The sequence below is a fragment of the Netta rufina genome (genome assembly GCF_964035555.1).
Source record: "Netta rufina genome assembly, chromosome: 4".
Taxonomy (NCBI): domain Eukaryota; kingdom Metazoa; phylum Chordata; class Aves; order Anseriformes; family Anatidae; genus Netta; species Netta rufina.
The window spans coordinates 48803525-48875613 of record NC_140127.1 but is presented as its reverse complement, the minus strand read 5'-3'; the positions used below and the strand labels follow the sequence as shown (position 1 = coordinate 48875613).

The 72089-nt window shown below is 41.8% G+C and overlaps 1 protein-coding gene across 1 annotated transcript; it reads right to left on the bottom strand.

Moving 5' to 3' along the window:
* Positions 1–41457: 41457 nt before the first annotated feature.
* Positions 41458–69368, bottom strand: KDR (kinase insert domain receptor). The gene is made up of 30 exons (XM_084285875.1): positions 69241–69368; positions 68345–68435; positions 67702–67898; positions 66477–66601; positions 65972–66140; positions 64953–65092; positions 64593–64761; positions 62990–63101; positions 62718–62881; positions 61728–61884; positions 60423–60543; positions 59764–59872; positions 58694–59038; positions 57611–57757; positions 57319–57450; positions 55959–56065; positions 55435–55570; positions 55070–55174; positions 53725–53838; positions 52433–52521; positions 50968–51124; positions 49411–49511; positions 47950–48072; positions 47719–47830; positions 47222–47321; positions 47002–47107; positions 45737–45888; positions 43957–44053; positions 43755–43843; positions 41458–42965 (listed from the first exon to the last, which is right to left on the bottom strand). The coding sequence occupies exons 1-30, from the start codon at positions 69290–69292 to the stop codon at positions 42746–42748; spliced, it is 4038 nt and encodes a 1345-aa protein (XP_084142001.1). The 5' UTR covers positions 69293–69368; the 3' UTR covers positions 41458–42745.
* Positions 69369–72089: the final 2721 nt, after the last annotated feature.

Genomic DNA, 72089 nt, shown 5'->3' with positions numbered 1-72089 from the left:
GGTTCCTCCACAGCATTGTGTGGGCTCATAGGAGGAACACAACGGCCTACTATTCTCAGGTATCTGTAATGATAATGTAAAAGGACTTCCAGGGCATTGTAGAATACAATAGAGTATCTTCAAGGACTTTTTTCCAGTACTTACAACGGAATGAAAAATGTTTAATTCACAAGAAAGAAGCTTGCTAAGCAAGATATGGCATCTGCACAGAAAGAGCATACAATCTACCAACAGGGTCAACATCACATTATGCTGAGGACTCCCACCAAAATACATTGTTATAATTCTAGCATTTCTGGTCTCTTGGATGTATAAATCTGCAGTGTGAATAATGCCATTTAAACATAGTAGGCAAAGTGTGGTTTCAAAGCATGAAGGCAATAAGTTTTCTTGAGGGAGACCTTCTCTTTCTTTGAGAGGGTGAGCATTTCCTCTCTTCCTCCAGCCTCTCTCAGAATTTATTTGGAGGAGGCAGACTCCCACACTAGAAAATAACAACCCCAAACTGACTGAAATGTAATAATATCTTTACAACTGAAAACAGATATGAAAGATACATTTCTTGAATGGCACCATAAAACTCATGGCTATAACTGTCATTTAGAAAATAAAATCAAGTCTTCATTATCAGTGTCCTTTTTATCAGTCCTGATATTTTGTAATGCTTCCATATCACCTTTCCAAGTCCTTTTTTTCCCATAGGCTTCAGATCTGGAACCAAATCTTAATCCATGAAAAAGAAAAATATATATATTTTTTTCCCCAGGAACTGTAGCTTCAATAAAAAATTAGAAAATGTAATCTGTGTATTAGAAGATTCACAGTAGGTTTTTTAATTATTATTTATTTATTTATTTTTAATAATACTTATGGTGGTGGATGTCTGCACTGTAGAACACTGGAGCAAATTGATTTTTAATAACTAGCTACTGATTACCTCCAATGCCTTACATACCTGTGTGATAGAAACATTAAAACAGCAATATCCTGCTACATTTCGACCTTACACTCTGCTGAAGAAGAGCTTGCAGTCATAGCTTTTCAAAAAAATACTGCACAAAATTAAGCCTCTGGGCTGTTTGTTGCACACAGCCCCCCCAAAGTAGCTGATACAATAGTTCCTAGTCAGCTTGAGAGAGGGAGCCAAGACAAAAATGCAGTACTTTAATAAATATCTCAAAGCAGGTTTTAATTAGTACACAACTTGTAAATAGCACATTAAATATTTTTGAGTATCATTTCTATTTCAAGAAAACTTCAGGTACTAAGTATTGCTGTTTTCTTTGTGTTAACTTCTCTTCCTCCTCCTTCTCCTTCTCCCTTTTGCTGAGATCACAGATATTAAATACAAGATCTTAAATCAATATTTACATTCCTGTTCTTTAGCACAGAAATAGAGACTTTTCCAGATGCTGAGCTTCTTGGCTTCCTGAGTCTCAGACAATACCCTCTTGTGAGGATCCTCCTCGTGCATCTCAGTTTGTGCATCCATACTTCTCATAGGAGCTACACAGCAGGATCCTCCAGAGCATGTGTTGTCTGAGACTCGAGACGGTTAAATGCACTGCATTGTACAGGTGGTTGCTCTGAGATTTTTCTAGGAAATGTAACTCATTTGGGTCTTTTTGAATTCTTGAAAAGAGGAAAGAAAATGGGGATATGCTGTCTTGGCACTACCTGTGAAGAACCGTGCTCACGTTCATGTGTTCCACAAGACACAACACTATGCCTGCAAGTGTGAGGCAGACACAGAAAATAAATTTGGTTCTCTTGCTCAGGAGAGTCACCAAACACCACAAAACCCCATCAGCAAACAAGCAGGGGAACAGCAACCACAGCTAGGGGAGCTCTCAACCTCTTTGCTGCTCGTGAATCAGAAATCTGTTACAGAGCCATGCAGAACTGCTAAGCCCTGTACTGCATGTATTTCTACAGACTTTTTTTTGATCGGCTGATGCTATTAGTTATAAGAGCAGAAGGCAGGTTAACAGGATGTTAGAAAGGCTCTGCTTTACTTGGTTCTGCGCCAATAATCGTGACCGTGAATAAGCTGTATGCTCCAGGAAAGCTTCAGACCATCTTCAATTCCTTCTCGTCCTCTTCAGAGCTTGCCTTACATTTGACTATATTTATAAATCCCTGTTTTAAAAATAGCTGGTTTCCTTCCTGACTGGGACATATTAACCACATTTATTGGCTGTCCTGCATGTTTTACATTTGTTTTCCCCAGTCACGTTCACAGCTAGTAAATGTGTACATATAGGGTGGCAGGCAGGTGATCACTTACAGGGAGAAAACAAGCATGTCTGTCTGGGAACGTCTCTGTTCATATGCCAATGCATTCATTTATATGTGAATAATAGTTATTCATATAAATAAAAGATTTTTCCTATATATCTATGCACACAAACAGTTTCATGAAGGCAGGTGAAAAGGATACAAGCATGGCTGACTGAATCATGAATCCTTGGATGAAGAGTTTTCCATCAATCACCCAATCATCCACTCAACACTTTGAAAAGCATTTATCAATGTGCATGGTACCACTACACAATATACCCTCCTATCACATACTCTAACATGAGCACCCTTCAACCACTGCTCTTTGGCCACAATTCAGCAGCATTCCTGCAGCACATGAAGAGCAGAGTAGCTGTTGGTACAGTCCTACAGCAGGTGTCAGCACCAACTGATTTCTCCCCAGAATTGCTTGTTCATGGTTATTTCCTGGTCACAGTGAGATGCAATCTGTGTACAACTCCATCAAACTGCTCAGGATCATTGAAATGTTCAAGCCTTGGTGCCTCCATGCAAAGCTGGGATAAATATGGTAGCACCATCACCATCCACAGGCCTAAAGGCAACACCTACAGAGAGCCTCTGGGTGTCCCCAGTTGGGATGGCTCTGAGGTTTATCTTTGTTGGAAGACTTATTCAGCCCAAGCATGTATAAAAACATTATTTTGGTTCCCCATATGCTGCTCTTGGTCAGAAATGGTAATTAAAACCAGTGATTGATTCTCCAGTCCTATGGCTGCTGCACACACTTTTACCCCCAAAATAAAGTGTGCATAGCATGCTCCTAATATTACCCAGTTGTTATTTGCTTTATTACTTCAGGGAGAGGAAGATAGTTGAGAAGAAGGATGAGCAGAATGATAGCATCTACGTTTGCAGTGAGATGTCTCTTCAAACTTGATTAAATTGAAGAGCAACACAAGCTTGGTGTCCCAACCCAGACAGTCTGTAGCCCAAGGAAGGTCAGATCAGGCACAAGCTATGCCTAAAATTTGAGAGGAGGGGAAACAGGCTTAGTAGTTCCTTAAGCTTGTTTATATACCATTGATGTCTTAAAAAACTTACTTATCATTGTAGAGTAAGCTTTCCACTAACTGTAGATCAGGGAACAGGCATGGCCGTACCCTCGGTGGAGCAGCGTTGACTTCCACCTTTCCAACCTCGGATTTCTCATAGAAAATCTGACTCATATCAGGAAATATAAGGATCCACAATTAATATTTTTTCCTTTTATTATTATTTTTTTTTTTGGCATTTCAGGAGCAAAAGTGAATTGCTATGGATTCAGTATGATTTGAATTAAAAAGCAAGATGAAGCCTCACAGGATTGATAGCTAATCTCTGTGAAAAAGAGCTATGAAATTAAATGATAGTTTCAGGGCTAGTTCTGTTCGCTTACTTAACCTGAATGCCTTGTTAATACCTATTAAAATGAAATCCAGTGAACAACAGGCTCTCATGTTTATGGGCTGTCAAGTTAATTTCCATATAGCTATGCTGTCTTCCTTGTCATTGTTGGCCAAGGGTTAATTCACTGCAGGAAAAAGGGCAACAAAATACATCACTTTAATCCCTTTCTTTTGTAGAGATGAAGCAGTAGAAAAGGAAAAGTAACAACTGGGAAAATGTAAGATCCGGAATTTTTTATATAAACTTGTCAGCCATTCTTGACGTCCGCAGTAATAAACACTCTACAATAAACACTGAGGGCTTTTCTTAAATCTCTATAACGTAACAACTTTGAGAGAGGAAAAAAAAATTAAAAATTGTTCAAAGGCTTTTTCTGAATGCATTTGCATTTCCAGGCTTTGTTGTATTATCTACATAAAATGAAGCAGTTGCTCTTTTGTTGCTTAACCCTTCATGGTATGCTCATCAGCACTGAAATAGAGTCCCATGGCTGAGACTCTCAGAAGCTGTTGGGAAATTGTGATATCCTGACTGCTAAAATCCTGTGCTTTTGAAAGTTTGGTGCCAAAATCATCCCAGACTCCTCAAGCCAGTGTTTCATCCTCCATTTATTTCTTTCACCTCTGTAGTCTTTTACTCCAGAACTCCTGAACTTGTGCTCAAATGAGGCTCTCAACAAACCAGTATTTCCAAGACTCCTGCCATTTCTTATTCCCTCAGTAATCACAGCATTGAATATCCCAGCAGTCCTCCCCTTACTGAATCTTGTCATTCTTCCTATATTCTTAGCCCCTGAGAGGTTCCTGTTTTCCAAGTGTAAGTTTTATTGAATGAAAGGCAAAAGACCCCTGCACCAACATTTGCTTTTTCTATTATTAACTGAGCAAGGCTGCTAATGCTTGGGCAGATTTTTCACCAAATAAACCAAATGAATGAATGAAATGTTCAGAGGCCAGATGTTTTCAGAATAAGATGGGGCGTTCAGTTCACACAATTGTTCTGCCTTTTTTGTTTTCCTGCACGGTTCTTTCCTGTGGAGTGTAGGATATATTAACTTGCAGCCACAGAGTACTTGAAACACATCTACTGGATCAGCCTAGCACATCAGTGAAAGATGGCTAACAGTCTTCCTTTTCCTGTGCAGCTGTTGTTTGCAGAAAGGGATAATTTTTAAGTTGATTTATTTACCTTAGACATTTTTTTTCTTTTAATCAGTGAACATCAGCATGCTAATTGTTACTAGTAGCTTTGAAACAATGAATATGCCTCATTGATACAATTATGATTTTAATAGAAAAACATCCTTGTCTTGCAGGTGGAAAGCTCAGAACTTTTGTCCTCAGGAATGTTGATATCATAGAGTTCCCAGGTTGGAAAAAAAAAAAAAAAAAAGTAGCAAGGGCCCATGTATACAGTTAGAAAAAAATCAGCAAGTCCTCAACTTGGTCTTTTAACATAAGGGATAAAATTTATATATGGTTATCACATTTTTAGTAAATCCCTACCTGCTCTAAATTGTTGCTCAAGCACTCTTAAGACTGCCCCTCATGCTAAAATGAAGTGGTCTTCCCCAGCAAGCTCCCCTCCTTGCAGCAGGTGGACTCAGGAATCCCCCAAACTATTCAGCGAGGTCACAGGAACCCACCTGTCTTGAGAACCAGCTGCTTCAGAAGCACCACCGTCATTTCACACCTGCTAAAACTTTTTCTCATTTTCCCAGATTTGGGAGACTTCACCTTGTCTCTGTATGTGGAACACCTGGGTGAAGTGTGGCTCCATCCACAGCACAAACCACAGGTCCAGGGGCGCTTTGGCAGTGGGTCAGGAACAGGCTCACAGCCCGACCATACTCACCCTATTCTTCCATTTCCTGGTGCTTCCTGCAGAGCTCCTCTTTCTCATTCACTTTTTTTATTTTTTTTCTTTTCTTTCTCTTGTCTTACTGGCAGAGGCTGCCTCTCTGTGGCAAGAGCTTGTATGCAAGGAGGTTCTGTAAAATCCCCCTGCCAGAAGCTCGTGAAGTGTGTGCAAGGGAATTAGTGCACTCTGGGGATGTTTTTCATTAACTTGCCAAACCCTGGAAACCACCTTAGAAATTTCCCTCCCAAGCACTGTGCTTTGAGGAACCAAGGGCTTGCACATCACATCCTCATTAACTGAGCAGAGCATTGTGTTTGCCACAGAGATGCAGAGAGAAGTACACATGGACTTTGTAATTATTAAGAGGAATTGAGACATTGAAAGCAAGCAGAATAGAAATGGAAATGCAAAGCCCAGGCCCAGGCACCTACACCCCCTTTTTGTGTTTGGGAAAAGTGAGGTGCTTTAGAGGTGTAATCCCAAAACCGCTGTACACAGGCTGGAGATCAAAGTTTCTGTAACAAGCTTCCACCCTGCTGATTAAAGTCCCTCCAAGCTTTGCTTCAAGCATTTCAATCTTTCTTTGGCTGTAGCCCTGATCCTCTCTGGGACTATAAAACCGATACATTTTTTTTGGCAGTATCACAACACTAAAAACAGTGATGCTCTGGGGAAGGATAGGAGCCTCCTTTCTACATCCACTGTAGCACATTTCACCAGCTGAAGATTTCAGAGCAACTAGATCAGGAAAAGGTCAACATTTTACTCGTGCAATACAAACCATCCCTGCCAAACAAAGCTTTTTTTTTGGCTTTTAACATTCATCTGCCTTATGGGGATGAGTCTGGCTGTACACAGAAATGAATCAAATTTCCACTGATGTGTCTCACGTGGGAAACTGTCAGGGTATCAAGATGGAAGCTCTCCTCAGGAAATGTGCCCATTTTGCCATCTCACTTTGCCAGCGCCCTACCACTTCTTGCCTGCAGGCCCCGTTGGTTCCTGAGGAGAGCAGGCTCTTGTGAGCTGCAGCTCCAGGGCAGCTAAGGCTCTCAATCTCTAGCACACTATCCGTAATTATCAACTACAGAGGCTGATAATTATCGGGGATGGGAAAGAAGGCCCAGTCAAACAAAATGTATTTCTGGTCTGTTTTTTAAAGCTCTTGGTTGATTATAAATGCTATGGTACAGCTAACAAAACATTTAGGTTATCCCAAAGAGACTTTTTTTTTTTTTAATTTCAAAAGAAAAGAAAATGGGAGAAGTGGTTGTTAATTCTCTGCTGAGAATGAATGGTGGCTGCTCTGAGGCTGTGAAAGGCAGGACTGTCTGCAGCACACCGGGCATGAGCACTTGGCAAGAGTCACCAGGGCTCTTTATCTGTTTTCCCCACTCGGAAGAAGGAAAGCTTCTTTTTTTCCCTTTCCTGTTTCTTTGCTTGGAGAAATCTGTTACTTCCCCTGAGATTTACATCCTGGACTATGTAAATCTTTGAACTGTTCTCTGTAGCATTTCACTATGGGAGCCTCCTTGCTGAGAAACAAAGCTTTGAGAGCACGGGACAGCATTATTTATTCATCTGACATTAGTAACCTATCAGGAAGCATTCATCAAAGAACTGCTCAAGTCTTTCAGTCCTACAATCACAGTGTTACTCACAATATGGGGTAATTTTCCTTAATTAAATCTCTTGATATTGTTTAACACAATGGCCTAAATATGCTAATGTCTGTCTGATTCCACTTGCTCTTTAAAACAAAATTCTGTCTGAACTGAATACTGCTTGAAGTATATTTCCTAATGCATGTTCTACACATAAACAATTGATAGAAGTAAATATCTGCATTCTGTGCAGGCCAGTAGTGGTTATACTGTCATTCCACAATCATGGACAGTCATCACTAATGTTTAAATTATTCACTGCTAGGATGTAAAAAGGAGGAGAAATATTATATGTAAAAATATGTAAAAAGGAGAGGAAGAATATTTTCAGCTTCAGAATATGCACAATAACACATACAAACACACATAGGTAACCTGTGACATAAATAAATGTAGGCATGCATATAATTTGTCATTTTTGGTTACCTTAGTTCATCTATAAATAATATTTTTTTCTTTAAAGATGAGTGAAAGAGGCAAACATCTAAGAAAAGAACTGAGGTCTTTTTACCACAATGAAACTTTGTCCTCTGCCCATGACTATGGAGTGTCTATACTTCAGGTCTTGTACAGGCCCCACGATCATCAGGGACAGAAAGGAAAGAAAGGGGACCCCTGAGAAGGGGCAGCAGGGATTCCTGCTTATATGTGAAAGCTCTGTGAAAGGAGGGTACAAGCAAAGGAAGGATGAGCTTCAATTAGTAAGCAGTTAAGTACAGTCCTGAGAAAAGAAAAGCCAAATTGCTCTTTATAGTTAACAAGGATTCTTCTCTGCAATTGGATGCAGCTGCTGCTGAGATGCATGCAGAGCAGCCCTGGTGTGTTTTGGAAAGCACCCAATGCTGGGCAACCTCCCCAGGCCTAGGGGAAATGGGTGAGTACCGACTGCTTCATCTCACACTCAGACCCAAGCACTGGCTGCCTTCCTTCTCCCATTCCTGTTCTTCTCATCCCAAAATGACCAACGAGCCTTGTCCAGCCAGTAGAGGCCTAAGGAGCTGGGGAACATGGCTCTAGATGGGCCTCACCAGGCTGGCCCTACCATGCAGGGCTTTGCTTTGAGGAGATGCTGATGACTTGTCCATCACCCTGCACTAGCCCTGAAGTGAAGGCATGCCATCACTTCATGAGTGCTGCCAGAGAGACACATTTTCTTGGTGGTTTATAAATAATTGAATTTTGCTCTTCAGGCAAGGCCTTTAGTTTCCTTTCTTTTTAAGCCTTCTGGGAGCTTTGTTGTTGTTCGCAGGCTCTCCGGTTTGTATTCCTGTCAGTAAGTAGTGGAGAACTAATCTCTTCCAGAAAAGCTTTGGCACCATATTAGTTGCCACTAATGGCATTTTCCTCATTCTTGTTGTAGCAGTTGCACCTGGTGGCCTTGAGGAGGGGCGACATCTCTGAACCATGTTCATCTTGCCTGGTGCTAGATGCCCACCCCAGTGGCAGCTGCCCACCTCTGACCTTGGTGCCCATGTGCCCATCCTGCCAGAGGAGATCTAGTCAGCTGAGATCTCACAATCCATCTGGCCAAACCTAATAAACTATTTCAGGCAAGAGTAATTGCTCTCTCTGTTTCATTGACTGTGTTGACTGAAGGGTGCTTAGACACTAAGCTAGAACATAGAAGGGCCTCAGAGGCATCTAAGGTTATGTTTAAGCTATCTTTCCCTTGTGACTCTGTTGCATGTAACCATCACCTAATTGCTGACCCAAACATTTTAAAATCAGAGCTTTCAGTCTACTGTATTTATTGAAGTTTGCTTAAAAAGACAGAGAATTCTGTGTTTGCTCAAAAATGCTGAAGTGCAGTGTAAAACTCACAAGCTTGCTGTGCAGGAGAAGCAGAGGCAGTCCCATGCCAGTTCCCCAGTTTCAGCAGCTCTGCAGTGCTGCTCAGTCTGACTGGACTCAGAATAACAATATTGTTATTCTGAAGTCTCCAAAAGACATCACTGTATGTGGGAAATATGTGGGGGACTCCTAAAGCTTGTGTTTATCTCCTTGATGCAGAATAGCAGCCCATAAGCTTCAGAAGAATGGCAGTGAAACTCACTGACGATAATTCCTTATTAATTCAGACAGAATCAAGGCTTTGATTGCACATGCTTATTCAGAAACAATCACTTTATTTCAGTGTATTGGGAGAAGGGAGCACACACTGCCTGTGGCTGCATTACTGCATTAATTCTCATGTATTAGCTGTTGACATTGTTTGAAAGACAAAAGGCATTGCTTTCAATGAGCTGAGCTTTTTACTAAAAATGAGCAGTGATCTGCTACTGTATCCTTTCTCCTGCTATCTACTCTATACCCTGCAGAGGGCAAGGGTGAAAGATTACAGCCTGTATAGTCCAGTCATTGTTTCCTTTTCATGGGAAACAAGACTTGTCAATCAGCCAAATAGCATTTGATCATCTCATATGACCTAACCAGGCTTCCTTGTGTTGCGTGGCCATGACCCAAACCTCAGGTGCAGACAAAAGAGAACAAACCCATACCTCAGGGACACATGCAGAAGACTGAACTGTGGTCCTGGCTACACCATCTCAAGTCTCTGCAGGAATACATGATGCTGGGCATTGTAATTGTGCCTTGGTGAAAAAAGGGAAAGGGAGCTGGCTCTCTGGGCACTGTGAGAAAGGGCAATCATTAAGCCTGCAGCTGGTGGGTCTGTAAGGATTCTACATGAGCAAACAGATTTTGCTTGCAAACTGAATTTAGAGCCTGGTAACAGTGGCAATTTGTAACCGAATAACGTGAACGGTGGTTATATTACCACAGCCATCCTAATGGCTTGTTCCAGTCACTGCCCATGTTTTGATTGATATCTTCACTAATCATTTCTGAATAAAAGAAATTTCACTCATCACTTCATCTAACCACTAGCGCTGGGGAGAAAAATGTTTGCACACACATTTTTCCAGCACATAAATTGATCAATTATTCCAACCAGTAATAGCAATAAGGCTCCTTACTGATGCCCATCTCTATTTTATATTTAAAATCAAAACAAAATAAAAACACAGTAGAATACCAGACTATGACACTGGTGTAGATTTTTTTGTGATGAATTAATTCCTGGTCTAAGCACAGGGCTTTTCCCTTCCAAGAGCTGTCACCTGACAGAGAGGAAACTGTGCTTGAAGACATGAAAGTAAACTACAAACAGGAGAAAATGCAGTGTAGGCTTTCTGAAAGACAGATAGTGCCACACTAACCCGGTATCTTCCTTTGACAAGACAGCTGAGATTCCCAGCAGATTTGTTCTGTTTTGATTTCTGTGAAGCATCTGACATGGTGCCATGCAAGAAATATCAATTAAGGTAGGAGCTGTACCAGAACTGCAACTTGCGGAGGCTGCAACTTGTGGAGTTTGCTAAGGGACAGAAAAAACAGAGACTGATGAGAGAGGAGAAGCATGACACCACAGGGCAGTCACCAGAAAGATTCATCAAGGGTTAGTTTTAATTAGTGGCTGCATGCTCTTGCAGTGTGGGAAGACCACTGCAATAAGTCCCAGCAACTCAGGGACAACTGAGAGATCAGGACTGAGCAGCAGTAAGATGGGAGGTCTCTCATTCTGGGTGAGCATTTCATTTCTCTGTGGCAGAGAAGCCAGGCAGTTCTTCCACAGCTGGAGAGAGGAGAGCTGCAGGGCAGCTGTGAGATGCTGTGGTTACCTGCCCTACCCAAGCACCCAGTGAGCATAGCTCATCCTGTCAGATCACTGTGGAGATTTCATGTGCTGACCCAAATACTCTGGGCACCATGAGAGCTCCCTGCTTCACCAGCACTGGGGGACACCAGCAAGCCAGGAGCTGACAATGGTGTTGGCTGCAGAGGTCTCCCTGTCAATAACTTGCCCAGATAATGCTGTCCTGTGCCTAGGAAGATGAAGCAGAAGCTGCTGACATCCTTTTCTGAAGACTGGGATTGCCCGGGTGACACGTCCAGTGCGACACAGTCTCAACATAGACCTGGAGAATTCACCTCCAAGGAAGGGCCAAGTGGGTTTCCATGTGTGTATGCTATATACAACATACAGCAATATAAATTTTACATTGATTACTTACATTTCCCATCAGGTATGTCACAGCAGAAAGGATAGAAAAGAATGAGGGATAAAACAATTTTTTGCTATGTTATTGTAAAAATCCATATACTTTTTGTCAAGGAATTGCGAACAACCCTTCATTAGAGTTTTACAGGTTAATAGCCCTGCAGTTTAACCTTGTTTTGTGGTCATAAACTTTGCTTTCTAGTCTTTCTTCAGCAGCAGGCTAAACTTAGGTGTGGGAAAAAGCACAGGAGGATACGATAATACCTTCTCCACCTCACTCTAGACAGATGCAACAGGAATCCACAAAACAAACAAAGCAAAACAAACAAACAAACAAACACACAAAACCTGTAAGACAGAGATATAAAGTATTGGAAAATGTAGTTTGACATTTGTAGAGCAATTCTCATTCTTGTGCCTACTTGCACTGAAGACTGCTCTCCCAGGGACAGCTTTGATGACATTTGTTTTCCAACAAGAAAAAAAAAATAAAAAAATAGAACTGAAGAAGTGAGCTCCTCTGAGTCCGATCTTGTGTGAGTTAAGTCCATCATTGATCATTTAGTCCATCACACAGAACTCAGCATCACTGAAATGTAAGTTACTCAACTTTTCGTGAACACTCAGCTCCAAAAACCTCCATGAAGGTAACTCCTGGCTACCTTTCACTACGATGAGCACTCCTTTTGCCTCTGACTTGCTGTTTCTTAAGTGAGCCACTGAGCCAGAAATCTGCCCATTTAGGTATCCCCAAACCCAATGCTCCTAAAGAGCTTTGCCTGCGGCATCAGGCGCCTCTCGATGCACCGAGGGAGGCCTCCAGTGGACAAATGTGCAAAACACCACGGCTCTGCCCATTTATATGCTCATCTGTCTGACCATGTTTCTATTGCCACTCAGATGTCCTAAAAGCTATTGTGAGCCAAATCTTTTATAAACACCTTTAATTTTAAGACAGAGCAAGTGAGTGACTCTTTCCAAAATAGTAGTCTCTGATTAAGTCATTGGTTACTGGGTAGTTAACGCAAACAAAAGCCAAGACAAATCTAGGATGCTTTATTTAAATAAATAATGTCATTTGGTCGAATAGCAGAGGAAGCAGATGTCTTATTTACATCACTGCATCAGACCTAACATAAAATTTGGAGACCCAAACACTTCCTAAATCATCAGCGCTGCCAAAGAAGCAATGCAAAGGCACACAGTGCCCTTGGAAACCCTCCCCAATGTGAAGCAGCAGCAGTGGTGGCAAAGCACTTGGCAGAGATGCTCTGGCCAGCAGTGATGGGATTGGTGAGAGAGCATGGCATTAAAGAAGTTTGTCTTCAGAAGGGATTTAGAAGAGGATGGAAGAAGGAGACAGTAATAAAAGGTGAAATAAAGATTCAGGTAATGCTCTGAGTTTAAGAGCATGCTACCATAAACATAGAGCTATCAAAACCTGGCTTCCCACAAATTTACATTCAGCATCTTCCACTCACCAGCAACAGCTACAGTCCTTCATACTCCTCTGAGTAAATATTCCACCTCTGAGTAAATAGTGCCACCGTCTCTATGTCACATCCCTCCGTTCACCCTGTCACACCCAGGTCCCAGCAGCTGCACAAAGAACAGCTGCAAAAGCCAGTGCCTGGATCTCCAATGTGCACACACTTTTATTTATTGGCTGCTCAGTGCCTACGTACTTACTGCCCAGTTGGTAGACCAAAACATACCAAGAACAGCTGGCTTCATCAGATGACTCATCTCTCCGTGGGGATACTCGCTTGGTTTTCCTTCCTCTACCTAGAGACTGACTTTCATGGAACATAGAGGAATTTCATATCTTTGAGATTGCTGGTTTTCCACCAGATCTGTCCAGTGGGTTCAGAAGTTATTAGCAGGAGACAGACAGTGTAATCACACATGCTTTGTTTCTTAGGAAACCAGACTAAAAATAAACCATGTCAGCGGAAATCAGAGGTTACCCACTTTCTGCCAGACTGCTTTTCAAAATCTTGTTGGGCTTGGTATTTCCAGATACTTACAAAGAGGTATGAGTGATAAATGCCTCTTGTTATCTAACATGGACTGTCACAGTTAGGTAACTGTATCTCTCCTGTCATTGGACCCTTCCAGTTTTGTGTTTATATTTGCCCTGTTCTTGCCTATGCCCATTATTTCTTCATCATTTCCAAAGTGGATCAGTGAAATCTGCTCTACCTAAAGTTGGTATAAAAGGCATTTATTTGAAGTCCTGTCTTGCTTAAGATAGAGATACATCTATTTGCAGATTGTGTTGGACAACATATAGCACCATACGTACAAATGAAACACAGCAGCAGCAGCAGCTAAATGTCGTGCAGTAAAACCTCAGCTTGAAACAGAGAAGCTCATTAGCTCCACGCTTCTCATCCTTCTTCAAACGTTGATTTATATAACCAGGAGAGAGAAAAGCAAAGATGAAGACACCTCCACTAATGGATAAATGCTACCATAAAGACAGCCTTCATCAAATATCTCTGCAACTATTAAGGTAGGACAAAAAAATAAAAAATAAAAAATCCACCTAAACTTGCAAGAAAGAGACTGAAGCTAGACCTGAAAGCAAACTGTCCAAGAAGAATGAATAAGCAAGGGAAAAGGATGGCCACAGAGAATATGAAACTCCTACCATTGGAATAGGAGTGTTCTGGATGTTTTTAGGGAAAGGATGAACAAACATCTGCTATGGTCTATCCTATATATAATTGACCTCTTAGCCTATACAGAGGATTGGATTTAAAACTCTTAGCTCAGATCCATCTTTATATTTTTCTGTTTTCTGTTTCTGTAGCTTTTCTATTCTAAAGAAGAAACCGATAGAGAGAATAAAAATTTGAATGTAGCATCATTTTTGTACCAGGATGGGGCAGTAAGTACTGTCAGGTAGTTTGTTCATACCCAAAGATTTCTAAAGACTGAAAAGAAAACAAAGAGAGAGGAATGCAATGCAGAGAATAGAAAGGAGCCTGAGGAAACGTTATATATATATAATATATATGTAAATTATATATATATATATAATATATATATTAAATAGTATATATAATATATATATTAACGGATGTATAGAAATAAATATATAAAATTATAAAAATTATATAAAATACATTAAAATAAAAAGTAAAATATATATATTAAAGTATGGAATAGGGAAATGACTGGGGAGTCAAGACTAAATAGAAAGAAAATATATATATGGAAGCCTTGTCGTTCAGACACTAGATGGCTCTGCAACCTCGAAGAAAGTCTGCTGTGCTGGATGTTTTGTTGTTTTCTGGCAAAATATAGTAACTGGACACAAAGGTGAACCTAATGCTTTCAGTCTGTCTTTATTAAAGAGGAAAAGAAACACTGCAAGAGAAGATCTCTCCTAGATTAAGACTTTTAATTATGTTAATGTATTTTGATTGTATGTGCTTCATAATATCCTTTAAAATACGTTATTGAAGATTATTGTATGCATTGCATAAAAAATACATTGTTTTACTATATATGCAGTATAAAGGTAGGCTAGTTAAAATACAAGAGAAAATTGTAGTCAGTCTGTAGCTGTTTTAACTAATGACTTAATATGCCATAAATAATTTGAACAGTAAGTATTGTCCACATTAAATTTCATTTGTTGGCTCTTTTTACAGAAGTTATTTTACGCATGAATTTCACAATTTTTTCTATGTCTGAGGATATTTCCCAAACTTATGCTCATTTGTGGGTGGGTTGAGAGTTTTTCTGCTAATCAATACCAGTTCGGGCCAAGGAAGAAGGTATCAAGGAGGTGAAAATCAAAGTCCCCAGGACCTCCTGTAGTGACAGGGTGACTGGTTTCTGAACAGATATAAGTCGAGATTTAAACTAGTTTTGCAAAAACTACTTGCTTTCAGAAAGCACCATGTCCTAAGTTAGTATTTTATGTGAATTCTCAGTTTGTTTTAATTTTTCACTTGACCAGATTCTCATGCTTATTTTTACGAGAGTTGAAGTGCATGAATGACTTGATTGTCATAGCACTGCACATACACTGCTGGCAGAAGGAATCATTTTAGTAAAAATCACTAACTTCATTTCAGTTTCATAGAAGAACAATGAATGAGCAGTGAGCTGATGGGGCATAAGGACAGGCAAACTGAATGTAGTTTGAGTTTGGGGAATTTTAATTTACTTATGTCAGAGAGGCAGTAGGAGATCCACTGAAGTCAGAGCTTTCTAGATTTTGTTGTAAAGTGTTGGTGCTGAGAAAGCCATTAAGATGAAGGTAACAGGTTATTGGAGGAGAAGTTAACAGTAGGCTCAGACTCTCTCAGGAGTCATTTGGCACAGAGAATGTCCTACATGTCTCAGTGTGTTATAATAAGCCACTAAAAACTTCCTCCGATTTTTGCCACTTTCTAGCTACCCTTCCATATTTTTGTTGGTCTCCTGGTAGGGAACTACACCTTTTTCAAATCTATCCAAAACACTGCTGTTAGGGCAGGTCATCTTCCTTTTCTGTTTTTCTTCCTTTGTCACTTCTCTCTGAGGCCTGTCACTGGCTTCCTGCCTCTTGGTGCATCGTATCAAATCTCTGTTTTCTCATTTTCAGGGGCTTATCCACTATTATCTGTATGCATCCAGGTTCCAGATTTTAAGAAGAGGCCTTACATGGGCTTGCATAAATAGCAAGCTTATCTTTTAGAAACTCATTAAAGCTCCTATTTCAGATATTTACCAATAACAGAAACAATACGTTTGAATGATACCTGAATATGTTATTCACACTGTGATTTTCAAACCAAAATTTTCTCGTTACACTCCTTAGTCACATGGTTGAGAGAGAAATATTTCTTCAGACAGGAAAATTTAAAATCTGCATTATTGTCGTATTACCAGGTACACCTTCTCTTAGTTTTGTGCCAACCCACTAACGATGGCTTAATTAAAAAGAGTTTTGATGTTGTGCATCAGAGTGAAGAAAAGACCTAATAATAGACTAGGAGAAATCTGAATGAAGATGGGGGTTCTGGGAGGCTGCACAAAGCGAGGTGGAAAAGCAGTGTGCTATGGCATCAGACTGTCATGACTCCTCCAGAGTATCCTTCAGCATCATATACATGGAATTTAGCAGTGCAGAGAGATAATGTCAATTATCTATTTCCTTTCTTCTTGTGATGTGATTCCCCTTTAGTAGCTACGTGCTTACATTTGTCACCTCCTATCCACCTCCCATCTCTTCCTTTTGTGTTACCAGCAGAGAAATCCCTGCTGAGAGCACCGGATTCTGACACATGTGTAGGACATGCTCTGGTGGATGATGAGATATGAACTAATATTCTCCATGCTACTGTTGCTCAAGGACTCCATTAGTCAATAAATATCCAGTGTTTTCCTCCTGAAATCAGGTATATACAGCATTAAGTACTTCTCCCATGGCTAGGAGAGATTTCTGTATTGCAAGAAATATTATTTAGTTCTACATTTTTGGAATGTTTTGGTTAGTTTATTGCACTCTCCTGTGAAACTTCAGTTTTGTCTCTACATGTCATGGTTTGGCCTGGGATAGAGTCAATTTTCATCATATAGGCTTGTATGATACTGTGTGGTATTAGATGCCCCAGCCTCTTTATCCCAGCTATGGAATAAAAGTGTGAAACCATTGGTGGAGAGCTGTTGGTCCCATTTATTAACATCACCTTTATTATTTTGTGTATGTGTTAATGCAGGAGAACAGAAGCAGGATAGGATCTCACAGCACTAAGCAAGCACCATACTAGATGGTGAGATGCATCCCCTACATCCAAAAGCTTTGTACCAGTCTCTTTGCCTACCAACATCATCAGATGGAAGTGGGTTTGTTAATGTCTTTTTTCCATGTGCTGAAAGCGACTCAACAGATAAGGAGATGAAAAGACACTGCTTCTCTTCCTTGGCCTCAGGCAATTCAGCACCCTGGTATGAATTTCACCTGAGCATACAAGAGCTGTAGAGGCAACACATGCTTCCTGAGCACTTAGAAAAAATACTGCCAAATTGCTGATATACTCTGGGTGCCACTGAGTTTGGTGGATTGGTATATATATATATCTACGTATAAATAACTCCAGGATAGAGCAGCAAAGCAAACTAATGCATATTACACATGCAAGCTCTTCAACAAAGTGGATTTTAACACCAAGTGCAAATGATGAATGCATGAATCAGGCCATGCTGCAGAACAAGGGCAAGACTCTACTACATGAACTGATTCTTGAGTCAATACCAGTGGAAATATCGTGCACAAAAAATAATCCTTACCTGTAGCAACCACAGAAGTTTAGCATGAACTTCAAAGGCATATGTAATGGAAAAGGAACAGCACTATTTTTCCCTATGTAAAGAAGTAATGGAGATGTCCAGGTCTACGACCACATTTTAATGGGGCCATTGCAGTTCAGAAGAGAGCTGAAGTGAGAGAGGAAGGCTGGAAAACTGAAGGGTGGTTTGATTATGCTGAATTTACCTTTACAGGGAGAAGAATCTAGGGCCCAGAGGTGAAGCAAGAACTTCAGGTGGAAGCCAAATCTGTCTAGATCTGATCACAGCACTTGATTGAGGGCCATTATCAGTGACAGCAGGCTGCCAGGGAGGTCAAACCTTTTCTACCTCTGGGTGAAATCAGATGGGCTCTGGCTCCTCCTGGGAACTGCTCTCAGGGGAAGCAATGGCCACACAGCAGGAGGGGAGGTGAACCTGTGGTGTGACAGATCCACAAGCCAGGTAGTGCTGAGGGATGCTGTGGGAGAAGGGCAGCACTCAGGGGGCAGGTGGCATGCCAAATCCCACCTGCACAGGGGCGTCGCTTCTGGCATTGGCCATACATGGACTCTGTGCAAATATTGCTCAGTGAAACCTGAGGATGTCCTACACACATACATACACAAAGTATCACACAGTGCTCCTCACTCTGTGTGATGGAGGAGGATGCCAGCAAGTAGAGAGGAGAGACTGTCCTGTATCTTGAGCTGTCACCCAGACCTGTATACTCCTTACTCTTGCTCCTATGCTTGTGCCTGAAATGTAGCCAAAGTATCTCAGTTTAATTTTTCTTTTCAGTAAGTAACAGCTGTTACTTACTGCTTTTTCTCCCCTTGGGCTTTTTTTCTTTTTTTTTTTTTTGAATAACAAACTTTCCAGCAACTCTGCGTTTGAGAGCTGACCCAGCTGCAGACCCAACTGGAGGCCAAGGGGCTATGACAAACTTAATTCTGTGCTGCAGTTTGAGGGAAAAGAAACACAGTGAGCTCAGGCTGGTTTAGCCTCTTCAAATAAAGCTGCATGAACTTTCACACTTTATATTGTTTGTTATGATGTTTTCAAAATGAACCACAGATGTTTTACTTTTTTTTTTTTTTTTTCCTTGGTTGAGTCACCTATTATCCAGGCCAGATCTGGGCAGCTCAAACAGGAATCACAACGAAGAATTCTCCAAAAGAAGGTCAATAGTTTGTTTGATTTTTAGGTCATCTTCTGTACATACCTAAATAGATGAGGAAATAAACATAATGTCTGTGAGTGACATGGTGCAAGAGCTGGGGAGGCAATTTGGAGGCAAAATGGAGGCAAAAGCTGGGGAGGTAAGGATCGTATCTCTGCTGCTTGTGTTCCTCATAAATGAAATTCAGTCAATGGGGATGAGTGAGGACTGAATTTTGCCCACAGCTTGCAGCTTGTCTTTAAATATTCTGCTCTGGCTTCAGCTTAAGGCGAGAGGAGACTGAAAAGTTTCAGAGGCAGCCTTTGATCTTAACTATATATCTTCAGCCCTTTTGAGCAAGTGGGATCCCATCAAGCAAATGAATTCAGAAACATCACATAAATTGTCAATGTGATGGCAGATGAACAGAGACGTGGCATGAAAAGTGCCATGTGTCACAGCAGATCATGGAGAAGCCCCTTGCTTTTCCTTTTTGGAAGAAAAAAAAAAAAAGTCACATCTCTGACAAAAGAGCTCTCTCTGGGTACTTTGCAGTAACAAACACAACTGGTTACTGCAGCATCCTTTGGGCATGACACTGATGTACAGAAAAATAAAAATAAAAAAAAAATAGTTCTCTGGAAACAGTTAAAGTCACTCTCATTGAGTCCTTCCTAGAAAGGAGAACAGATATCTGGCTACAGAATGCTATTTGAGTGTAGTAGCTGTCAGTCCCATTTGAAACAAATGTTCCCATCCACTGTTTTTTTACTGTGTGCTTCGTATGTTTGTTTTCAAAGAGCTGTGTAATAATACATCCAGATCTCCAGAATACATGTTATAGTTTTAACAGAGCATTGTCCTTGGAAAGTTTTCAAAGTGTTTCTGTATATTTGCAGTATCTGTAGTTAGCACACTCAAAGCCAGAGTGATTCATTTCCTGCCCAGCGGTCATTTGTTGTTTCGTATATATATTTTTTTCTTGGCTGCACCTTTACAAACACAATGGGAAAATCACTATTTGCAGATAATGAAAGTGGAGGAATTAAAAATTAATGCATACAGCAGAGAATGTCAGATATGGAAACTTATTTGTAAATGTCAGTGCAGAGCAGTGTTTTGTGTTAAACAACCATGATCAATGCCTACATCTTTGCAGTTTGGGGGTCAGTAGTTTGGAATTGGCTAGAGACTTGGGATACTTGGGATACTTGGGATACTTTCACCTTGAGCAGGTGAAAGAAGAAACCCAGCCTATTAGTTAATAACTGATATTTCAATGTATTTTAGTTTGCAATGAGTCTGTGCTAATCAACGATGCTTTACGGATCTAGTGGCTGTTGATTTCTCATTTGAAAGTGCAGTATCTGTGGAGGTTGTTAGGTGGTACGCACACAGGTAAGGTTAAGTCCAGCATTTGTCAAAACCATGTCCATGATAGTATGAAGTATACCTTATTATACATTGGACAGCTTCTCTGAATTTGGTCTATTTTTACTGAAGAAAAACCTAAAGAAGCCATTAAGCTCTTCTAGATGATTAGGTCAAAGCAGCCGCTGCCCAAAACAGGAAGTGTTTTAAGCTTTTAACCAAAGCACTCACTTAATTCTGTTGCTCTTGTGTTGTTCATAACTCCCAAGAAATCGTCACTTGTTTGAATTGGTATTGGGAAAAAAGCAGCTGAAAGGTAAGAGTTACTAAAAATGAAGATACAGGAAAAGCAAACAGTGAACTTTCATGTTAGTGTCCTCAGGAAAGTTAAGCTGAGAGGAGGAGTCATACAATTGATGAAGGACTTCTGGGTAAAAGATCTGATCTCTTTCCCATATTAATTTGTGAAAAATCAAGGAAAAGAAAAAAAAATATTTTTTAAGATGAAATGATACTGTAGCAGATACCTGACTCCATCCACTGGTTTTGTCTTCCTGAGAAGTCCCAAACTCCAGCTACTATTAGCTAGTGTCAAGGACTGTTACTGGTTTCTTTTTGAAAGATAACGTGACTTGGCTGTCCTCTCCAACCAAGAATGAACAAATAGTAGAGGTTCTTACATATCTTAAAATTGGTCTGTGATGTATGAATTCAAAGAATGATAGAAATAAGCAGTGGAATTTTAGCAGAAGAGTTTCAAACTGAATCTGAAGGCTTCACAAAAATAGTACAGAAAAGGTATTTTGCCTGGGATGTTTTTTGTTTTTTGTTTTCTGTTTTTTTGAATATAGATAGAATAAGTACACTCTTGGAGAAATGGGAAACCTAAATGCAACATTCCAAGTTTGGAAAAGTAAGGACAGCAGCCTAGCTGTTATGGACTAGCAATATGGAGACACCAGGAAAACTCTCCTTAGCAGATGTCAGTTGCCTCAAGGATTTAGGTACCTCTGTCACCTGCTGGAGACACTCTCCCCAGTGCTTTTCAGGAGGCTGTTGGCCTTCCTGGCTGCAGGGGCACGTTCCTCGCTTGTGTTCAATTTGGTGTTCTTCAGGACCCCCAGGGACTTCTCTGCACAGCTGCTTTCCAACCCTTTGGCCTCCACCTTATACTGGTGCCTGAGATTATTCCTCTCCATGGGCAGGACTTTGCATTTCCCCTAGTTGAACTTCACAAGATTCCTGTCTGCTCATTTCTCCAGCCTGCCCAGGTCCTTGTGGATGCCTGCATGATGATCTGGTGTATCAGCCAGTCCTCCCAGTCTGCACACTTCCTGTGCATACACACTGTCCCGTCACCTAGGTAATTCCTCAAGATGTTAAATCTGCTAATATCTGTTTATTACAGCCCACTGGAAGATTAACAGAGGTGGTAGCACCTGCCAATGTCTTTGTGTGAATGGTGTATCTCTCTCAGTGTCACAAACAGTCCCATGGCAGACAGACTGATTACCCTGATCACGTACAGTCCATCAGTGTGTGGCTTGGAGACAGCTGGGAATATGAGCAACGTGGGGAAACAGCTGAGAGTGAAGTCAAAGGCATGGGGGCTTTGAGCTGGGAGGGAAATGGATGACTACCTGCACTGCTGGAGGACCACCAAGCGGATAAGAAAGCTACCAAGGATTTCCAGGATAAACTGGCAATGAACCAACCTGCAGGCATTCAGCTGGTCTTCAACTTGTGGACCAAGGTCAGTGGATGGAAGCCAAACAACTCTGAATGGCTCTGGAATTTGCCATGTTACTTTATTTTTCTGTTGTAGTAGTGCACCAGAAGAGGAAGCAGGTGCTAGTAAGGATGATGGGTGCAGATCACTGAGCCCAGTAACTTCAGCTCTGCATCTTGCTGAGAATTGTTGGTTCTGGCATGGCTCATTACAAAGCACAAAGAACTAAACATTCAGTTTGTGAAAGCAGAGAAATCAATAGCAATTGCCTAGAATATGGCACCCATTCAGTTTCAAAAATAAAGAAATGTGTCTATTTCAAAACTAGATAAAAGACTGGATGCATAAAGAACAATTCTAGGCATTTTACTGAGCACACAATGTATAATAATAGCAAACACTATAGTCATAACACAAGACATGCAAGAGTGTCTGGAGACTGAAGAATCCCAAAATTGAGCCATCTTTTGCATTTAAAATTGGTAAGAAGTGTATCCTGTTCCAGAAATGGCAAAAACTGGGGCTGAAAACCAAACACTTCACTGCATAGAGAAGAAGTAAACACAAAAATCCACTTGGATATCACTACAGCTTCTGAATTCTTAATAAATGCCAGGAGTAGTGTAATACACTGGCAAATCCAAACATGATGATTATTTTAAAAATATGTTCTGTGCAGTGTCTGAGCAATTTTCAGCAAAACCAGCTAGCCTGTTTTCAGAAACTGCTAAGCTTGTACTCCCTGTGGAAGGTAACATACAAAGCAATATCAGAGAATAACCAAGGTGAACCCTGGCACTAGCATCTTGCCTGGGTTTAGGTGCTCAAGTTCTTCTTGTGGAATTAAAAGAAGGAATCTGATTTTCTTGTAGATCTTTGGTATCCTGCAAAAGCAATCAGCTCCAGCACTGGGTTTTCCTCCCAGCCTGCAGGACCCTGTGCTTTGGCCAGCCACCTGCACCAGACAAGCATCAGCTATACATGCAGCCATGCACGTCCGTACTGCTTTCTTCTCCCCGGCCCCCACAGCCTGGAGAAGTCTTTCTAGAGGCACTCCTGCCTGTGGCAGCAGTCTAGACAAGAACTCAAAAAGGATGTTCTTGCTATGTTACAAGTGTATTTAGCAGGGCATGCCTAGACTCTGTTTACTCTGCTTTTTGCCGTGTGAAAAAAAAAATTGTTTATCACTGATCTCAGTTGGAGCCATTTGATGGTTTCTTTCTGAGCTCACTTTGCGTCCAATTCAATAAGAACTAAAAATAATAGCATGGATAATCTAATTGCAGATCAGTAGATATCCTGGCCACACTCGGTCTCAGAACATGTATCCCACGTACACGAGACACACACACAGCGCACAGGCTTTCTAGAAGCAGTAGCTTTTCACCTAGAACAAGGGTGACATTTGTGAACCACAAAGCCTATCGATGTTGTCCTGCTCGGTTGATATAGTGCAGAGACCTTCTTAAAATAAATAACAAATGTTGATCTCTCTCCCTGATTGCATGCTGCATCTAAGGAAAAAATAAATGCTTAAACCCTTGAATTTCATAGGCACTGGAGAAATCTTGGCGAAAAGAAAACAGGAAAGCATTTGTAATATTAAAAATAGATTACTTCCTGGAAGTAAGAACCCTGATGGTCTTGTTGACTTGTTTTTTTCACGTTAAATGCCATGTCATACAGAAACACAGCCAGCCAGCTCCTGATGTGATTTGAAACTTGCCTGAAAAAGAGAATTTAAATGGTATATTTTATATTTTTTGATGTCTAATATTTATTATATGTAATGCATTTCTGTGTATAAGCGTCCAAAAAATAAATAAATAAATACAGTTACAGGCCCTGATGTGAAAGACTGACTTCAAAGCCTACAGAGAAGTAGCTTAGCCTTAAAAGTAATATGTGCTATAAGCAGGAACAAGATAAATATTCCCTTAGATAACTAATGTTCCTGGAAAATAAGTGTTATTCTGAATAGCTGGGTATTTCCAGGGAAGTTGCCACAAGCAATATTACTGGACAGGGCTGAGATTTCAAAAAGAAAAAAAGAAAAATCTTTAAATATACCATATCCACATACATACAGCTACCTTATTTGTCATGATTTGTCACAATAATGTTACAGCATGGCACCCCAGCTGACAGAAGCTGAGACCACAGCAGCCTCATGCTCCACCATCATTATTGGCTTCCTAGCTAATAAAAGGCAGGTTTCCATGTCCAGTTTGATGTCAAAGCCCTGCAGCTCAGAAGCTCTGAGCAATTACAAGATCTTGGCTCCATTCTCTTGAAGGAAAAGGCCATCTTCAGAGATGTAGAGGACAGCTCTTTCTCTGCAGCTGCCAAGTCAACTCTGAAGTTCACTTGCAAGTTCCAGCAGATTAACCTAAAGTCTCAGCACCTGCTGAAGGGGAAAATCCATTTGTTTGTCCCAGTAGTCTATCAGTAGTCCATTAGTATAATGGAGATACGACAGATGAGTAAAGTGCAGACATTTTATAGGACATCAGCATTACATGACAACTTGCACACCAGCAGGTAAATACTCAGCGAGAAACAAACATCAAATGGTTGAAAATGCAAGCTCCCAGTTGCATTGCTTACTGTTCTCATTTTCAACATAGTAAGTTCTCGAACTCAAAAGTTGAAAAAGAAAAAAAAAAAAAAAGTAGATAGAGGCAAAACCTGGAGGTAGCTTTTGGTTTTGATTCTCAGCAACTTATGCTGTGACTCTGAGAAGGTAGAGATAGAAAACATTTTTCACATTGATGTCCCTTCAGAAATAATCTTGCTTATTGTCTGACTCTTAAATAAACTTGTTGCCCCCAAATCAGTCTAGGTGCTACTAATGCTGTTATAGCTTTCTACTCGGGAAGGACTAAAGTGAGGGGTGTCTTCCCCTAAAAGAGACACAGCTGTCTGATTTTCTTTAAAATTTCTTTTAAAAATATAATTCTTGTATCATTTGAATGTTTTCCTTCTTTCAGTTTCCACCCAAGTTCTCCTCTCAGGTTTTTCAAGGCAAGGAAAATGAATTTTATTCTGGTCACCAGGCAGTTTGAGTTTCTCTTGCTCCCAGTGAGTTCCCAGTGTAAAGTAAATGCTGCGAGGAAACAGGAAGACATTTCTCACGCAGCCTTTTCTGCAGGGCAGGGTTTCTCACTGCTTAAGAAAATGGTAGTTCCCAGCATGTTCCAGGCTAAGAAGCCTGACAGTCTACAAATGTCACTAAAGATGCTGTGAATTTTGACATGTGGGAGTATTCCCACTTAATCTCTGAGATACGCCTAACTCCAGACATGGCAGGAGCAGTAGCGCAGGGCTTGGCTGCCGGAACACCCAAGTGCTCATGCTGTCATTTCAAATCTCTATATTCATTTTTCCACCTGTAAAATGGGGAAAGGGCATTCTTAAACCCTCCGTAAGCAGCTTCAAATGAGCCTGCACAAGTACATATTAAGCCTTTTTTCTTTTTTTAAAAAAAAGTTTTTGATGTTGTTGCTATTTGTTATTACCTCATCTGTTTTCTGGTGTCATTGCAGATAAAAACTTGCATCACTGCAGAAGAAATAGTTCTAGAACAGAAATAAATATTGTGAATGTTACATATTCTACTAAAACTTTTGCCAATATTTCTGAGTTCCAATGGCAGCCTGAAGCACACTGTACCTTTCTGCCCTGTTGTTCTCTGAAATACAGACTAATTCCCCATGAAAGTAAATGTTTATACACATCTAAGTTGTGTCTTCATACTTTGACTCAGATAAACACTGGGCAAAGTGGCTTATATGCTGTGGTTGTTTTCCTTCTGAAAGATGACCCCTAAAGTAACTTCAATCAAGAGAAGTGCAAAGATGAATGATAATTTTCTTTTTCCAAGGGTCTTTCAACATATTGTTTTAAAGTGCCATTCTTAAGTTATGCTCAAGTGTTGTAAGAGTGAATCGCTTGTTTATTTCTTGTTAGTCACTTGTTAATTACAGGGTTTTATTAGTCAAACCTTTTTTTTTTTTCCTTTTCTTTTTTTTTTTTTCTTCTGTGAAAATATTACACCTCAAGGTAAGGACATTGTCAGACACTTCTATTAACTAGATAAACACAATGTGTTATTTTAAAAACATGCAACTTAATTCCAGGACAGATGAGGTGAAAGCAAATGACATCCAAATGGTGATGGTAAAATCAGTCTATGTGGAATCCTGTGAACTCAGAATCTATCCTTGAATTGCCTGGACACGGCTCAGTGTTAAAATCTCATCCCTCCAAGCAGATTTCACACCCTTCAGCCCCTGGGACTCGTCCCTGCTGGTTAGGAGGAATGCCTTCGCCAGCCGGTGTAAGCTCCACCAGAGTTGTGCTTCTCAGTTAATCCTGTACTGGTGCTGTGTGAGAACAGACTAGCAAAATACAAGGTTGACAACCACCCAATTTGACTGGAGGAGAGGGCTCTCTCTTACATATTTTTATTTCTTCCCAAGTCTCTTGAAAAGGTTGCCCCAACTATAACATTCGTCTTGGCCAATGTAATGAGATGGTGTTCACCTTGCTGGTACTTTGGGCTCCTTTGCACAACACTCCTCCAGTCAATCTGGATAGTAGGGCCAGGTGGGCAGAAATATATCTGTTACCTTTTCTACACACCTTTACCTTCCCTCACTTTAGCTAGGAGCTGAAGGACATCATTTTCCTAGGTCAGTTGTCTCCGTATCTGAGCTCATAGTTGTTGACTTCTCAGCCTTGCTTACCAGGGAGAGAGAAAGTGAATGTTCAAGCATGACTTCAGACTCCATTGTGCTCCTGCAAATGTGAATTGGGTTATTGCAAAACACACCTCCTCTTTTGTTCCATTATAAAATCTTGAAAACTAAATAAAAATAAATCAAGATTACCACCAGGGGTAAAAACACAACAGGAACTTGACTTAGAAAAATGGAAACAAAACCAGCTGATTGGATGGATGCAAGCTAGTAGGAACAGAAAGAGAAAAAATAATAATCTGTTTTACTGAATGAGGAACACAAAGTGTTAGGAACTAATTTTAACTGCTAGAGTCCCATTGCCATGCACAAAAGCTAAGGCTGGTCAAACTGCCTGGCTTACAAAGGAATGAGTTCATCTTGCCCTTGAAGGACAGCTTCCTGTGGCTTCGGCAGCTGATGCAAAAGAAGATCCTTTTTCTTTGGATAATGTCACCAAATACTTCGAAAAGGGCACATGGCAGAGCTTCCTAATCAGAAAGGAGAAACTTCTGATGAAATCTTTTCTGAATCATGAAGCAGAAAAACTTGTGGATTGGAAACATTATCCAGACCTCGTCAAAATTATTTCAAAATATAGAACTTGTTCATTTTCAGAGTAGGTCAGTGTTACAATAGAAAATATTCATAATTATAGTATAAATCTGTGAAATGTGTATACTTAGATAATGTAACAGTATGTCCTAGTTCAATTCAGAGTTTTTCAAAAAGCTTATTTTGTGATTTTTGAAAAGATTTATGTCAAAATACACTTGGGCCTTTGAACTAGTTTTGATTTTACTAGAACAAAAAAGTATGGAGGTCATCTACTCCACCTTTCTGCCACCTCAAAGTTAGATCAGGGCCGTGTCCACATCAAATTTGCAAAATCTGCACCATTGCCTCTCTGGGGAACCTACTCCAGTGCTCATGGTGAAGATCTTTTCCTTATACTCACCTGAAATTTCCCTTGCTCTTACCTGTGACCATTACTTCTTTTCCTTTAACAACGTACCTACAAGAAGAATCCGGTTCTAACTTCTCTCTGTGCTAAAACAGGTAGCTGAAGACAGCCATTAGGTCCACTTGAGCCTTTGCTTCTGAAGGATACACAAACCCAACTCTCTCAACATTTTCATTTTTCATTGCTGTCTTGTGTTCAACTTCTTGTCCAGCAGGTCTTCCTTTTTCCACCACACTGCTCCCCAGCCTGTGCTGCTGTGTAGGGTTACTGCACCAGGAAACGCAACATCTTGGTTCTTTACAGGTCTTTGTAAAGGCTTTTGTAAAACTTTGTGAGGTTCCTGTTAGCACATGTTAGCCCATTCCTCCACCATCTTGAGGTCTTGATGAATAGTCTGGGATGATATGACAGTCCCCAGCATTTCTATTCAACACTTCACATATCAAATCTTTTATGACTATGAAAGGCATACTGATTGCAGTGATTGTCAACATGCTCAGCCTGTGGAAAGGCATTGAGCATTATGTGCTGACAGTTGCCCCTCTTTCCCTTATTCCTTTATGGAATTTTGGATTTTAAGTTTTAGGACTGATTTAAGTGCATAACCCTGCCTTTTCTTTTTGAATGAGGTAAATGCTGTAATATCTTTCTGATATTACGCAGGTGAAATGACAACACTTCCATTAATCTCAAGGAGCAGAAGCTGACTTTCTTATTATCTCTCATGTGGTATTTATTAAGATGGGAAGAATCCCACTTAACTGATAGGCTACCTAATGAAAGAGCAAGGAGGTTATAGAAAGGCAAGCAGTAGTAATAATGATTGTAATGGTAGCAATCAGAAGCCAATAAAACACATCTGATGCTGACCTCAATTAACACTGACATGCACTCTCATTTTAGCAGTAATATCAAGTGACTGCTACAACAGATTTAAAGCCCAGAGCTCTGTTTTCAAGAGATGCTGGTGACAGTTCTGTTTTCAAAACAAACACTTAGAGGCCACAAATCAGGATACCAAGCTGAAATGCAGTCTCCTGAGGATCTCACGATCCTGAGCTTGAGCTCTCAGATAAACAGAGGCTGCTACAGAGAGAGTCACATTGCTTTTCTCATTCCAGATGATAAACAGGTGTAACCTGCAATTTTAAAACCCTGCCAGGAGTGGAGCAAATATCTATAAGCTGGGGTGACACAGGCCCTCTTCCCATTTATAAAGACAGATAATATAAGACACTCACTGAGTAGCAGGCTTAACCTTTGAGGTTGAAAAGTTCAAATCAATTTGTTGAGAAAAGCTAAAGGCTTAAATTAACAAGTCTCCAGAAGGATCCAGACAGGGAGAGCAGCCCGGACTACCATATGGAAACTCTTAGAGTCAATATTCATGGTGTGTAAAAACAAAAAAAACAATATTCATGGTGTGTAACTCTAGCTGCACCTACATTACCATATTTGTTTCTTTTTGAAGGAACGTTTTTGTAGGAAATCTTCCCCCTTGCCCCACAGGCTAACACTATGGTCACATTATCTCAGAGTGTGCCAACTGGGGTCCCCTCAGACAACACCAAGCAGAAATGTGAGCTCTGGAAATACAGCTGATGTGTCCCAGCCAGTAATGGGCATTCAGGCCATGAGATCTGCCTAGAAATAGTACATAGGAACCTCCTCACCTCACAAGTAATATGGATGTTGAGGCCTTGGCAGTTACCATTTTACTCCACGGAGCTGCTCCTGTTGTGTAGCATTACTTGCTAATGCAAACATACCCATATAGACAATTTCTCTTGGTCTACATAAACAAGAGTGCTTACTCTCACAAAATTACCCATGTACAATGACAAATAGCCAGGCAATATTTTCTCAGTTGCTGAAAGATTTATCTACCTTTCAAAAGACTAAATTTGAGCCTACATCTTTTTCATGCCTAACCAATATTTGCATGGCGAAGTATCTTCCACTTTACAGCTTCCACTGAAGCACCTGTCCTTCCCAGGATCACAGCCCACACAGCAGGAAAAAGGCTCTCAGAAATAGTCTGGGACCAAACCAACCACAGATGTGCCTATTCTGTTGATCTCAGCTGGACATGACAGCCTCAATATTTCTGAGGATCCAGACATATGTTCTGGGCTTTCCAAGGATCTAAATATGAAATTCCATGTACTGGTAGAGCCTATGAAACGTAGTAACATGTAAAGATGTTACAGTGGCCTCTGGCTGGGCTGGTGGCTGCTTTTTGCACTAACTGCAGCTGAAAGTTTGCAAAAGCCAGAGTGAGAACAGTGTAGAGTCCAACCTGGCAGTGCAAGCAAGTAATGAATAATCCAGAACCAATTGTTACAGTCATCTATGGATGGAAAGAACAGAATTGTCCCAAGCTGCTCTCTGAATTATTCAGAAACTAAAGGCATTGCACATTTGGGTTGCAAATGGCCATACTCTTTCACTGGGGTGAAAGTCTTTCTCTTTCACTTGCTTCCTGATAATTCTTGCTGTAGATCAAGACATATCTCCTCTTCCATGGATTGAGCCATCCAGCTCTCCTCCAGGTTTTAGTATTGACTGCTTTCTAAATGAAAGTATTGACTTAAAGAAGTCAGCAATTTGCATCCAATACCTCACATTTTAGACTCCTTTAAGTTTGCAGTTTGATATCCCTATATAGCCAGAGCTAGAGCCTTTATTTGCCCATCTATTGTCATATAGACACAATGAGTAGAAAGTGTAAGTGATTAAACCTCCATGGTAGCCTCTGAGGAGCTCATAAGTCCATGGACCTGTAAATACTTGTAAATACACTCCACTGAGGTCAACATCAAAAGCAGGTGACTTATCTAAAGGATTCTGCATTAATGACAGCCTCATCTGCTGTCAGGAAGACAGATTTTATGAAGTGCTGAGGGAGGATTTCACAGCCTTGACTATGTTTAATAAAGACAAGTATTTCACCTACACAGTGTAACCCATGCTATTATGTGAGGTGAAAACGTGAATATTTTTTCAGTTAAAACTTGGGGCCACTGCAGATTCATCCTATTGTGAAGCTTTGGCAGTGGATTAATTCGTAATTTGAATGAACAGATGATGAGATCAACCTTTGCTTCAGTTTAAGTTCCCTAATGATAATGAAAGCTCTCATCACCCCCCTTTTAGTCACAACAAAAATCTGTTTGTATGTTTTGTCCAATTCTGGCTTTCTATTTAGCAGTTTCTCAGTACTGTAACTGCTACCGAAGGTTGCTAATACCAACAGCCAACACACAGACAACCTAAAAGTTTGCCAAATAAATAATGCTCACATCAAGAGACCAGATGAGCTGCCTCTAAAGGTTTTGAGAGAACTGGCTTCATTACAAGGCTCCTCTACCACCTTTGAAAAGCCATGGAAAATTGGAGAGGCCTCTTTCTAATGACTGGAGAAAAGATAATTCTGTGCACATCTTTGAAAAAAGCAAGTGGAGCAACCCAGGGAGCTACAGACTTGTCAGTCTCACTTTTTTCCCTGGGAAAATTGTAACACAGGTCCTCTTGGAAATACTTCTGGGCATACAAGGGAATCAAAGTAATTGGGAATAGTCAGCATAGATTTACCAATGGTAAATCATGCCTGACCAGCTTGACTGTCTTCTCTGATAAAATAACTGCATTTGTGGATGAGGAGAGGGCAGCAGATGTCATTTAACTTGATTCTAATGAGGTTTTCAAGACTCTCTCACAATATTCTTCTATCCGTATTTAGGACATTAAGGTCTGGATGTGTGGATAACTACTAGATTGCTAAAAATTGATCAGATGATCAGCCTTAGAGTGTTAATAGTTCATCCTCTACCTAGAGGCTCACAACAAGTGGAATACCACAGGGGAATACCACAGGGCTCTATCTTGGGACCTCTTGTGTTTAACAGCATTCTTTATCAATGACCCAAAGGAGGTGGTATTAGGAAGAACTTCTTTACCAAAAGGGCTGTTAGGCATTGGAATTGGCTGCCCAGGGAAGTGGTTGAGTCACCATCCCTGGAGGTCTTTAAAAGACTTTTAGATGTAGAGCTTAGTGATATGGTTTAGCAGAGGACTGGTTAGTGTTAGGTCAGAGGTTGGACTCGGTGATCTTGGAGGTCTCTTCCAGCCTGGATGATTCTGTGATTCTGTGATTCTGTGGTAGAGTGCGCTCTCATCTGATATCAGAACTGGCCCTGCTTCTGTTTTTCCTTGCTGTGGGTTTGTTAATCACATGAAAAATGGGTCAAATGACTCCACTAAAGACCACATGGTGAAGCTATGATTTAGTTTTCCCTCTGTTCTTGTTCAGGCAATGAACTTCAATGTTCAGCTCCAATTTCATATATTCTAGGTGGCAATATGAGTTCAAATTAGTGCAAAACTTTCCACACAAGGGGTTAAAAAGAGGAGAAATTCTCCAAAAGTAATTAGTCAAATATTATAGTCAAAAAAGGACTGTGTGTCCTGAAATAGATGGGAGAGGATCAGTGCTGTAACTAAGTTTCCGTGTGAACCTCTGACTTTTATAAATGCCAGAAACTCTTTCCTTTCAGATCCCAAGTTTACCTTCCTCATCTGGCTTGTTGCTTCCTTTAGCTGCACTGGGAGGGGACTGCTGCTTTGTAGGGAGAAGCCCAGGTTATTGTTGTCTAATTTGCCTTGTTGCTTTTTTTTCCACAGATACTGTCCCTTGGGCTTCTAATACTGTGAGACCAGTGAAAGGTGACTTTTGTACACACGGTTTATGAGATCTTGCAGAGATAGCAACGAGTAAAATCTTGGCTGGATTAAAATCAAAGGTGAAACACTCCTAAATTTCTGTGAGGACAGAGTTTCATGAAGGTTCCTTTTGCAGGATGATGTTCCTTGCAGAGAGAGGGCTTGTATGAGGACAAAAATGAAATGAACTTTAGAGAAAGCACTTAATTTTTCCCTGAACTCTCTAGACAGAATATTAAAAGGTTGTGGCATGTTGTGCATCAAGGTTCTGGCATTTAATCTTTTGTGTAACATTGATGGTTCAAGCAGACCCCATCCAGGAAATCACTCTAATGTAATCACACTGTCTGTCTGTCCCCCCTTCTTGCTCCTCACAGTAAATTTTAATCTACTGATCATTTTAATCCATTAGTTTTCCATTTCATTATTTTATGTATACTTCAGTGTAGGGGAAAGACTTGAAATGGATTTTGTGACTTATTGGGCAGTAAGAAATGTGACCTCAAGAGCTGGAGCCATTCCAGGCTCAGAGGGCAGCGGAGAAACGTCTCCTGATGAGGGATCACCTATGCTGGCCACCCTGGGGACCTGGAGCTCCCAGCTGAAGCCTCAAATAGGGAAGGAGGAGGAGGAGGAGGGCTGGAGGACAGTAATGTCTCTGGGGTAGGAGGGGCCATGAGCTCCTTTGTTGGCACTTTGACAATGCCAACCACAGTTTTATGTGTGTGTCTATATATCCCCATTAATAATTAAGAAAAGCTAGACCAGATTTGTACAACCTTGCTTTAAAGATAGTGAGGTGAGTGAATGCAATGTTGTCAGTGAACATGTGAAGCAAGGGAGTAAGAAAGCAGGAAAAAGCTATTTGAATAATTAACATCTAAGGGAAAATCTTAAATTCTGAAGGTAGAGTCTTTGTAAAAGGGGAGCACAGTAAGGTTTTTCTGAAATTATCCTACATTACAAAGTTACAGAAATATTTGCAGAGGAAGCCTGTAAAAACTGTCCATCTCTCTCACACTTATGTCTCACTTACAGCGAGCATGTCTGTTTAATTTCTTCAGCCATATGGGAAAGGTTTGGAAGGAGTCAAATAATTTGACTGCTGTGTAAGGGTCCTGCAAAAGTCTCTTACCAGAAAACATCACATGCAGCTTGTACACCACCTGTACCCACATCTTATTATGCACACCCCAGCAAGCACGACCAGTGCACAGGGTGGCAGAGCTGTAGCACTAGTGGACTGGTGCTCAGAGCTGTAAATAGCAGACAACATCTGAGGGGCTTTTCTGCTCAAGCTCATATTCTGGGCAGTCATTTGTCTGCAGAGGAGCTGTGAATGTGTGAGTCCTAACATCTCCAGGACCGAGCTCACTATATTTATTTATGTCTTGTCGCTGGAGATTTTCCCAAAGTATCTTAGTATCTCATAAAGGTTAACACAGCAGGGGAACACGAAGACACAGTAGTAAACAGCATTTACATCTCGTTGACTTTCAGCAATTGTTTAGCACTTCCATGCTTTATTCTCCAGAAAATATTTCCTTGTAAAATTACTCCCTGCATGTGCTTCCCAATGATGTCAATGCATGTCAATGCAATGTCAATGACTTTTTCCTCTCTGCATTGTTGAGCACAGTCTGGTTTAGTGTTTAGCACACTTTGAGCTAGAAGCACGGAGTGGTAAGAAAAATGTGCTTTAGTTTTTCCTTTATTAATTACTGCTTTACATTCATCTTGTGTTATTTCTCTGTCTTAAAAAAAAGGAGTAAACAGGTCGACCTCTTTGCCAAGACTGTGTGGAAATGCAGGATATGTATATTTAGCACTAGTCAATCTGTTCAGAATGAGTAGGAAACCCATCAGTTCCTGAGGCTGCAGAAGATTTCCTCTGCACAACTTGTCATCAGCCTGCCGGAGCTGAGGATGTTCTGACTGTGTACTTGAAATGCCAGGAATGCATTGTTTATTTGCAGCCAGAAGGCTGAAAATTGGGGCTTAAAGTCCCTCATCAAAGGTTGCACGACTCTTGCACAAGCTGCTGACACGAAGCAGGGTCTGTGCGGCTGGTACATGGTGGCGCTGGAGCTTCGCTGAAAGCAGAAGGCAGGTTGTGCTCACACAGGCAGGGTACCCTGACCCAGCACAGGCTCATTCTGGTTTTGGAGACACTCATTTTCCAAGGGCTCAGTACCACTTGGAGCAACTCCAGCAGAACTCCCTTTATTAACCCACATGGTGCTCACTGCAGAGCATTTTGGCCAAGAGTTGCAGTTTTATTGCTGAAAAATGCCATTACAGTCTTCCATGTGCAGCCTGAGAACTGTAACTCTTGCAGAGAATTGCTTTGTAAAGCCAATATTTTAGTTAATTATACAAACTTAACAAGTTAACTTATAAAAACTTAAGGGGGGTCATACCACAGGATACCAACGCATCATTTGGAGAGATTTAGCAGTCAAGTGGAAGATTTAGTGGAAGACTAAGGAAGAAATAAAGAACAGGATAAGGATACGGAGAAACTTCTCCCAAATATCCTGTCCCAGTTTTCCAAGATTTGAAGCTCAGAGGTTTCTTTATTTTGAGATTACATTTTAATAGCTAGTACATCTGCATGTTTTCTTCCATTAATTTCCCACACTGTTTTCTGGATGGAAATATTAACACCCTGTGGAAAGAGGTTTCACAAATTCACAAAGCACAGGAGAAAGTATGTTCTTGTGTTGGTTTTGAACTCATCCACTGACACTCTTCTAGTTCTTGTGCTGGAGGAAACAGAAAACAGCTTCTCCCTGCACTTCTCCCTCACTGAGATACTTAAGTATGTGAGGAGCTAGAGAAATATTATCAGTCTTTGAAGAAAAAGAAATGCAGAGAACTGCATTGCTGTGGGTGTTAAGCTTCTGCAGGAGTATCTCCAAATTTACCTGAAGTCCTTTCAGCCAAAACTGGGAACAGTGAAAGATGCCCTTCTTGCAGTTTTCCAAAATTCTCCAGATAGAGCAGTGGGTTGCCCTGCCCCTTTTGTAGCTGTGCTGGTACCTCTGGAAAAGACCACTTTCAGCCAAATGGCTTGATATAGACAGGCAATTTTAGCCAGAAGAGGCAGGCAGGGGCACTGGGAGAACTGTGCTCCTCCACCACTGCCAGCACCCACCTCTTTCCCTCCAGCCGTTGCCACATCCCTTGGTAACTGCAGAGCCCAGCAAGCAGTGTCCTGGGATTTATTAGAGTTAAAATAACCTATCAAAAACAAACAAGCAAGTAAACAAACAAACACAGCTCAGCAGAAGCAGAGGCTGGCATCATTGGCCAAAAGATGTTCCATGTTCTTCACCCTGAGCATTACTCAGCTTCCTGGGACTGGCTTTGTGTTTCCACTGCTCACATCCTGCCCCAGCATGGCTGCTCTTGAAAGTATTCTTCTTCAGAGCCCCATCTCTGCCTCTGCCCTTTCCATTGATTCCACATTGGTTTTCTCACTTGACATTAGTGAATTATAACCCAAGTTTATCTCAGGTTGTTTTCTACACAAGAGAAAAACAATATTTAAGTTCTGATAACTCTCATATGCCCAGACCTAAGAAAAAGTCTTTAAATAAAGAGAACACCATAATACAAAAATACAAGCATTCTGTGAAGTTAGATGATAAATCTGTTGCAGACACTAGTGTGACAGACAGTTCTGCACCTTAGATCAGTGAATTTTTGCAGTGGGTGACAAACGTTTATGATACTGATTTTTTTGACAGCTTTGTAGTGGTCAGGAATATCAATGAACATACCAATGAATAAACAGCAGTCAGAGTGTAGGTAAGATGTTTAAATATACAGCAAGAACTTTCTGTAGTCTATTTGTAAAACTGCCACTTGAATCCAAAGTTTCAAGATTGAGGGCAGAGATTGTAATTCTCTCTTAAATGTCTAAGGCATCTATCTCATCACACAAAGCCCAATTCTGGCAAAATTATAAAGATTCCTCCTTAAATTGTTTTTAATGCTGGTCCCATAACAGATTCAGCAAACTGTGTAGCCATTAAGGGACTCTACATTATACAATATTGATTTCTCTAATATCCATATAATTATACTGAGATGCAAATTGCTAATAAAACTTAATAATCCTCCTGAAAAATTACGAGCATTAGCCTGAGAAGATGTTCAAACCCCCTACAGCCATTGTTCTGATAGCATTACCAAACTATACGTTAATAATTGTATCGTTTTATCTGTGCATTCCCTGCTGTTTTAGTACTTAACTAAACTGTAATGGTAAATAGTTGTTGCCCGTTGAGGAAGTTTATCAGAAAACATCAAGATGTCTTTGTGACTGTAATTTAAAGCTACACATAAGTGCACCCAAAAAGTTCCACTTGTGAAGTTATCTCTTGAGGGCTCTGTTTATGGGTATTATCCTGAGTTTAAAGAGAGTTTTTATGCCCTTGAGCCTTAGCTCTCTAAGTCACTGATAAGATAGGCCATACTTTCACTCTGTTCTGCTGGCTTGCGGCAGTAAGTGGTGCCCCTGGATGTGCTGTATTTGAGCAATACAGCCTCTGCTTTCTGCATCTTATCCCTCCCCGGAGCCAGCCAGGAGCCAGGGCAAACAGCCTGGGAAGGGCATGAAATTGAACACACAGGAGACAAGTTCAGCCCAGCCCTTGGAAGCCTTTCCCCAGCCCAAAATAGCAAGGCAGAGAAGATGCTGGCGAGGCGGATCTTGACATTGACTGATGCTGGCAAAGGCTGTGGCGCATCCCCCAGTGGCTGTCCCACACCCTCCTTCCTCCAGGAGGAAGCCGGGCATCTCGTGGAGACCCTCCTGGGAACCCTGCCAAGCAGATGTCACCTCCTCACCACGCAGCCTTCTCTGCAGGTTGTTGGAGATACAAAGTGGAAAATCCATCAAAGGTCTCGAAACTTAAGGGCCTATTGCTGTTTGAACATTGCCTATCTGATCAGCTTTTACCCTATAGTCTGTTCACGGGGAAGGAAATAATAAACAGTGCACTTAGTGCAAATCTGTAAGTGAATCACTAGAAAAATCTAAAAAGAACTTTTCTCTTGCTCAGTTCTTGGTGCTAAAGCACAGTTCTCCAGGACAAGTGTAGATGCATGTCCATAAAGGACATGTGCAGTCATTAAAATTTCTTTCAGCCTTTTGCACCTCTCCTCTCCCCTACCCCATGCCAGTGCAGCACTGCTGAGTCCAGGCAGAGTCAGTCCCAACACCCAAGCCCATAGTCTGGAAAGAGGTGGTGGGAATGATATTACAAAACCATGGAAACAAAACATCACATATAATCTTTGCCACCACGGTGCATGGCACAGGAATAAGGATGGGAGAGTTCAGTACACCCTGAAGTGTGACAGCCTCCAGTAACAAAACCCGACTTGCTTCCCTGTGGTTATTCCTAAAAGTGGGTACACTGCAGCTGATGATGTGACTGGGGCACGTACACACGTGTACAAAGCAGCCAGATTTCTGCTCCTGAGCTTGGTGCCAGGGGCACAGGTTCTGCTGTGTGTGTGCCCCACTATGGATGTGCCAGGCTGCTCCCAGCTGAGCCCAGCCTGCCAAGCCCTCACCGGTATCACTGCTTAGCCTGGCAGAAGTTAAACTGTCTTGGGTATATCTGTAACGTGTTGCAGTCATGCTCCTGGCTGCAGTGGGAAAACAGACCAAGAGAAATAAAACTAAAAGCAGCTCCATTTCCACTCGCTTTTGTGGAACCATTGCTAGAGTTGGGAAGCTGCTTAGCATGATTATACAGAGAGTAGTGTGGAGCCAAGGGAAGCAGCCCTGTGGGATGCCAAACATCTTCAGCTACCCCAGAAAACAGAACTGAGACTCATAAACCTTGGGTCATGTATTCTACCTTTCAAGAAAGCCTTATTTTGATGAAGACTCAGCAAATGACATGGCACTGACATTTTTCCTGGCACCATAGCCTCTGTCTGACACTAGAGCTCGTCCTGGAAATTAAATTCATTTGCCTTTTTTTTCTCTTCTTAAACTGACCAAGCAGCTATCATTCACCATAACAAGTCACCCTAACAAGCTGCAGGGCAGAGATACTTCGCATTTGAATCAACTGGTGGCAGTCAGTGAATAACATGTAGGTAACCAGAACACCCTTCATCACGAACCTGATACATTTAACAGCTAATTAAATCTGTGTAGGGATTAGGCTTTACGTTGTATAGTTTTATGGCAACAAACCCCCAGCTTCCTAAGATTACCTTGACCAGCTCCTTATCTCTGATGCTGAGATGTTTATCAGCACCATATGTTAAGAGCTCCTGCTACGTTTCCCAATGACCTTCTGGGCCTTAACCAGCCCGAATGTCAGGGGTTCAGAAGCTGAGGACATATATTATGACAGACTGCAGTGCTCAGCCAGGCAGAATGAAGATTCAGGGCTGGAGTCCAAAGAAAAGGTCTTTGTTGGTTAACTTCTGTCCCTAATAAATTTGTCAATTAGCAAGAACAAAACGTTAAGTTTGTTTTCCTTGCCCTCGCTGTTGCTTTGTTAGGTCCCACACTGCGAGGTAACACAGGGTGTGTACTCAAGTATCGGTGATGAGGGGAAACCTCAGATGATTCACGGCTTGGAAATGTTTCACATAAAAATAGCAAATTCCAGCCTTTTATCTGGAGGCTATCCACGCTGCCCAAGTATGTTTTCCAGTCATAGAACCACCAAAAAGAGATGTAATTAGGAGGAAATTTTTGTCCCCGATTTCAATGGCTCTGGGACTGTAGTCTTTTTTAGTCACATGCCACTTTTAGAATTAATGAGTACTTGTTCCCAAAAGTCCAGCATGGTACTTGGGGACAATCACATCCGAAGAAGAGATGGAGGATCAGCGTAACACTCTCAGCTGAAAGTTTTTATGCTTATATGAAATAATACAGTTGGTGTGTGGAGGTGTGTTAATAAGAAAAGTTTAGGCAGAGACTTTGTTTGCTAAGACATTTTCATGAAAAGATATATTTTGTAATATCTTTTGCTTGGAGAAGTACCTTGCCACCATTTGAATGCCCATACATTCTTCAGATGTGCGGTGTTTGCACTGATAAGAGCTAATTCTGAGCAATCTTCAAGCCCCAACACTACCTATTTCTGGCTGTGCTCTGCTTGATTCCCCATACTCAAACCTAGCAGCATTGCAGTTCATTTTTGCAGTCCTGCTGAAAAGGAGGAGTCAACCCCATTGTTATTTCTTCCCACTACTACCCAGCTGCTCATAGCAATATGTTTGTATCCCTAACCTCACAAACATCCCTTCTCTTTGCAGCTCATCAGGCTCAAATCCGAGCTGGAATCTCCCATGCATTTCATGGGTAAGGACGCTGATCCAAAAGCTGACACTTCACTGCATGGCTGCAGAATGGGAATAAAGCCGGCAAAACCACGCTATGTTGGTTGCTTCATTGGAAATAGCCATTTTGGAATGTAAGACATATACCGAGACAGATGTAGCCTGGCTGGGGTTTAGCTGAATGTGTTGTATTCAGAATACAACAAAAAGTCCAGGTGTTTTAAAGGATGTAAAAGCCATGGTCTAAGAAAAGAATTGTGGATCTTGGTGCCAAATATATGAATGCATTTATAGAAGTTTTGCTTGCTCCTGAAACTGAATATATGTATTTATTTTTTTTTTTTTTTTAAAAAAAAAGCTAATTTCCTTTCCTAAACCAGGTGTGTGCTAGTTCCCACATTTCCCAGACATCTTTAAAATGTTTAGGATGAACAAGACAATTTCATTGGCTAACAGGGGTTATAAATGCAAGCTCATTAGCTGAAATGGGTATATTATATCTTCATCAATTTGCATCACAGTGAATGACTGTTTGATAGGTACTACTAGCACACAGGGAAGAATGTAAAAATGTGTGTGTGGCACATACCGTGTGTTACAATAAGATGGAACAAATACTACAAAACTTAAACATCTAACCTGAACATCCCAAAACCTGGGGAACTTCAGATCTAGGGCAGATGATCTTTGATGACTGATCTCCATTTGTACCACCAAGCCAGGACTTGCCAACATGTGGCTTAGCAGGATACCCATCAAACTTTTGCTACTGTCTTTATCTTATATCAACATACAGAAGAAAAGATATTGAAGAATACTGATGGGGATGGGTTTTGAGGGGTGCAACATAGTCTGTCAAGTGTAGCCTTCTGGCTAGCGTATTGCCTGGCAAGGAAGATAAATGTCAAATATATACATGACAACTTTTATGTGAAATCCTTCCTAGGAGCCCTTACAGCAGATCTAAGAAGTGTCTTGCCTACTCTGTTCCCTATCTGACCTCCCAACTCTTGTGTTCCTGGCTGTAAAATGCTTCAAGGAGAGGAATGGAGAAATGTCTGAAGCTGGACACCCAAAGCCCTGTAGCTGGGGCATTAATCTCATGCACAGAAGGTGTTTGCCCTGTATTGAACAGGGCAATGTTCAAGGGATGTTACAGGTGACATCTCCCACTTTCTGGGCAAGTGCCCTCATGATGCAGTAGCCTATAAAGGTTTCATTTCAAACTGCAATAAGAGAAGGTGAAATCAAGTCTGATGTTGTGGCTTAATTTCCCTTGCATGATTTTTAGCATAAGCTGCTACACTCCTGATAGCCTAATGTTGGTCAGGCTTGCACTGAGAATGAAGGTGTTCACAGGGCAGAAGAAATGGCCAAAAAGGGGACAACAGGGCAAAAAGGAGGGAGTTTTAAGTACAGAATTAAAATATAGCAATGCATTGCTACATAAGAGCAGGGGTCAACATTTTAGCCATAAGAAGTGAGAGTGAAGAAAGACAAGTGGGAAAAAATGAATAAGGCTTTAAGAGAAACAGCTACTCTCCAGGCAGAAGCCACAACACAATTAGATCAACCCTTCCCTAACAGAGCACAATAAAGCCTTTCAGAGGAGATTCAGTCTCTACAAGCAGTCTATTCCTCAGACCAGTTCTCTAAATTCAATTACTTCCAACTGTTAAAAATTGCTGAAGTTTCTTTACTATAGGTGTCCAAAAATGTTCTTAGACCTGTACAATGTCCTAAATAGCTAGATTTGTTAAATGGCACTTGAAATAAGTAGCACTTATAAGTTTCCCTGTCAATAGATAGGATATAAGAAAATACATGCAAGAAAAGATCTACTCATAGCCCTCGCCTCTAGATTTCTGGACCCTTTTAATAAAATGAAAAGATTTATCTATTAAAATATTGTGACCCTTGTAATGCTACAGAACACTGATACAAAATGTGAGTAGTACAATATACATTATATAATATATATTTATATTTTAATATATTACATTTATTTCTACATAGAGAGGCTATAAATACTGTATATGCCTTATACTCATGGTTCCCAGCATTTGACTTTATAGTAAGTACAAACAAGCCAAAAAAAAATAACAAAACCAAAAAACAACATTATAAAAATACAAAAAAGGAGTTCGGTAGAAATAGCTTTACATTTTAAAACCTTGTAGCCTGCATTGTGTCCATCAATGGAGCTCTGTGACTACAAGAGCACAGGTCAGAAGTTGTCCAACCTTTAGTTACAACCTCATGCCTCAGAAAAGGTTGGAGCTGCCATGAAACCAGTCACGGATTCCCAAGACTGCAGAAACCCCAGTCTCTGCCGGTGCAGACTTAGAGTTTGCGAGTGAAAGACCCTGACTACATCTGGGGAAGGGGGTGAGACGAGAAAGTAGGGTGTGCTTAGGATACCCCATCGGGACCACAGGACTGCCTGGGCCACCCCTGGAGGGGAGGCATGTCCCAGGCACCCACATCCCATCACTTGGCTCCCTGCCGCTAACTAGGCAAGTCTTCCCTATGGAGACACAGCTCATGAGGTCTGGTACAGCAACTTTTTTTCTCTGCCAAGGACAGAGATCATCGCCCACACCTATATTTAGCCCTGCCTATGTTTAGCCTCAGGCCATCAGTGAGTGCCAGAGCCTTGAGCTGGAGGTTCCTTTTTTTGTTTGTGGAGGTGCAGGCAAGGGATAACTCTGAGAAACAAGAAGCCAGTGCCGTGCTGTTTCCTTCCTGAAGTCCAGCCCGGAAAAAAAAAAAATAGAGCAGGGCTGTGCCTTTATTTCGTACAACTAGAAACAGTTAAGCTGAACGTCCTGCTGCTGCCTGTGTTGGGCAGATGCTCGGCATGTCACAAGGGTCCCAAAGGCCACAAAGCTGCCTGTGTCATCGGGTCGGCACTGCACCCACACACCCCAGCCAGGGCTGAATGTCCTCGGCCACCAGCATCGCTGGAGGAAAGCACTCCACAGCCCGGCACTGCGCCTCTTCGGTGCAAGATGCTCCCTTGTCCTCTTCACGAAAAAATAAACGTCTTTTCCTAGTCTCGCGGACATGGTCTCTGTACACATCAAACCCGAATACTGCCAGCCCAGGCAAGGAAGGCACATCACAGGGGACCTGGAGCTGCTGGCTTTGCCCTAGAGTGGTGGGGATGGCAACGGTGTGGCACCATCGTACGGCAGCCCCTGCACATGGGAGAGGGCAGGAGAAGCCTCCCGGGTGCACAAGAGTTCGGTCTCCTCGCTGGAGTAGACGGTGGTGTCCATGTCATCCGAGTGGTACCCGGACTGGTACCCACTTGTCTGGTTGGAGGCTTCCGACATGACAGACTCGTTGCTCTTGCTGGGCACCAGCGTGCTGCAAAGAAAGCAAATGGAAGGAAATCAGAGAGAGCCACTGAGACTTGTCTTCTGGTGGCAGCTGTTTTCCATCACGGCACCAAAAAAAAGCAAAATCGTGTATTTGATAAAACTGGCTTTAAGCCCTTTTAAATGTGTTTGATTATAAGGACAGGCTTTTTTTTTATACGCCCTAACTTCACTAATGCATGAAAAAGATATTTGATTTTATAGCAGTGCAGGGAGATAGATTGTGACTTCAAATGAAAGGGAGAGAAAATTTTGAGACGCTTTGTATAATTAATCCAAGGTACAATTGTAACTGCTCTATACCTTTGTTTGCACAAAATAATTCATCTGAGAAGCTCTCAGAGAGCATACGTGAGGTTTCAGCTAGATGAATGCCACTGTGTTTCCTGTGAACTGTACAATTAAAGCTCTATACAATGCTCTGAAAATACACCCAGGTACATCCTGAAAACTAAAGAGTCAGCTTTAGAAAAAAGAGAGCTCTTTGTCATTCCAGTTGTGTGCACTGGCTTGGTTCTTTCAATGGGTATTTGATGCTTTTGCAGATGATAAATACAAGTCCCTTCTGCAGTGCTGCCTGATGCTTGCAGCAGCTGTGTTAGCTTCCCTCTCTTGGTACCAAATGGGGATGACCAGACATACAATGCACAGCTTTTCTTTCTGTGTGTTTTAAATATATAGTAAGAAAATACTTTATGTTTTAAGAAAATTTACAAAGCTATCAGTGTTCTGATTTACTGCAAGAAAAAGTCAGTCCTCTTTGCAGCCTGAGCCTTACCTAAAGGGTATTTTCACTTCTTTGTCTCTCTCTTCCAATGTCTTCAGCTCTTCAGATGCAAGAACCATCCCACTATCTGTTTGGTTTTCCTGTAAAGGTGTTAAAATGCATTAAATGTAAAGGAATAAAAAAAAAAAAAAAAGAAGAAAAAAATACACTTATCAATAAAAGGGAAAGAAATACAAACAGCAGACAAACTCACCTCCTGAACAACTTTTACAGTGGTTACCAATGGGACATCTTCAAACGTTTTCACACTCACAGGTCGGCTTTTTCTTTTGCTACCTTGTCGGTATTGACTGAAAAGAAAACAAAAACAAAAACTTAGTGTCCAGTATCCACAACTTGGCTGCAAACAGCACTATGATATCAGAATCCTTTTATCTCCCTACAGAGAAATTTATCCTTGTGTCAAAACATATTATGCAAACCTCAAAATATCCATTTATTGAAAAGGATGAGCCGCCTAGAAAGTGGCAAGTTTCTGACCTTCTGCTCCTGACAACCTTGATCTCTGAGCAAATTCTAAGAAACAGCTTTGAAAAAACAGCTCCTTTCCTCGATTATGCTGGAGGCCTTCACTTCCTGCAAGCTTTGCTCAGAAGTATAATAAACAGAGGAGCCTGGAGCAAAGGCATGTGTCTCTTTCTTTGGGGTGAACTTCAGAGACCCCTGGCTGGACCTAGGACAACAACAGCAGACTCTGCAGACTGCTGCCCTTAAGCCATGGGGATCACAACAGGCAGCACTACATCCCTCATGAAGGCTCTTCTCCAAAAGAAGCCCTCTGGTCAGGATGACATCCATGAAAAAAAACAACTACAAAAAAAACCAACAACACATTGGACTTTCGTGAAGGAACTAATACAGCAAGCACAACAGCTACCCCCCAGCTTTCTCTCTTGGTGCATGTGGAGTGAAAAGGATGTTGTCTCAGTTAAACAGGGCTAATTTATGTTCCTGACAGCTAATGAAAAAAAGTCACTCTGGGCATTGTGGAATTGGAAGAGAAGCCCGCATACACCTGTGCAAAGCTGGAGGCAATTGAAGGCATCATTCATCCCCTTTCCCAGCTTTTGAGTCTGGTTGTGCCAAGTTCTGCCAGCCTCCTGCTGATTTTAATTTGCCTCAGAAATCTAAATAATTTTTAATATTCTCTGTGTTTTCCCTGTGCTTGCTTCTCCTCCTCCAGCTTTGATTTAAAGGCTGTAGTCATCAGCCTTTCCTCATAGCTAATACTTTTGTGGAGAGCAGGACACAGACTTGTGTGTCTTAAAAATGTATATTTTGGAGTGCCCCACTACTAAAACGCAAGGCTGAGAGTTCTTCTCTAGGACTGAAGTGTTAAACTGAAGTGTGAAAAGCACTGTGCTTACGTAGTCTTTCCCAGAACCACATAGGGTATTCACCTCTGCTACAATACCCCACAGCATCTACCACTACAGGTCCATCACGGATACCCCAGCAGCACAACAGAAGTAAGCAGTGGACAAAACCCAGTGACAATTTACCTTGCATTCCCCTTGGCTATCAATTCATGACCTATGTACCAACATTTCATGTTGGGAGGGAAAATGCCAGCGAGGCTACTTATCGACAGATCTATTACTTTTAGTTTTTTTAGGGTGCTGCAATATAAGAGTGTGAACACTTGAATTGGATCAATACAACCTTGTATTTGTTCTGTTTCTTAAAAACTAACAATACTCTTGCAGGACTTTTTTTTTTTTTCTTCTTCTTCTTTTATTCTTTTAAAGAGAATACTAAATACTAAAAGGATAATGAAAAAAATCTAAAGGTTATCATTAGTATTTGGGAAGGTAAGAAACCTGTTTTTGCCTACAGCAACTTTATTCTTATCCCTATGGAGGAGGTTAAATATGGAGCAGAGCAGCTGAAGTCTCTTCCTTTCATTTTCCCTGCCCCCAGCATGAACAAAAACTGCCCAGAGGCCCCAATAGGATGTCCACCATATAAAATACCTAATTCCTGCTGTGTTGTCATAATGGAATTTAGGATCACAGACTTCCTCTTCCTCCCTACAGGAAGCAGGTGAAGTTGGGAGAGAGAGACCCGAATCCTCTTCCATATTCAGCGATACTGACAAAGGAAGGACAACGTAGTCTTTACCATCCTGTAGAATGCAGTGAAAAAAATACAAAAATTAAATAGACTATAGAGATATACAGTTACACACACATATATGGAGAATGAGTCAGTTCAGCAGAGATACCTGGTCTGCTTTCTTAAATTACAAGCATTATATCAGCTTTGCAGGAGCAGCTACATTAAAAAAAAGGAAACTTAAAGAACTCCTGGCAAGTATTTTAAGATTAAAAAATGGGAATTTTATATGACATATATTTATATGACATAATAAAATGTGTATGCAGAGTCTTTTCTTGATATCTTTGAAATAAAAAAATGTCATTTTTAGTAATTTTTGAATCCCAATAATGCAAAGTACATGAATCTCAAGAAAAAAAAATAGACCTAAACTGAAGATAAGATTGAATTGGATTACAGGATATAAATCATAAAGACTAAGCTATATGTATGAGGTAAATGAAAAAAAGAATGAAACGGAGATAGCAAAAAGTAACTTTTATATAAATACTTCAGAATCTCACTTGATGTGAATAACAAGTATTATATTTTAAAAACTTTTCTCCACTTATTTAAATTTCTGCTCTTAGGCATGAAAAATTGGATTATGCATCCTTCAGTACTGTGTATCTATTTGTAGTGCCATAAGAAATCCTTTAGTAGATTCCAACTCTTCTCTATTTTTTTTTCATCTTTCTCTTTTGGGTTATGATATGACACACACATAATTAGCTATTAGTTACCAGACAGTAAATAATTTTTGTCTTTGTTGTCACAGTACTCTATAGTTCATGACAGGAGTCTAAATCATTAGTAATCCAACTATACTAGGTTATGGGTCAATATACATTAAAAAAAAAGATTCTGTACATAAGGAACATAAGTCTGTGGACTCTCTCCTTGGAGATCTTCAGATGCTGCCTGGACATAGTCCTGTGCAGCCAGCTCTGGGTGGCCCTCCTGGAGCAGGGATCATTCTTCTTTGCCAGTCGTCCCAACTGCTTGTTGGGAGCAGTGGAAGAAGGAAAGGCTCTCCCATGGCTCCAGCAATCAGTACCCATCCATGGTATTTTCTGGTGGCTGGTGATATGGATGAGGTTTAATTGGTAGTTTTAGTAATCAGAGAATACATTTCATGTACCTGACGGACGTTGGCTTGCAGTAAATTCCCCAGGTGCTCCACCAGCTCTGAAAAAGTTGGTCTCTGCTTAGGATCTCCATGCCAGCAATCCAGCATTGTCTGGTACCTGGAAGGACAAGCCCATTAAAATACCATCCTAAAGAAAACAGAACCTATTACTAGCTTAAACACCTGTTATTGCTGTGGGGTAACTGTGGCAGCTGAAAGAATGTTTTCTTACATTTCTGGTGTTGTGTAGTCTGGTGCTCTCATTCTTGTTCCTTCTTTCAGTCTTCTGCAAAATTCCTCATCAATTTTCACTCCAGGGTATGGTGACGCGCCTAAAATGAGAGCAATGGTAATTTGAATGCATTAGGCTCTTTAAGATCTGGAATTCATTTTCAGACATATAATCCACTATGGCCTGAGTTAATAAGGTAGTTCAGCATATTTGGATGTGCAAACAATTTATATTTATGATGGCAACAGCAACTGATTGACTAAATGAGGCACATAATCACATACTGAAATTGTATGAAGATGCATTCAAGTCCATGTTCCCACATTTGCATTTTTAAGGAAATTTGAGGGTTTCATTTTGATGGAGAAAATAAACAGGAAATCTTTGAGAAGTAAAAAAAAAAGTGCTGAAGAGAATCCAAGAACACTCTGACTGTTTTCTTCAACAGACTCTGTTGTTTAAATTTTAAGAAGGTCAATAAAATTAAAATGACTCACCTAATGAAAATATTTCCCACAGCAGAACTCCGAAGGACCACACATCACTCTGAATGGTATATACTCTATCAAAAATAGTTTCTGGTGCCATCCATTTTAGGGGTAGTCTGGCCTGAAAGCAGTTTCATTAAAAAATAAATAAATATCATGGCTCAGTAAAACACTGAGTTTCCACAAAGCCATTTAAGGTGAAAAACATTATCTCTCTCAAATAGAGAGTCTGAAACTTACATCTCCTTTCCTGACATAATCCGGGTCTTTGTAGATATCTCGAGCCAAGCCAAAATCACAGATTTTGACCACGTTATTGTCTGACAAGAGGATATTACGAGCGGCCAGGTCCCTGTGGATGCACTGCAAAGAGAAGTAAACAACTTTATATGCTGCCTGTTGTCACAGCTCCGACCGCAAGGCTGATCTCTTTCACATATGTGCTCTCCTACCCTCAAAGGCCAGATAATTCTTAAAACCTTTCAAGAAAACGAAACCTCAGCATCCACTGTTACTGATTTTAAGTGCTTTTTTGATGGTCACAACTGATTTGGCTCAAGAATACTTGTGTTCCCAAATACAAACATGCATCTGTTTATCCACTATGCAGAAAGGGCCTTTGAAGTTAGCTAATTATTTATCCTAAGAAGCTGACACAAAACAGGTTCAGATCTGATTACCTTTAGATTTATTAAGGTTCACTAAAATCTGTATACTCCACTCTTGCTCTGAAAAACATACCAGACTAAAACGCCAATTCGATTCCAATACAAACTAATCCCAACTAGAGAGAGAAAATTCCATGACTTTATTTATGCAGAATGACAGCTTAGCCAACAACCAAAGACTTCAAAACTCAAACTTCAATAGCTCGAATTAAAAAATCTAGGCTCTGAAAGTAGCTGCGGATTTGCTTCTAGTATGGATTAGAAATACAGATCAAGGAAAGACCTATTTTTACATATACACACCAACCAGGATGCATAAAAGTGGACAAATGCACATTTTTAGAAAAAGTTCTGACATCTGCCTTGCGGACCGAGCCTGCACTCTAGAGCAGTGCTATATTCTCCACTTCTATTTCCTTTTCCCATTTCTAAGTAATCTTGTTTCTATACCACTGAGGGAATTCCTCGTTCTCACTGGCATTTTTTTTACAAAAATTTACATCCGTTTAAACATTTACTATGTATATTTAGGATCAAACCATGGAGATGCACTTATAGAAGGTTAAAATGCAGGTGAGGTGCTATCAACAACCAGGGCATTAACTGTTTGTTAAGAGATTCTTTGAAGGGACAATATCCACAAAGTTTGGTAGATGAGCATTGTCTCTCCTCACACAAGTTACAGGCAACTACCTCAGAGCAAGCTCTCCTATCTAGTGTAGCTACATTTACCAGGGATTTGTCCTTAATTCGTCACCCTCATACATCAGCTCCCCTCCTCCAACTACTTAATCATTCTTCTATGAAGCGGTGACCCATAAACCTTATACAGATCACTAACATTTGTGTCAATAAACGCATGGGCTGTTTCACTCTGTAATATTTATGATTCAGATATGTCTCAGGGCAAAAAGCAAATGTTGCGGATGACTGCTAGTCCAAAGATGAACACGCTGTTTCCTTCCACAGACCTACAGCACTATTTCCTACAGTCAAATAAATAACATGCCACTCTTCCTGAGAAGTTCCTTACTTTGCGTGAAGCCAAGAACTCCATTCCTCTCGCCACCTGGAAGCTATAACAGATGAGGTCCTCCATGGTCAAAGGGTTCTTGCAAAGGTCTTCAGGACCAGCTGCAAAGAATCAGGCAACAGTCAGGCATGCCCTTTGTCACTGATTTTACCCATAACTGCTTCTTAGGTAAATGTCCATCTTAACCTCATGTCACAGTGAGCTGGAAGAGCAAAACAAGCTCCCCCCCCCACCTTTTTTTTTTGGCTGTATAATTGCACTAGCAATCCATTTTGCACCAGACTAGACCGGTGCAAAATACACTTTGAGATGACGGGTTTTACTCCAGGCTTCCTCACAGACATGCAGAGTTCCCACCAGTGGAAAGATTTGTGAAACAATCCCAAAAGAAAAACAGCCAAAACAGCTCATGAGTTCCTAGGACAGGAAAGGCCTGCTGTGGTTTCAGCAGATGACTTTGGAAGCAGATTAGAAGGTCACACCTAGTCCTTACGGGGGAAAAATATGCCACAGGGAGAAAATCTTGAGTTTGGCAAAAAGCCCTGCTAATTTTGGGTAGAAGAAGCTTAAGTTCACCTTCTAGTGACCTTGAGGAATAATGTACTCAAGTATCCAACAGGTACCTCAGCATTTAGTTCCTACTGAATTATATGTCTCAAGTTCTGTGCGCAGCTCTTGATTTTAAGAAATCTGCCACAAACTACAATTCTTCTGGCTCAAACCCTCACCTCGAAGCCTGCTTTAGGCCTACACACTTCAAAAACTGCCCAGGCTCAGAGGGTCAGTGGTTACACTGAAGAGGTCTGGAAAGGACCAAAATGGTGTAGGAATACCTCATAAAGAGCATGTCTGATGTTACCTATTAGGATCATTAATATACTGATAATTTTCTTTGCATTGCATGATTTTCAGAATTAGTTGAGACAAAGGCAGATGAGCTATGGCCTCCCCCTTGACCAGCCTGATCCCACCACTTGCTGAAATAAGTGCTCTCTGAAACACTTTGGCAGCAGTGAGCACTTTGTGTTGTCGCTGCCAAAGGAGAACATGGCAAATACATCAGTGAAACCACTGCAAAGCATATGTATATCCAGGGGAGGCTTTGAATAAGAGGATAATTCAGGTTTCCTGTTCCTGACGGACCACCTGCACAGAAGGAAGGCAATCCAGCTTCTCTGTGAATAAGCAGTGAAGCAGCTGGTGTTTCACGATATTTAACCTCTGGGTAAACACTGAGGAAATTAATTTAGCATTCTGGCACACCCTCTCTATGCTACCTTTGGAAGTTGTGCTCCTTGATTTTTCCTGAAGACCTTGAGATGGTTATCCAAAAGGCAGTGCACTAAAAATGAACCCTTCCAGCCCGGATGTTATCTGGGATTGGGTGAGGAGTTTGGGTTGCTGAACTACAGTGATCCATAGCTCAGCAACTTTGGCCATCCAGGAAATACTCTGCACACAGTTTGAGGAAGATTTGGAAATCACTCTGTTCCCCATGTCCCCCATCAGCCTCCACCAATGACAGCTGCTCCAAAACCAGGAGAAAACATATCCTACCATCCTCCTCTTCCACATCGCTGAGGGACCGCTCCTCCACAAACCCAGAACTTGCTGAGCTCTGGCTGCTTGTGATGCTGTCTAAGCGTTGCTTTAGGTCCGTGGAGATGTCCCCAACGTAGTTCTCCTTCCCCTGACGAAACCTGGCACTTTTAGTCTAGCAAAGGGAGGGGAGGTGGGAGAAATCAGAAACAGAAAGCGTGTCAGAAGCTTCCCTGGGTGAGGCAATGATGTTCCCCATGCTCTGCATCATGGGCACCACCTCACAGCACCACGAGAGCCTCCTCCCTCAGCCTCCCAGCCACCCTCCACTTCCAGCTCTACATTCTGCAAAAGAAATCAACACTGACGAGTGTCAGGCTTCTGCCTTTCTCAGCCTCACACCAAAGTCCTGGTCCCTACCGCCTGCAAAGCACACATGGATGCTGCCGAATCCCCTCTCATGCAGTCAAGCCTCTCTGTACTGCTATTGCTCTACTGCTGCAAAGGCTCTTCCACTAAACCTCTACACTTTGGCCAAAACACTAGCAGCCTTCAAAATCCGATTTATTTCCTTCTTCCACAGAGCCACCAAATGCCCCTGGAGAGGATCCCAGCCCTTCAGACTTCTTCTATCACATTTCCATTTTGTCCTGCTTCAGTTTAGTTACTTAGCTCCTGTGGCAGCACTGTTTTTTTCCATTGCTGATTCCCATCTCCAACGCTTGTATAAGCAAGGGTCAGCACACTCGTGAAACCTTGCCTCTTTCCTCAAGGCCCCTCAGATAGCTGTTTATCCTTTTTACCTCACAAAAGGATGCAGTGAGTTGCCTTTGCCAATACGAAATAGTAAACAATGACTCCAAGGATGAAGAAAAATAACCCCCTGGAGAACTGACAAACAGCTTAAAGAAGCTCTGATCTACATACAGCAGCTGCAAGGAGGCTGAAGGACAGGTCTACCAGCTCTGCAGAGCACAGCTTAGAGGCCTTTCTCTTGGTTGTGGGTGAGCCAGACTACAAAATATGGGTAGCCCGGTTCAGCAACGAGCCAAGGGCAAAGTGGAAAGGATAATCATGTGATAAAAGATATCTATGGATATCTGTTGGACATAAACACAAAGCAGGGAGTGCAGTTATTTAAGGTGGTCTGGAGCTTAACTAAGAAAGGAAAAAATTCAGGCTGATAATCAGAAAAAACTTCCTGACAGATACGGCCAAGTGTAGAATAATCTGCCAAGGGAAATAGTGGAAGCCCAGTTCCTTTGCACATTTTAAGCTAACAATAACAAAATAGCTACATTTCAGAGGCAAGGGGAAAGACTAGATGACCTCTGATGTCTTTGTCATCTCTCATTCCCATGAGAAGCACTGGACAGTCAGCGTCCCCAAGAACCGCCACTACACTCTACACAAGAAACAGAAAAAGTGTGGGTGGAAAAATACACCATATCAACCATTGTACTGTTAATCTTAACTCCTGTACCTTGTATGGGATAAATTCACTCCTCTTGCTCCGTAGGTAGGCTGACAGATTTCCAAATTTGCAATATTCCACGATCACCATGAGTGGGCCTGCATAACACACAAAGCACTTACTTAGAAAGATCATTTATACCCCACCTTATTTTGTAGCATGATTTGTGGTTAGAAAAACATGCATTCCAAAAAGCACTCTACTACTTCTTCAGAGATTTAAAATATAGCAGTAGTAATAAAAAAAAATAATATTGATTCCTCTTTTGTTGAGAAAAATAGGAAAAGAAAGCACATGCTTTTCAAAATCATAGACCTAAGGTCATATGTGAAAATGTATACTTGTGTGTTTTTAATTAAAGTGTCAATAATTGGCTATGCTAAGTCATACTGTAAGGATGCAGCATGCATATCTGAATAAATTTCAGTGCAATCAAGCACTCATCTGCAATACAGTACACACATGCATCCATGCATTTTTGTCTACACAGTTTAAGTCCTAACAATTTAAATCAGGAATCTCAGCTTCAAACATTGATGCCTTAATGTACAATCAAAATGTGGTATTTCATGCTCAAATTGCTTCATATAAGCATATATTAAAATGACAAATTTCCATCCTAGGTTCCAGATATGGGCCACGTCTATTTTATTATGGAATAAACAAAGAAAGAAATATTTATGGATTATGTTTCATTCAACTACTGCACTTCTGTCATGGAACTTTACTAATTAAATTCTGATCCCACAGTAAGCCAACAAGTCAGTTTCCCTGAAAAATTATTACTGAGTTACTTTACACTGAATTTCTTCCAAATTAGCGTTCAGTGCTGGATTTGTTAAATGAAACATCTGTCCTGGATTATAAAGTCAGAAAGGTTCATCCACCCAGAGCTAGACTCCAAATTGCAATCTCCCCTCCTACACACACACAGAGGCACCCACACCCCATGCAAAGTCAAAGAGGGAAGTTGCACTGTAGCTGGTGACAAGACCAACTTGTGACATCCCCTACTAGACTCAGACCCAAAGACTACTTTGGGGTGTCTACTAGAGAAGTGAATTTGAGGTGCTGATAAGCAAAGTGACAGAACAAGAGTGTTCAAGGGTTTACAATGGTGAATAAAGGGTGGAGCTGGATGTAGTACACAGACAGGGCTTCTGAGCTCTTACCCTATCTCTGGACCTGCTCGCTGTTACCAGTTACCAACACTCAGTTTCGAAACTCAAATTTCTAGGCATCAGAAATGGCAGAAATAGGGTTTTCATTAGTACCTTCGCACCTGCTGAAAAGTTACTTACCTCCTGGCTTTGTGCAGGCTCCAAGTAAATTTACAACATTGAGATGATGGCCAATATGAATGAGGATCTTCAGCTCTGACATCAGTGCTCTGTGCTCACTGTGGGTCGCACCCTCTGCAGAGGTAAAATGACACAGGTCAGGAGCATCACAGATAGGAAAAAGTTTTCCCCTCCTCTACCTTCTCTTCCATTATTTTTTTAGCCCACCTAGTGAGAAGTCTTTATCATTGTTAGCCTGCATCAGCTATGCTGCAAGACACCAATGAAAGCCAGCCACATGTACTACAAGGATGGTTCTGCTCTGTTTTTAAAAAAAGTTTACCCAGGGCAGCACATCAGAACAGGGACACAAGCCATCTTTTTTCATACAGACCTTTTGATCAGCTTTTACACTGCCATTTGACCCTCCAAGCCAGCCCATGCAGACAAGAATAAGTATTGTTCTGTAGCTGCTGCTGGGGTCCACACTAGGGTCCAATGGGTTCACAGACTTGGGGAGGTAGGGTCAGGGTCAAATGTGACTGACCTTGTAGCTTCACCAAAAGGAGGAGATGCGACTCTTGTCTCCATCCCCCAGGGACAGAAGGGTAGGAGGAAAGAGCTGAAGCAGTGGGGAGTGAGGGGTGGAAGAGGGAGCTCTCCACAGGCTGCCTGAGCACCGGCAAGGTGGACAGACAAGGTTTTTTAAATTTTTATTGTCATTACTGCACACCCATCCCATTGCTATGAGTCTGCAATGAGTCCTGGAAGTATACAACAACTAGTGTTATAAACAGTGCCTGTGCTGTGTGACTGCTCACACCGTACTGCCAGAAACCCCCTGGCTTTGCCACCTGCCTCCAGCACAGCATCAATGGGATACAGCCCCTGGCCACAGGGAGCCCTACTCTGTTGTCCCACCCAAGTCTGATTTGTAGGTCTCTGGGAACCACAGCTTTGAATTCTCCTTGGCAAATGTGAGGCAGTATAATGTGATTTAAAGAGAGGAGAAAGCTGCTCATAACTACTACTTATTTTGGAGCTTGTCTAAGACTCATTGTTTGAGCCCTGCAGAAAGCCACCTTACCAGGTTGCATCCAGCAAATATGGACATGTGAAAATTGCTTGCAAGTGCAAGTTTATCTTCTGAAGTCTACAAAGCAACAGCTACAAAACTACAGTGACATTACTGCAATTATTGATAAGGTTAAGGTATACTTTACACCAACTATTAAGCTAAATTCTTATGTCTTGGTGGTATAAACGTTTTGATTATTTTTTGCTCATCTTTCTATCTACTGGTTGTGGGACTGGCAATATCCATATATTGAGCATTCAAGGTGAAGTTTTAACCATCTTTCTTTACCTTTAAGCATCTTGACTGCCACAGTTCTGCAGGTAGCAGTTTTGTCAATCCCAAAGGCATCAGCTTCTATGACCTGGCCAAAAGCTCCACGCCCAAGAGGTTTACCTTGAATTGAGAAGATGAACAGATTCAGATTTATTTGCCAGACACAGTGGCCAAAAAATGCAGAATAAACAGCACTGTAAACTGAATTTATACAGCAGAAATTAACAGAGAGATCATAATGGGGAAAGGCTGCATTACATCCTATGGGACCCCAAAGCCTGTCTAAGAGGTCCTGCATCAGAGCAGCACCATGGTGCAAACACCTCCTGGTGCAGAGCAGGCTTCATAATAACTAAACGGCTCATGCAAGGAAGACGCACCTAGCTTCAGCCGGTCTCTGGGAAACTCCCACTTGCTGGCATCATACGGGAGACGTTCGCAGTGCTCGTCTATGGGGACTTCATCAGGATCCATGATGATTGACAAGTAGCCGGTCTTCATGTCCCCTCCATTGGCCTGGAAAATGGCATTAGTTGTAGTTGCACAGTTTTCTTGCTGGAGATGTGCAAAGTGCCACTTTCTCATTCTACTGTTTCCCAGAAATCCCTGGCTACCATTCCCCTATGCGATGTCATTGTGTGATCATTGTTAATTACTTGCACTTTTTTTTTTTTAATAAACAAAAACAGTGAAAACATTTTTTTTTTCTCTTGTGGAGGCCTGTTCAATTAAAAACAAATTTCTGTGCCCACAGTTCCAGGCAAGAATGTTATGGCATGCAGAGAAAAAATGTGTCTGTTGATTTAAGAACAATGGAAAGAAACAACACAAAAGGACTCAAGTCAGCTTTCATTTGTCATGCAAGACCAGTGCTGATAGGACAGTACGAGAATTTTTTCATTACCCGCTTAACGGTCCGGAGGATGATTACAAGAAGCAACCAGAAGAACATGGCAATCACTGCAGTGCCAACAAGGATAATGAGCTCCAGATTTGTTTTCTCTTCAGCGCCTGGGAAGAAATAAATGAATATCTGAGTGATAGTTGGAAGCTATTGGTTTTGTTCATTCATTATATCACAGAATAGAGGTCCTTGTTCTGAAGGTTTGTTTTAGAAGTGCAACATGGGGCAAGGAAACAAAAGCAAAACAAAACAAAAAACTTGTTTTTTATGTTGGAATATGCTTACTTCTGTGTGGTTTTACATGCCACACAATTTCTTAGCACCAGTTTTGTTCCATGGACAGTATCTGGACCTTTGGCAGCCAATAAAAAGTAAAACCTCTCATTTTAAAAATAAATCATTGTTTCAGAATACCAGAAAAAGAAAGATTCTTTCTCCAGAACTAGAAAAAAGATACAACATGTGGGAAATAAAGTGCTGAGAATGAGCCAGAGAACAGCCTCTTTCTTGTCTGTTTACATGCTTCAGCTGAGGCATGAAAAAACATAGTTTTACAACAACACGTGAAAATAAGGACTTATAATAATGTGCAGGAGCAGCTCTCTTCCTCAACTCCCATTCCCCGCATCATACTCCTGTATTTTCACTCATTGCACCATACAGATTTTCCTGCACACCCCATTGCATGACCCCAATGAGCTGCACTGTATACTTCTTGAAGAGAAACAGGATGTCATACACAGATTTCCAACTTTACAGACCGGTAGATCATTCCTAATCAAATTTACCACCTCAACTGAAAGCTAGATTAATGTCATCTGCAGATAAGTTCCATTCCACATAAACACTGTTGCCCAACATCTTAATATCTTAACAGGAGCTATGAGAATATCAGGATACTGCTTTAATTACCCTAACGTAATAGAACAATCACCCTGACTTATAGGACAGAGATCTGTAAACGACTCAGTGACTAGTTTTTGTAAACACACTTGAATAAAGGAAAAGGAACTTTTAGTCCAGGGTTTCTAATTGGAAAGTCCTAATTCTTGGTGGCAAGTTCATCACTGTTCCAGTTACTCAGACTCAGATTATCTTCTTGTTAGGGTTTTTCATTGGCTATTGAGAACTGCGTTTCGGTGTGCCACAGTCGGACTGGAACAAATGAGGATGAGTCTCACAAACAGTTTGAGAGCTTGGAGGATGAAGCCTGGAGTTCCCTTACCCCAAACTACTACATATTCCTATTAATGAAATGTAATGTCACTCACAACAGAGTGCACAAAGTCTTCACTCTGTTCTTCTTATTTTGGTGATCACAACAACTGCATGCACAACCTGGAAATAAGCTGACACTAACCTTCCACTGCAAAAAATGCCACTGCTTTTGTGCATCCAAGAACATTGCAGGCAAGACAAGTGTATAGCCCTCCATCTTCTTTCCTCACTCTACGTATAGTTAGTGTTTTGTTTCCATCTTTCAAAACGATACCTAGGAGAAAAAAAAATCATTTTTCTTAGTTCTGTTATTTTTATGCCAGTTCATATGAAAAAATCAAAATGAAACTTTTTGAGATGGAAATCAAAAGTGAGCACTATGAAAGGAATTCCTTAAGTGGTAGAAAATTCATAATACAATATCAATCCCTCACCTGAATCTTCAACAAGCGTTTCATTATTTTTAAACCACATGATGTTTGGAGGAGGAATGCCATTTGCTGTGCAAGACACTTCTATGGTTTCACCAATGTTTGTTGTTTGATTTTCCAGATTTCCTGCAAGTGTGGGTGCCATGGGCTCTGTTGGTATGAAAACAAGGTAAAATAATTGATGAGTTAAGAAAGTATCTATTTTTGCAGTAATAGCGCTTCAAGAGGCACTACTCATTTGGCCTGGTAATGAAGTCTTAAATTCTTTTATAATACCAATAACTGCAGTGTTCATGTTAAGATCATGGTTAATCTTCCACACGACATAAGAAAAATCACAATAGCCAATAAAATCTTAACAGCACTGATGTAATCTGTTTTAAACTATTTGACTTGTAACTGCTCAGGCTGCTGAGGGAAGAGGGAATAGGTGAGAAATTGCTTCCCTCCCACTTCTATTTACAGGCTCATTATGAGAAGTCTGACAGCAGCTGTCCATCAGACATTCATTCAGGACAACCCATGAAGATGCGCAGGTATTTTAATGAATCAGCACGACAGCTGCCTAACAAGCCCAGACATCTAGGCTCTCAAACAAAGTTGTCATTATTTGTGTGAAAAGCTAATTGATTACCAGCTTGTATTGCTTGCACTTGAATTACTTCCAACCCATGATTCAACAGCACAATGGAGTAGCACTAATGCTGCAAACATACACATGCATTTACAACTTCAGGGAAAAAAAAGTGTCATGAAACGTAAAATTGAGAAGATAAGCTAAATACATGCTATTATGTATGCAAAAGACAAACTCATCTCTAAGCACAGTACAGCAGCATGATCAATGCTTCCTCACTGGTGCCGATGGGATAGTAAGTCCCTGATGTCTTGCCATACCCAGACCTGCATTCAGCAAACATTATCATGCTCAACTAACATCCCCTTTGCTTATAAGTGGTCTAAACCTATTTAACTAAGCACACCATCAGACAGCACATACAAGGAAGGAAGATGCTAAAATCTGACACTACTGTAGCTGTTTGCTTACATAGCTGCACAACTCAGGTCACGGTAAGAGATCCATACCTTGAACAGTGAGGTGCTTCACCAGGCAGTGCTGTGTTTTGGCCTTTTTGTCCTGAGCGATGCACACATAGTCCCCTCCATCCTGGAGGGAGATGTTACGGAGGATGAGCTCTAAGGTGACATTTTCCCCATTGGTGTTTGAAACGGTCGCATTCAGCTTCTGAAGGGCATCGAGGTTCTTGCAGACAGGCATGGGCAGCCCACCAAAGGGCGTCTGTGAAGCATGAGCACTGAGTTTGTACCATGATAGCTTCTCAAAGGTGAATTTATCTGCTGTACACTGTAAAGACATGTTATCCTTCTCTGTCAGTTGACCCCGAGGCTGGAGATTAATTTCAAGACCCCCTGCAAGTTTAAAAACAAAATAAATTCCTATTAGGTTGTACATTTTGTTGCCAACATTAACATTAAGACGCCATTTCACAAACATAGCCTTTTCCTCATCTTGTCTAGTTTTAAATGAGGAAACAAAACACTGGCAAATCAATTAATCACTTATGCAAAGAGTACAATCTCATTCAAAGTAGTACATTTATATGGATCAAAGTTAGGCCTGTTTAATGAATATAGTTCTTCCTACAGAAATTTCTGGCAACCAGTGATGATTCTTAATATTACTATATGGTTTCTTTTTTTGCTGTGGATTAAAATATTAATTCAAGTGAATACAGGGACTGACTTTCAAGACAGAAGCTCTCTGCCATCAGTTATGAAAATACTAGTCTTAGCTTTCACACTGCATCTACTATCATTTTGTGAAACTACCATAATTTCTCTCTAGCTCCTTTAAATGATTGCAAAAGCCCGACAGCAATCACTCTCATGATACTAGTGCCCATTTTGCACCAGTTTCATGGGACTGCCACTCCACTGATGCCAGCAGAACTGGTCCCTTGGCTGAAGTTAGTTGGTGACCTTAAAGACTGCATTAGGAAAACCTTCAGTAAGCCTAAAGGATTAAAGGATTTTGTAGAGGACAGGAATCAGACAATAGCATCGAAGCACCTCTAAACAGTGAAGCAGACAAAATAATGTTAATTTAGCATGACTTCTCAAAAAGGTATACTTACTGGTCACATGAAAGGAGATAACTCTCTCGCTTGACCCAGCTCTGTTTGTAGCCATGCATCTATACAAAGCAGATACATTTGCTGCTTGAATCACAAGGGTGCTCACAGTCTGCAAAAGAACAATCAAATAGTTACATATCACATCAGTGCTGAAGCACATATGCGAGCCTGACCACCACAGCAGGTCAGCAAAGTACTCTGCAAGTATCTGCACAACCAAAAGTCTCTCCACAGCACAAATCCAAAGCACAGTCCTTTCATGACATTTTTTCTCTTAGGTGTGTAACAATAACACAAAATAAAACAACAAAAAGCAGGCTCTGGTGTATGTGTCATTAAATACTATACCTACAACTTTTTCTGCTCTTCAATTTCCCCAGCTTCTCCTTACTAACCTCAACTAACTTCAAGCCCCTAAGACATAAGCAGTGAAATGTAAGCAAGTTAAGTTCCTCACTGAAACATTACTTTGGGTAGATGTCTACGGGGCTATGTGTCCACCTCTGCCTATTAGCTTCTGCAGGAGTTTACAAGATTGAGTGAGAGCAGATCCCCAGGCTTCTTAGGCAAATATTCTTGACTCTCTTGATATACTACTGCATGTAGACTGCTGAACAGGACTAAACATTCCCAACCAATAGAAAAGAAAATGTGCTCACCTTTGTTTTCCCAGCAATAGTAACAACTTGATGTTTGATCTCAACCTGATTCCCTCCCTTTCTCTCCGAGATCACTTTCCACTTTCTGCATGCATATGGATTGGCTCCGGAGCGAACTTTTCTGAGAGATAAGAAGAGGCATATCAGCCCATATTATCACCTTTTGGAGAATATTAGCCCTTCAAGAGAGCTGTTTAGTGTTCTCTTTCTAATATGCAGATATTGATCTACAAATCAGATGGATCATTGGCCACAGCCTACGTCTGGGAGGGAAAAGTATTGTTTTTGAAACATTTTTATTAAATTGCACCCTATAACCTTCTGAGACCTTTATGCTCTGTAAAATAAGAAACCCTCAAGCTGAAAGGTGAATTTCCTAATTAATCTGCCTGTGTCAGCTCAATCAGGATGCTTGGAGGGAAGCAGCTATTCTGGGAACAAACCTCCATTCAAAAATGAATGATTCAAGTTAATTTAGTTCAAAGGAAGACAGAGAGACATAGAAATCACTGAACTCCCTACAAGAATTTCTTGAGGACAGTAGCCATTGTGTAGGAAACAACCAGGCACCAAAGGAAGAAACTAGTGGAAATCATTTCGAAAACAACAACAGGAAAGAAGAATGCTTTTTTTTTTTCTTGCCTGTTTTTTTTAAAAAGGAAATCTGGGCTTATGGCAGGCCCAGATAAGGGAAGCTGCGTGAATCTCAGTCAGGCACTCTCTCTATCATTCCCCAACATCAATCAGAGCGCTTCCTCTGAGAGACACTTTCACACAGATAAAGAGCACCGTCACACTCAGCACTTGAGCATAAGGAAGAAAAAAAAAAAAAAAAAAAAAAAAGAACAACAAAACACAAAGATCTGCAATTAGCATAAACAGAAAATTTCCTGTGTTTGGGATTGAGTTTAAGGCCTGCAGCCCAATGGGGGATTTGGCAGGGGGGCACACAGATAGCTGTGCTCAAAACCCAGCATGAGCCAAGGTGCCCTTCAATAAGGCTTGAAGGCAACAAGAAAAGGCTGCCAGCTCCTCGCCGTGGGTGGCCCTTGTCTCTCTGACTACTTCATCAGAGTCTGGTTGCCTATCAAGTGCAACAATCTTCTTCATTGGTCACGGGGCTAATTTTGGTCATGCTCTACTGCGTGATGTCACTTGGAGCCTAGAGTCACCATCAGCAAAAGCTTTGCCTTGACTCAAAAGGGAGCAAAATCAAATCCTGGGGCTGAACCCTTTAGCGCCCTCCGCTCTCCACCCAGCCATACATCATCATGGTGACCTCCCAGCCCTGCCATTGCCACTCACTGGGGGCTAAAAGTGCACTCCTCCTCAAGCTGCCAGTACCACAGGACAGCGGTGGGCGGTGGGACGGCATAGACGGTGCAGGTGAGCATCTGCGTTGAGCCATACTTGTAGGAGTCGACGGGGGCCATCAGTGCGTTCTCGCCGATCTGGGGGGGCACTGGAAGAGAGAACAGGCTGTACACCCCCTGAGGCTCCCCAACAGCATAGTGTACATGTGCCCTGTGTCGCTTCAACCCTGAAGAAGCTGGGGACATTTGTGTACAATGTGTACCTCGGAGGACAAGTACATATTGGGAAGAGGTGAACCTGCCCAATGCCTTCAGGATCAGGACCTCAAGATGCAATGCTTAATATCTTCAGCAAAATCTCCCTTCATTACCCCCAAGTTTAAAAAGTAGCTCTTGAGGTCCCGTCGCCATCCCCAGCAATTTAATGTATGTTATGCCTCAGCGTTTACCCTCACTGCCCTTTCCAAGACCTACTGTTTTCAAAGCACAGCAGATAGGCTGCTTCCTGGGAAGCTGGGAGGAAGAGGAGGAGGAGGAGGGCTGTGTGGGGCAGGACAGAAGATGCGGGACAGCCGGCACAGGGCAGGAAGGATGGGCGAGGCAGACCAGGGCCAGGATGGAGCAGGGTGGGGGAGGACTCCAGAAGCACGGCCGGCACTGGAGAGCAAGGAGGGCAGGAAAGGAACAGGACACAGAAGCAAAGAAATAACATACAGAAAACAAAACAAAAAAAAAAAACAAAAACACACACCAAGCACCATCACAACAACAACAGGGGCCTGCAGCCTCTCCAGCAGCACATCCTGGAGCAAGGAGCCAAGAGAGGCGGGCCAACTCTACATCCCCAGGGCTGGGGTTTAAGTGCTCTCCTCCAAGCCCCCAGGCCATTCATATCTTCTAGCTCTGACGTGAAATCAAATCCTAAGAATGGCAACACACGGCATCTACACGTGGAGGAGAGTTACCCTTGCACGTCACTTACCATTCACAAGAAGGGTGAACATATGTCTCTTCTGCATTTTGTTAGTAGGGTTTGTAAGGACAACAGTATAATTCCCAGCATCCTTCTCAGTTGCTTCTGTGATTACTAATGTGTAGCCAAGCTTAACCGTATGATTTGCATTGATGGCTTTTCCATTTTTGTACCTACAGAAAAAAAAAAAACAAACACAAAACAATGCTCTGAATACTTTAGTGATATACCTCGACTAAGAATAGTTCAGTTTTTCAAACACATCGTGTCCTGATTCTTACCATTTTGCCTCTGGTGGAGGATATCCTTTAAACTTCACAGGAATTTTGACTGTATCGCCCAACCTCGTCTCAACCACATTCTCCATTTTCTCCAGATGAATAAAAGGACTTTCTGTAAAAAATAAATGCAATGGTCTTTCTATGGGGACAAAAGCATAAATGATCTCCATTTGGCTTAGCATCTAACTGCAGATGACCAACAGAGGCTAGTGACAGGATAGCACTGGTAAAGCACAGTCAGCTCCAACCTAGGCTCTGGAGAGCCGGACCCACCATGAAAACCCAGTCCTTTCCCTTGCACAGAAAAGCCAAGCAGTTCCCTGCCAGGGAGCTTGGGAAAGCAGAGAAAAGACTCAGCTCTCAAGGCAGCACACCGACAGTCAGACCTGGTGCTCTACTGAGCCACGATGACTTTGTGGCCAAAGAAGGAATTCCGAGGACTGCTCAGCTGCAGAGCATCCCCTTTTCGTCCTTTCCAATACTTCTATTTATATGTATCATAAAACTGGCTTGACTGACTCATTCCAGGAAAAAAAAAAAAAAAGTATTCAAAACTACAATATCATAGTTATGTATTTGACATGAGGCTGAATATACGTACTCGAACCTCACCAGTGACAGCACACTTAGAAATGATTTACCCTACTTGCTTTAAATTTGCATGCAGGTTAAGACAGCAACTAGACTTTTGGCTAAGATTTAGGATGGTATTGACATGATATCTCGTACTCTCATTATAGGAAATGATCTAGTTTTGGATCCTGAAGAGAAATAGGAAGAAGCCAGGAAAAAAAGAAGAGTGTATCTTGAATCACTGTTCTACATAATAATTTTGAATGTTAAAATATGCACACAAATATGTATGGGTATCTATCTATATAGAGAGATATACATATAAAATTTTCTGGCCTCTGAAATTAGACACAGGAAAACACCATCCTTCAAAATATAAAACCCTTTGTCTGACTCAGTGTTAAAAAACAGGCCATTCTCATGCTGACTATTTTTTTCTAGAAGTAAGCCAGTGGAGCCACTGGGGCTGTGCCCAAGACAGGCTTGAGAAAAGGCTCTAGGATGTGGCCTCGTACTTATCTCTGCAGTTAGTCAAAGTTGTTTCCTTTGCATCATTTCCGTATGACCAGAACTTGATTTAACTCAACTACTCATAATGTAAAAGCCAAAAGTTTTATTTGCCTAGCTTCATTCATGCTGACCCAGACCCTTGCCCCACAGGGCCACCAGGACCTCACTTATGTTCACCTGGTGGGAGAACAACCCTTATGCAATATCATCTATGCTAATTCAGCCTTCCTAGAGATCATCACAGAAGAGGACAGGAGGTTTACTTCACTTAATTTTGCCGCCCATTTTCCCATAGGATTTTACATCTTTCAGTAACTTTTCTTCAAAAAGTTACCATTAGATAAGCTTGAGGTATAAAAATAATCCTACTCAAGAACAGACTAGTGGGTGCAAGAGAAGTACTGTAGCCACAGTTTGGTTCATTTCTGTCATTTGATTCATCACCGAAATGCCTCCTGCATCCCAGTTATCCATCCAAAAGCTGCGACAAACAACAGAACTGAAGTGGAAGGTGCCATACCATGGATAATGAAGTAGCTGCTGTTCTTCATGTTCATACGGCCACTAGATGCTGCACAGGTATATCGACCTTTGTCACTTAAGTTCACGCTGTCGATGGTCAGAGTGCTTACAAACTTCTTTACTTCTCCTGCTGTGGTTTTTAAATCTCTTATGGTTGCACGCTTTTCCTGTAATAGAAAAGAGACAGGTGATTGGGAGTTTTATTGTTATTCTTCCTGCCATCTTTTGAACACCTGCATATAGCAGCAATTTTCTGAGTGTATTATCACCTGCCTTGTCAGCATTACGAAGTGGGAAGTGACACTGTAACTAAACCAAATTGTGCTGTGATGGCTTCTTTCAGTTACTATGGTTTTACCTTGATAGAAGGGTAGTCCCATTTAAAGTCAATCCCCACATTCAGCTCCGTCCTTACGGTACAGTTGAGAACCAGTTTTTCTCCTACTGCGAGCTCCACCTGGTAGTGTGGGTTCATCGTCAGGTCATAAATCCGGTATCCTGGAGGAAGAAAAAGGCACAAACAAAATATTGAGGGATACAGCACCCAGCACTGACTTTACTAAATGAATTCACTGAAACTTCCACTAAAACCACAGCTATGAAGAGGCACCGTGACACCCTAGCACAGCATGATGATTGGCGTGTGAAGGAGCCTGGAAGGAAGGGCAAGCCTCTCCCAAACATTTCCCACATGTGACGTGAGAGCCACATCAGACAGTGTCACGACAGGACGTACACAGGAGAAATGCAACCAGCAGCTGCCACCTCCTAACAACATGGGGACAAACTGTGGCGATCTTGGAGGTCTCTTCGAACCTAGATGAAACTTCACTCCCCATCATGGCACCACAGCTCAGGAGCTGGCATTTCTGGGTTTTGATAAACCATTGACGAAATATAACAGTAAAGCACAAATTCCCTTCAGGGTGAGGACACATGTCTGAAGGCAGACAAGACAACCTAATTCCTAGTGTGACCCTCAGATCCCCTGTTCCCTTGGTACACTCTCACAGCAATTCCTTTCCATCTGCTGCTGATGGATGCCTGCCTCTAGCTCCCTTCAATAATTACTTGGATCCTGAACAAGCAAATAAAGTAGGGAAGGGAGTGATTTTAGAAAAAAAGGCTTGCATTGTTGGGGAAAAAAATCCCTGTCAACTTATGTTAAACTAAAAATAGAAGCACTTGTCCCAGTGATGAACTAGAAAGAACACAATACATTGCATTTAACAGAAAAGTAATACATATCACAACATACATCTTGCATTAGCTACATTGTCAGTATTAAATAACCTACAGTCCAACCAAATGTAATTGGTTCAGCATGCTGTAAAAAGCAAAAGAAGGTTGTCTACAGAGAAAAAAACATTGGCTTACCTACAACCGCAACTATGTATATCACAGACTGGTAGCTTTCATTGTCTATTTTGGCTTCACAGAAGACCATGCCTGCATAGTTGATTAGATGACTGGGTATAGTGAAGCCTTTTTTATTATCCCATGAAATCGATTTACCATCAGGAACAAATATCTTTTCTGGATATTTCTGTTTGAAATAGTGATAAAATACACAGTCAGATCACAGTCACATTTCAGAATCAAACAACCCTGAATTTTCAAACGCAACATTTCCCATAACAGCAGGATCCCTGTTTTAACATCTTAGCTCAGGCAATCCTCCTTTTGTAGGCAATCACTCCACTCTCAGAGCACAGGATCATGGATGAGTAAGGTTACAGCACTCACCTCCTAACCACAGGCTGCAAAGCTCCCAAGGAGGGAAAGCAGTTTTCAAGAAACTTGTTTATACTTCAAGCAACGTATTTATGTCACAGTGATCTCAACTAACTCTTAAAATAATAATAATGGGCTTTTTCCTTACCGCATGTAGAGAGACATTGAGATTTGAGATGGTTCCAAGACATGGTATGACCACGGTTTTATTCTTAGTGATGTATACAATGCCAAGCTGATCACTAACTGAAGTCACAAATGGAGATCGGTAATCTAGAAGAACATTCAATTGGTAAATGAGTATTATTTGTCTTGTGGTCATGAAGGAAACTTCCTCCAATTTTTTTTCCTTTCCCTATTTATTTCATCTCAAATCAGTTTTATTCTTTTTTATTTGGTAAAACACTGAAATGATGAGACTAAAAAGGGAGGATGTATTTTGACAGCCCCACAGATTTACAATACCATTATTTTCAAAACATTTATCAGCAGCAATACACACTTTGGAGAATAGCTTCCTGCCACTGCAGTCTTTGTGCCGACACAAATCTGATTTACCCTACTGTGACTTTTCTTGCATAAGTATTACAGGAAATACCAGTTAAAAGCAGTGACATGCTACACTGGCTCCCCCAATGGCAGCATCCTTTTCAAAGTCAGTCAAAAAAAATGTAAGTTCGCAAGCTTAGAGAACAAGCTAACCCATGCATATAATTGCATCCTATTTTTAAAAATGGTAAGTTACAAGAAAAATGAGACAGGGTGGACCAGACAACAGGAATCAGGTAGATGCCTCAGTGTCTGAATGTGCCTTCTTAAAAAGAAGGTTTCACAGTGTCTTGTACACACAACAGCATTCCCATCAGCCCAAGTGTAAAAACTTAGCTTTTGAAACTTAGATAGATCTTACCGCTACAGTCTGTGCATGCATAGGAGGTTATATGTGTTTGCTTGTTTGTTTTCTTTAACAGTATCAGGTAGTGCAAGCTGTAGAAGGGATCTGTTTTGCTAAAAATACATTTTACATAATCCCTCTCATATGAAACTCCTGCTGAAGTCAGTGATAACTCAGCTTCAAGAGGACAGAGCGCGGTAGAGATGCATTTGTTAAACTCTGGACGGAGGAGAATGCAGACCAAGCACTGCATATGGGGAGGTCAATTTAAAATTACAGGTAAACAGAAATTCCTGTTGATAACTAGCATGCTGGCATGTAATTACTCAACACAAAAATAAGGAAAGCAACAGTTTAATAGGACTGGAAATTCAAGGACTAGGAAATGATAATGTCAAAAGTGTTTTGAGATATTCAATACCCCTTTTTTCTTGTGAGGCTAGGGGAAGAGCCACATGAGAACTGCGTAAGCACTTACCTTGAACATAGACGTAAATGGTTGTGGCTGCCTGGTTGTCCCTGTAAAGGCACCTGTAGTCCCCCGTGTCATTGCCAATGACTCTGAGGAGAGTAAGAGTCTTGCAGTAGGGGCCGTCACTGCAGTCTGTCACGGAGATGCGCTTCTCAGCACTGCTCTGGTTGTTTGGCCAGGACCAGTACAGAGCTCTCTGGCCACTGGAAAATCAAACATTAGGGGAGCGTGAGCATATCACAAGCATCAGTACTGATGCCAAGCTGTGAACCCCAGCCCTGCTATCTCCTAAGGTCTCTGGAGAAGAACTGCCTTCATCCCATCCCATGGAGCATCAGACCATGCAGGATAAATTCACATCAGCAGACCTACTGTAAATATCTGTGAGGAAGCTACCTGAGAACAAAGTTATGATGAATCTAAGTCACACAGCACCCAGCTCCCTCCCGTGTCATACTAAGCCTACTCTGAAGCATTTTATATGCCATACTCCAAGAATCTGCCAGGGAAAAGCTATGTGAGGGGCAACAAGGAAGGACGGTGGAACAGGAGCAATGATGGGGCAGAGACAGAATCACCTCCAATTCTGTACAGAAACCCACTACATAAGTCACCCTACCAAAATTAGACTGGACAGATTGGCCCTTACCTGCAAGTAATGTTTAGAGTATCATTTGCTGTTATGGTGAGGACATCTTTTTGGATGCTGAGACTTGGCTGATCCAGAGAAATAAACAAACCTATGAAAACAGGTATAAACAAACTTCAGATCAATGCAATGACAAAAGCAAATGCTACTCAACAAGTAAAGCATCATATACGAGTTTTTAGGCAGTATGCTTTAAGCAGACACTTTCCCATCACCTATTTAACAGGGAAGGGTAAATAATGACTTTTCACACATCCCAGAAAGTTCAAAAACTCTGTCATAACAGGAAGCCCAGGCAGATGGTCAGGAGCTAGCTGCAGAGCACGACAATTCAGCCGGCCAGGGTGGAGTTCCTGTTTTCTTGCGTTGCCAACTTCAAGGTCTAACAAGAGGATGTGGGACATTGAAATAAAGTGAACCTTCATCTGATGATCTCACTCCCTGGGGAAAGGGATTACCAGCTTTTCTTATAATAAATCGAGCACGCTTACACTCTTTGAGGCCACCAATCAATGAATTCCGCGAAGAAACCCTTTTTTTAATGCATTTTACTAGGAACTGAAGCTCCCACGCACCCTGGGGCGCTTTCCTTCACCCCGTTCCCGCTGCCCCCCGTTGCCTCCGAAGCAAAACCCCCTGGTCCGGAGGCGCTGCCCCCGCCGGGCTGCCCCCACTCCGCCACCCCGAGCCCGAGCATCACCTGCGGGCAGCACGGGGAGGGACCCCCAGTCCTCGGCCGGCCTCGATGGGTGGCGAGGAGGCAATGCCGAGCCGGCAGCCTCCCCCCTCGCCCCGCACATCCCCGCACATCCCCGCGCCCCACTCGCCGGCATCCCCGGCAGGTTGCGGGGCTGAGGACGGCTCCTCCCCGGGACCCCCTGTCTCCGATGGCTTACCGGGAGCCGTGCACAGCAGCACCGCCAGCAGCACCGCCAGCACCAGCTCCATCCCGGCCGAGCCGAGCCGTGCCGAGCCGAGCAGAGCCGTGCCGAGCCGAGCTGCACCGAGCTGCACCGCACCGGGATGCGGGACACCGCCGCGCCGCGCCGCCCCTCTTGCCCCCGGGGGCGGGCTCAGCCCGCACGCCCCGCCCACTCTCGATAAACCACGCCCACCCAAAATTAAGCCCCGCCTACCCACCAGCAAAGCCCCGACCCCCTCCGTGCCCCCAGCTGAGGATGGGGTTTCTGCAAGCAGAGCCCCACCGTGCACAAGCTAGGAATGAGTGGGGGTTCTTTGGCAACGAAATCCCCGATGCTTGCAGAAGCCAAATTTCTCTTGTTTTTTTCCCAAAGATCCCAGAAAAGATGAAGGAGGCTCAGGAGGTTCAAGAAGTAGCAAGTCAGCATCATGCAAGTTAAATATATTGGGCACCGTGCAAACAAAATATATTCCTGCTATTGCTATGAGCTCTTACACCAGAAAATGGGTAGCCCTGCATCACATTGTAAGTCAGGTCAGTGATGTTTCAAAATGAGTTGGGGCACTCTGAGCTGAACCTTGCTGAGACTGGACTGTCCATCTGGTTTATGTGTATGTGGGTCATGAGAATTCATAGTACCTAAAGGGACACAAAGAGGTGATGAAAAATTGACTTTCCAGAAGGACTGCACAGCCCAGAGAGGGAACGACCCTCAAACACACAGCCCCCAGCAGGTCAGTGCACACACCTAACTGAATGGCCAACATCAGCAGCTTGTGAGTTGGGAATGTGGGGAAGTGCCCAGCTCAAAAGCACACAGAGATTTTGCCTCCCTGAGTGATCCCATTGAAATCCCATGTCTTTACACTGTGCTTCCTCAACAGGATACAATCCTTTAGTACTTTGCTGCCAGTGTAATCTCGTTAACTAGAATAATGCTACAGGCACTGGGGCTTGACTGTGTGAATTGGTGTCCCTGTAGTACCCGGGATGCTTGTGACACCAATGAGCAAAGGAGAGGATAAGTTCTTTACTGGATACTTGAACGAGGCACTGAGCCTGTAAATATCTAAGAAAAAGAATAACTTTGCTCTGGGGAGTAATTTTACAGGTGTAGGACTTTCCATCTGAACCAAACCACTTGTACACTTGGTGTTGGTGGGGTTAGTCCCCTAGTAAGGTCAAATAAAAGCTATAGCCAAGAATCACTGCAGATGGGAGGTGTGAGAGCTCAGAAGATGCAGGATGACTTTACTGATGCAGAGCATACGGTATGATGTGCACTTTGCTACACTGAGTCTTAAATTTTGAGCTTTGACGTGGCTTCCTCAGGTGGGTTGTCACTGGAAGATGGCATGGGAAACAACTGAGAGAAAAATTGACCTGAGCACAGAAGACATTCACCTAAATTTCAAATGAAAACCTCATCTAAAGACATTGCTACATGGTGACTATAGGGTATTAGACAGCATGTCTGTGAGGCTGAGGGGCAAAGGGGCACAGGTTGCAAAGCCATAATGCCAGTGATTTGAGTGATGGCAGCTTTCTTATCCACCCTTTAAGCTATGAGATCCATACAGCCTCTGTGCCTTCCTTCAGATTTGCAGAGTATCCCACGTAGCCCAGCTTTCACCAGAGACTGTCAGTGATGGACCATGGGGAGCTAGTGAGAAAAGCCAAATATATCCACATTATTGCGTGGACCAGATGTGCAGATTTGCAGCAGAGCTGGCATCCAACAGATGGGGAGCAATCAGACCCCATGCCTGACTCCTGCATGTCTTGTCAGATCAACACCCTGCTCCCACCACGTCTCTCAAAGCCCCTCCACTCCTGAAACCTTTCTGTGTGTCTCAAGGCAGAGGTGTGCAAAAAAACAGTGTGTTTTCATCCCCTGGGTTATGTTCCTCCTTCCCTGCAGCATTTTTCTACCTTAGCTCCCATGCGGGGAAATGACCGGTGCAACAGGAGGGGGCACAATGTCTCTCGCCTTGGGCAAAACTTTTGTTTATGCATCCGCTGCTCTGGTCTCCGCAAGCTCACCGAAAACAAGACACAAAGAAATGCAGCAGAGGAACAGGACAGCCCCCTTCCTTCTCATGCCCAACCTGTCACAACTCCCCCAGGCTCGCCGGCTCCATCAGCACCTCCCGGGCAGCCTAGCAGAGGAGCCCAGCCAGGACAACCATGGCCGCCTTTTGTTTGCTTAATTATTCAAATAACAACCCAGGGGGAGATAAGGGCCAGTGCTGGGAACACCAGCTACGTGCTCCCTTGCTCATGGGGCTGAATGAGTCTGCCAGTGGTCCCTCGCTGCCTTCAGTGTGCAGCTGCTCAGAGAAATCCCTTCATTCGGACAAAAAACACTGATAGCACCTTTGATATCACCCCCATTTTCTGTCCTGCTAGAGGTTGTAGCAGCAGCTGAGAGCAAACACACACATATTCACTGCATGGGGATGAAGGAAGCAAATTTGCCCATCAGAGAGACGGTTGGCTGTGGTGAAATGTCCTTCCCATGTAAACCTTCTTCTACCCCCGAGGAAAACACCATTATACTCACAAATGAAAAATAAATAAATAAATAAATAAATAAAATCGGGGATGGCAGCTGTGCAAGATACAAGGTCCCATACAGAACACATCCAGTGGCAAACAGCTTCTGGTCACATCTCTGTGCCACAGCTGGGGCTCAACCATCCCAAGTACCTAACAAAAAGGTGGAGGCAGGTTGTGGCTTTGGGTAGCAGCCTTGAGAGTCCTCAGGGGAAACTAAGAAACTCAGAGACTGGCTTCAAAGAGAGTTTGAGCTGATTTAACACA

Bases quoted from the DNA above. Each gene is read 5' to 3' on its own strand.
- KDR (XM_084285875.1), bottom strand. From the start codon at position 69,292: ATGGAGCTGGTGCTGGCGGTGCTGCTGGCGGTGCTGCTGTGCACGGCT. The intron at 52,522-53,724 runs GTAAGTAACTTT...TGTGTTATGCAG, and splicing joins AGCCTGCACAAAGCCAGGAG to GCCCACTCATGGTGATCGTG. The intron at 49,512-50,967 runs GTAGGATATGTT...GATTCTTTGCAG, and splicing joins CGATGTGGAAGAGGAGGATG to CTGGTCCTGAAGACCTTTGC.